Genomic DNA, 70,401 nt, shown 5'->3' on the forward strand with positions numbered 1-70,401 from the left:
ACCTACTGTCTTTTTCTCCAGCTACATGAGGGTGACCGGGCACCCTGCTCAACTCTAAGTCCCTTAAGAGCAAGGACTGTGTGTATTTCATAGGCCACCGCCTCCTCACTGTGTGACATGGGGTATATGCTCTGTAAGTGTTTTCGTCTGCATGCATGCACGCATGCATGCATGAATGAATGAATGAATGAATGAATGAATTTGATTAAGAGCCACAGCTCTTCTTCTCTGTGCCTTTTTCTTTTGATGTCCTGGAGTCCTGGATACAAGTCCTGTCTGCAGCCGACCCGGTGCTGAGCCATTCATTTCACCCCTCAGGTGCTCAGCTTTCCCATCTTCAGAACAGGGGTGACTCAGGTCTGCTCTGGGTGGGGTTGCAGGGAGCATGAAATGAGAGCATGGAAATGAACGTGAAACGGAAAAGGCAGGACAGGTGTGAGTGGGCCTGGTGTTCTGGAGCAGCCGCTGTCACCGCTGTGGCCACCACTGCCACCGCCCAGCACCCTCATCCATCCTTTCTCCTGCTCCCCAAATAACCACACGGCCTCGGGCCCATCCAGTGCTTAAGTTAAATCACATTTAATTGTTTTTCAAGAAGGAACAGAGCACTCAGAAGAGATTCACAGCCCTCAGTCATGAAGGGTTAACTAAAAAGAGGAATATATTAAGCTTTGGTTAAAAAATGCAAACGCAGTCCCAGTTACACTCACCCTTGTGTTCTTGCTCTAGCACTGCTCCCAGACACACCCTGGCCCCCGGGTGCACACGCACACACGCTGACACACGCGCTCCCAAACACGCCTATGCTCCCGACACACACTCTCAAACAAACACTCCCCTGAGCAGGGCCCGGAGGCGGGTGGGGGAGGCCTGGTGCCACCCCCCGGGGCCTGTGCCTCCCAAGTCCCCCTCACTAAAGGACAAAGCTAGACTAAACTCAGGGCTCTAGGGGACACACGCGGGACTCTGAGCTGTGCTTGGGGCCAGGCAATGGAGAAGCCACCGTGGGGACAAGCAGCCTTAGATGATCCTGTTCTCCATGACGGCCAGCCGCTTACTCACAGCTTCCAGTGGGCTCAGAGTTAAGGAGAGGCGCCGGCTGAGCAGAGAAGGGCAGTGAAGATGTGGCACCGGGCTCAGGACACCCACTTCTTGGTTCTTGCCGAGTGTCCCTCTTTTATTTTTATTTTTATTGTTGTTTTATTACAGCTGTCCCATTTTTTCCCTGCTTCTCTCCCCTGCCCCCCCATCCCCCCACCATCAATCCCCACGCTGTTGTCCACGTCCATGGGTCATTTATACTAGTTCCTGGACTAGACCCTTCTCCTTCTTTCCCCACTTCTCTCCTTCCCCTGAGTGCCCCTCTTTCAGGGCTTTCTCTCACGCTCCACCCGCATAGCATGAGTTCTCCCCAACATCAAACCTCGTCCATCACTGCCCTCAGAATGGTGCTCTCCAAAAACACAGCCAGTACAATGAGCCCTGAATACCCAGGCCTGCGCGGGTGCGGGTTTAGGCCTGCTGGGTCCCCCGTCTAGGCCTGACCAAGCCAAGGGAGCTATTTGAGGCCCAGCCCCCTCTGAGTAGGGGCTGGTGTCAGTCATGTCACCAAGAGCCCGAGAAGTAGGGCGTCCACAGGCACCATGTTTTCCTAAAGGTGTCCAGGACTCTGTGTGTGTCCATCTCTAGATCTTGAACTCTGCCTCAGTTTCTCTGTTTACCCTCTAGAAGCCCCTGCTTTTGACAGGGTCAGTATCAAAGCTGGTGTCAGCCTATCTGGCCAGAATCCAGCCCACTTTCAGCCACCACCCAAAGCAGCATGGCTCCCTCTCCTCTCCCCACGGGCCCTGGCCCCTGCCCCTCCCGTTCCTGATGTCAGCCTCTGGAAAAGGATATGTTTCTTGGTCAAGGCCTGCAGCAGCCCCTCCACTTTGGCCTGGAATTTCACAATGGACTCACAGTCACACGGATCTTCCTCTGCAGTGGACAGGAAGTAGAGAAAGACAAGGGGATGGTTAGTGGTTGCCAGGTAGGGAGGCAGGGTAGTTACTGCCTAGAGCCAGGACGAGGGAGTCTTGGGGGCATGTGTGGCCTAGGACCCCTGAGGGGGCAGAGATATGTAGAATTTTTAGACAGAGCTCCCAGGAGTAATGGAGAGCAACCCCTGAATGTCTTCCTGGTCCCTCAGAGCCCTGATAAAGCACTCCAATAACAGCATCACTGCACTGAGCACCTACTATGTGCAGGACACTGCTGTCAGGAGTCCTTCTATCATCCTGGTGACTCCTCACCCCAAACCCTTGGGTCTGAAGCCATTAATCCCATTGTACAAATGAAAAACCCAAGAAGTGTAACAACTTGTCCATGGTCAACAGGTAGTTAGTGTCAGAGCAAAGATGCACAAGCAGGCACATTTGGCTCTGGAGTCTGTACTCTACCACTGGGAACCAGCCGGCAAGGTCACCAGGCAGGGTCAGAGGAGGTGGCAGGATTCCAATCCCGGCTTCTCCAGTTACTAACAATAGTTCCACCCCACTGGCCTTGGTTCTCCTGTCTGGAAAGTGGGGATAAAAATATTCCTACCACCTAGAATTGAATAATTTAATACCTGGAGAGCACTGAGGACAGTGTCATTCTTGTAATGAGCATTCATTAAACATACAGGTGCTGGGTGTAAGAGTTAGACCGGCCAGTCCCCTCCTGGTTCTACCAACTCATGGTGACCCCCGAGCCCCTGCTTCTTCCCACCCACATCCGGGCCCTGGATGGCTCCATGCCCCACTCGCAGAGCCCTACCTGCCCCGCCCATCTACACCAGTCCTGGCCTCACTCACCCACGCAGATCTTCTTCTGCAGCTTCATGCCAATCTGGTTGATGGTCTTGAAGTCAGCCGTGTAGAAGTAGTGCTCTGCCACGGGCTCTGAGGCAATCTCCCTCAGCTCGTCCTCCACGGCATTGCCCACACCCACCGCAAACATTTTAAAGCCTGCCAAGAGTGGGGCAAGATGAGTAAGGATGGTGGTGGGGACTGGCAGAGATGGCTGAGCCTCTTGGAGGATGCCCAGGAAGTCAACACCAGACACCGCCTGGCAGCAACTGCTGGAATGACAGGCACAATGCCTGGGACAAAGGCTGAGGAAACCAACCTTTGTTGAGATTCTACTATACTTCAGACCTGCACTGACTCTCTGTGCTGGGAGCTTTGTAATCTCATTTAACTCTCATAACCATCATCTGGTGGTTATTATTATCTTCATTTAATTAGCAATAAAACTAAGGTTCAGGTTTGTCCCCAGGTGTTGGGCTACCTTCCAACAGTGGGTATGTTCTTGGGAATATTCAACTGGAAGAGTTCCCAGGTCCTCTAACTAAAGGACCATCAAAACAAGCCACATATTTCTCTGGAGCCTCAGTTTTGTCACCAGTATTAGAAAGACATAGATGAACCAATCCTTTCTCATTCAAATCTGAACCTGGATTTAGGGCACTGATCAGAATAGACACTACGATAAATTACAGCTAGGTTGTGCCATGTACCCCTTGTCATCATTACTGTTCAGGGTCCAGGAGGGAGCACCTACCAAGGTCCTTGGCCTTCTTGGCAGCATCATTGATGTAGTCTTGGCTCCTGCCATCAGTGAAAACGATGCCCACTTTCTGGGCACCAGGCCTAGCGCCACTGGACACAGTGAAGGAATTGTCAATGAGGTACTTGAGGGCAGCCCCAGTCATGGTGCCCTTTTCCATGTAGGACATGTTTCGCACTGCAGCCTTGATGTCCTTCTTGGTGTGGAAGCGGCCCAGCGGGAACTCCTGGCGCACGGAGCTTGAGTATTGTACCAGCCCCACCTGGGCCAGCTTGTCTGACACGTCCAGCGTGTCCACGATTTGGTTGATGAACTTCTTCACCAGCTCAAAATTCTCCGGCCGCACACTCTTGGATCCATCAATGAGGAAGACCAGATCAGTGGCCGAACTGCCACCACCACCACTGCAGACTGGGGCGTGTGAGAAGGCAAGGAGATGAAGCTTAAAGACGGTTATCCATTTGGCTGCTGGCTGGGTACCTACCACACACCGAGCTCTGTGCTGAGGGTCATTCCTTCTTGTCTTTAAAACTCTCTCTATAAAGCCAAAGTTCCTGGCCCGTTTTATAGCATTGAAAACTGAAAGATCATAAGGCTCAGAAGTAGTGGCACCAAGATTTGAATTCAAGACTATGTGACTCCTTCGACCTCACTACACCACCCATTGTGTCAAAAGGGGGAAATCAGTAGAGAATTTTTGGCTGGTATCAAACTCTAGGAGGAATCTATCACCTTTGCAGATTGGTCCAGAGGCAAAGTGTGGGAAGGCTCGGAGTAGCCGAGGCCCCATCCGCTCCCTAACCCACCCTTCCCATGGCTGCCTGTGTCAGCCCCACTGACCATTGCAGGTCTTGCCATCGCTGTTCAAGGTGAAGCCCTCGCGGCAAGCACAGGTGTAGGAGCCCGGGGAGCTGATGCACACCTGCTCACAGTCATGGTCTCCTGTAGCACACAGGTCTGACACCACTGTGGGAACAAGAGGCGACTCAGGATCTCAGAGTTAGAGGGTCTTGAATATCTCAGCCATGAAGACATCCCTGAAGAAGGCGATAATGCTGATGATAAAACTAACACTTCCTGCTGAAAAGATAAAGGCCACAGGGGCAAGAGCTTTTTGGTTCTATTCTGTTCACCGCTGTATCCCAAGCGTCTAGACCAGCATCGCAGCGAAGAGCACAAATATTTGTTAAATACCACCTATTGGGTGCTATACCATGCGTTATTTCATTGACTTCTCACAATAACATGCATGGCCTCCTTAGACCCATTTTACAAATGGGGGAAAAGTCCTTACCCTGGCCCCTGGCCCGTCCTACTCGAGACCCTGCCCCTTCTGACCGGTCACATCCCAAAGACTGCCCACAGGCCCACCTTCCCTCTTCAAAGGACTCTAAAACTTCTCCTGCCCAGTGCCCAAGCCCCTCAGACCCTCCTGCATCAAGAGAACACTTTAGCACCTAACCCCTCCCCCCCGACATCCAAACACGCACAGGTTTTTTTCAGGCCCTCTCTTTACTAGATTCCTACCTCTCCTAGGTCCCTACCAGGACCCTGCCACATAAAGGGGGTCTTGGCATCGCCTCTTCCCAACTCCCTTCAGCCCAGGCTGGGGGACCCTATCCTGCATCAGCCACCGCCCCCTCAACCCCTCCCGCGCCCTGGCCCGGCCTGATGTTGACCCTCTCAGCCCCGCCCCGCCCCGCGCACAGCAGAAGGCCTCCTGGAACTTCTTGGATAGTTTCTGGATGACGTTGTAGCTCTCCACGTAGTCCACGTGCTCCTCCTGCGGCTCGCTAGCGATCTGGCGCAATGTGGCTTTGTCCACGCGGCCCACGCCAATGGCAAAAAGCTCGATGCCGCTAGCCCGGGCCCTTGCAGACACGTCCCGCACGCTGTCCTGGGGCCTCCCGTCCGTCACCACGATGACCACCTGCGACACGCGAGAACACATGTGAGGAGCGAACCCTCCATGGCGGCGCTGGGCTGGCCTGGGGGATAAACCCCGGGACCGTTGGCAGAAGAGACCAAGGCTAGTTGGTTGTAGGTGGATCCAACTCCCCGCCAGGGTTCGGCCAGGGAAGAGAACAAGGCTAGAGGAAGGGAAGACAGGTTTCCTCTGACTGAAAGAGACAAGGCTGAGGTGTTCTCGCATCTGACTAGGGCTTCCCGGTGTCTTCTGCTGCAGGCAGACAGAGGTCAGGACCAGGGCTTCCCTTGCCCAGACTGGGGCCTCAAAGGAGAGGCCAAGTACGGGTGCCCAACACCGTGCAGTTCTGCCATTTGGCCACCAGAGGGAGGCAGAGGGAGGGAGCCAATCCCACATAAGTGCTACCTTTTCTCCCTCCATTCCAGGATGCTACATGTCCTTCCTACAGAGGAAAAGACTGTCCGCTGTCCTCCCACAAGGCTCCTCTGTTCTGCACCCTGGAAAGGGAGACAGGAGGGGACCCTGGCGCTGATCCTGGCCGTCATCACCCTGTGCCTGAGCCTGCCCTGAAGCTGGGTCCTCACAGCTCTACAAGAGCCTAGAACTCAGCATCCAGCCCCGTTGGCTGCTTCTCTGCTTCTGACCTGGATCTGCTTCTGATTCCTGGGTCCCCACCCCTGGCCCAGGAGGTTTAGAAAGGGCCGGGTCAGAAATGCATCCCCACAAATTACAGCCCACCTTCAAGCCTTCATTTCTTCATCTAGAAAAAGGGGTTGCGTTGAGTTCAAGTGAGAGAATTCAGAGTAAGAAGCCAAGAAGGGGAACTGTTGTGTAATATCATTGCCCTGGGTCCCCTGGGGAGTGAGCTTACACAATCTCTTCCCCTCCAGAGGCCTGGGCTCCTGGCTCTGAGAACCTAGTCGACACTTCACTGCCACATGCATCCCTCTGAGTACCCCCTTCAACCCAGTTTTGGGACTTCCCACAGCTAAATTCCAGGCTGAACACATAATGTCTGGTGCCAGCTCCCCCAAACCTCTGTCTCTGTTCCAACTAATGGAGGAACTCTCCTCACTTGCCCACCCCAGGCCACTGGCCTGAGCCGGGGTTTGAAACAGTTAACTCTGAATATGTGACAACTGTAGATGTCTCTACCATCCCCTTTACCTCTCTCTATTAGGATCACCGGGGCCACCACCTCCTCCCAATCACCATGACCATCAACCTCATGTCGGAACTTGTAAGTAACCCCCACAAAATAAGACCAACAGGCTGCCCGATGTGTCATTTTTTTGAGGGCCATAATGACGGGTAATACGCTACTGTCTGTGAACACATCTACCACTTACTAGCTGGGCACGCAGCGTAAGCTCCCTGTGCTTCAGATTCCTCATCTGTAAAACGGAGACCCCCACCTCGGAGCAGGATTGGGTTCATTCAACACTCATGTCTCAGTTGTGTGCCAGAGAGTGGGATACACAAGGGGGTAAGAAAGAGTGCTTCCCTGGGCTGGGGCCCCAGGCAGGCAAATGGCCAGTCCTCAGTCCAGTAAGGGCAGTGGTGTGGAGGTGCAGGAGCCCATGGGAGGACCAGCAGGGGACAGGATACCTGACTGTACTCACAGGCCCTGGGCTGAATCCTGAAAATTACACGTGGGTAAAGGTCTGTGAAAACACTCAGCACTCTGCTTGGAGCCCTCGCTAACTGCGCGACTGGGGAACACCACCTCATTTTTCTGAGCCCCTACCCTCTAAGGCAGCAGTCCCCAACCTTTTGGCACCAGGGACTGGTTTTGTGAAAGACAGTTTTTCCATGGACCAAGGGACAGTTTGGGGATGGTCTTTGTTCAGTCAAACCTGTCTGCTAATGATAATCTGTGTTTGCAGCTGCTCCCCAGGGCTAGCATCACCCCCTCAGCTCCACCTCAGTCATCAGGCATTAGATTCTCATAAAGAGCATGCAACCTAGATTCCTCCCCTGCACACAGTTCACAGTAGGGTTCACGTTCCTATGAGAATCTAATGCCACCCCTGATCTGACAGGAGGTAGAGCTCAGGCAGTCCTGCCAGCCATGGGGAATGGCTGTAAATACAGATGAAGCTTCACTCGCTTGCTCCCACCGCTCCCCTTCTTCTGTGCAGCCCAGTTCCTAACAGACCACAGACCGGCACCAGGCCGTGGCCCAGGGGTTGAAGACCCCTGCAGTAAGGCTTATGTTTTTTAAAAGAAGCTAATGCTAATATGGGGCTTATTAGGCACCAGGTGCTCTTCTGAGAACTTTGTGCTTATGAATTCATTTAGTTCTCCTAAGAGCCCCTTGAGAAGGTGTTATGTTACTCCTGTTTTATAGGCTCATGAGATGAAGTAACTCACTCAGAGGCTAATATGGTGGAGCTGGGGCTTGAACCCCTACAGGCTGGTGGCAGAGTCCCATCATGTAAACATCTGAACTCTCTCACTCTGCTTTTGAGGAGCACAGACTGGCTGGGAAGCAGAGGTCAGCTAAACTGAAGTAATCAAGTACTCCTCTGGGGGCAGAAGGATGGGGAAAAATGGGTGCAGCTCTGCCCCTTCTCTTAGCTGGGTCTGCTCCCCATCTGTAAAGAGCAACCTCATACGGGTGTTGGGAGAATTCAAGTGTATGCAGGCAAAGCTCTCAGCACCCAGTGGGAGCCTGCAAACAGCGGAACCCCAGCAGTGGGGGGGAGGGGGGCACGTACCTTGCTGATGTCCGGGGACCTGGCGCGACCACCCTCAGCATCACTGAAGGCCTTAGTGATGGCAAACTGGATGGCCAGACCAGTCATGGTGCCTGTGGACAGCGGCCGGATGCGGTCCACGGCTTGAAGCAGCGCAGCCTTGGTAAGGTGGGCCCGCAGCGGAAACTCCTGCTTCACAGAGCTGGCGTAGTTTACCACACCCACCCGGGTGGCATTGGGCCCCACATTCAGCGACTCGATGACCTGGGACAGGAACACCTTCACCTTCTCAAACTCCACGGGCCGCACACTGCGTGAGCTATCAACAACAAACACCAGGTCCGTGGGCCGCGTTCGGCAGAGATGCCCTGGGAGGGGAAGGAGGGAGGTCACGAAGAGCAGTGGGCAGAGGTCAGACAAAGGAGCACAGCACCAGGGCTACTGAGATCCAGACTTGAGGCCTCAAGCAGAGTAGACTGGACTTGAACCAGGCTATCTGGAGCCTTTGCTAGGGTGCGGGCACTCAGCCAAGCAACTTGCAAAGGCCTCTCAGCTCAGCCCCCGGGAAGGAGAGGCTCGGATTCTGTCCTTGGGTAATTCACTTCCCCTCTCTGAGCCTCCGTGTCCTCATCTGTACAGTGAGCTGATAATCCCTTCCTTACGGGATCCAATGAGGACGAGCAAAAGTGCGCACGGGGGTGACGGCCCAAGGCTGGGCACGCAGTGGGTGTTCAGGGAGCGGCACAGGCAAGGATGGCCTTTAAAACCCGCTTCTCAGGTTTGAGCCCAGAGTAGCTCCATAAACAAGGGGCAGCTGTTCCTCCAAGCTGGGCAGCCAGGCACCGAGGGTGGGCCCTCCGGGGTGGGCACAGCCTTGGGTCCCAACACAGTGCCCGTCAACACGGCCTCTTTCATCTGAACATCAAAGCAAATCAGCAAAGTGGACCCCATTTCCCAAGGCCAGCATCACCTGCTGGCTGGTGTCCAAGGGCAGGGGGATAGGGGCAGAAATTTCTAATAGCAACCTTGGCAGTCTGACCTGGTGGGTCCCCAAGACACACCCCTTAGGAAAGACGTCTTTTGAGACACGCTGGGAGACAGCACCATGTGCTGGGAGTTGGAGGGTGGTAGGCAAGTCTTCAAATCGTGGCTCAGCCACTCAGTGGCCCTGAGCAGGTCTTTGCACCTTTAGGAGCTTCCACTTCATCTATTCAGTGGGAGAAAGGCTACTACTTGATGAAGTCACTGGCCTGGGCCTGCAGCCAGCAGGGCTCCATACAGAGTGAGCCGAGTCTGAACTGAGCGTAGCCTCTACCAAATAAGGATGCAGGAAGACTCAGAAATCAGGAGGTTTGCTCAACTCACCCAGCTACCAGACCCCATACCCGAACCCAGACACCACAATTCCTCAAGGGACCTTAGAAATGGCCTTGCAGCCGTGCCTGGTCCCCACTAGCTGAGGACACAAAAAATAGGTAAGCTGAGGCCCAGAATGGGAGAGGGAAATGGCCACAACTTAGAGCAGTGGATCAAGAGCCAGAAGGCTCTGGAGCTCTCTCACGTGTGGTCTTAGGTCCTCCCCACTCCAGCCTCAGTTTCCCCTTCGATACAGGAAGAGTTGGGCATTTGAGAATTCAGTGCCCAAGGCTGAAACCGGGAGTGGTACAGATTGCAGGGAGCCCAGTCTGGGATGTGCTGAAAGGGCTGGTGAACAGAAACGTAGTCTCGCTCGCCCCCGCCCCCATCCCAGAGGTACACTCATCACAGAACCACGAGCCCAGTGCTGGGCTTGGTGCAGCTCCAGACATCAGCAGCTCTCTGTGTAGCTTCTGTCCTCAGTGACCCAGGAGACAGCAGTCCCCACAGCATGCACGGTCCCTGAGGGCAGCCTGGGGGCTGGGAAACCCCAGGAAAGACTTTGGGGCTCCAGAGAGAAGCTCACTCATGTCCCCTGATAGAACAGACTGAGAGTCACCCCAGCGCTGGCTCTTGTGAGCGTCGCCATCTCTGTCTGCTCCTGTGCTAACCTGCTGACCCCCCTGCCTCCCTGCCCCTCTCCTCACCTTGGATCCCATTTACTCTCTGCCCATCTCAATGCCCAGCCCTCCAGGCTGTTGGTCAGGGGCCACTCCTCCATTGTCCCCCACCTCACATAGGCCCCCTCACCTCTGGGCTGGGGGGCGAGGCCAAGTGTTCGTGGGACCAGGAGCAGCAGCAGCAGACCACAGAGCACGAGGCTGGCACCAGAAATGACCCTCATGGTCCTGGCAGCGCAGGCAGCAGCCGGCACAGTGTGGAGGGCAGTAGGCTCTGGTCTTATCAACCTTGCTGCCCAGCCTCCCAGCCAGGAGGCCCTGCCCTGCCCCTTGCCTCCTTGGTGGGGGGCGGGGAGGGGGGGGCAGGCGGCTAAATGGAGGTGTGTTTGTGTGTGGGTGGGTGTGTTCCTCCCTCCAGAGAGGGAAGGGTGGAAGCTGGGAGAGGGAGTAAGCTGCCTGGCCTGGGCTGGAGAGGCCCCTCCAACCACAACGGCTCCTTTGCCTCCAGAAGCAACCAGAGCTCACAGCTGCAGGGTGGAGGGTGTCTCCTCCAGCGGCTGGAACCTGTGCTGACCTGAAGCTGCGGCTCTAAGGCCAGGGAAACCTGAGTTCCATGGCCTCGCGCCCCAGCCCTGCCCTGCACCCTCATCCTACACCCAGATTCTTCTCGTACCTGCAATTTTAACCCCAGTTTTCTCACCTCCAGCCTCCACTATTCCCTGCCCCTCCATGTAAGCCCTGAGCTCCAACTACACCTGGATTCTCAGAGCTCTCTTCCAAGTCTTCACACACACAGGGCAATCTGCCCAGAATGCTTTTCATCACACTCACTCTGCCAAATAGAATCTTTCAAGATCATAATTGGAGTAACATGTACATTAGCGCTTGGCATGTGCAAGGCAGTAGGGAGGATAGCTAGGAGCACAGACTTAGAGCCAGATTGGCTGGATTTGCTATATGCCACCTGTGTGACCACAGGCAAGTTCCTTCACCTCTCTGTGCCTCCAATTCCTCATCTGCAAATGGGATGCTAACAGCACCTACCTCCTAGAGTTGATTAGAGGAGCAGAATTATATGAATGATCTCATTTTAATTCTCTTGACAACCCTGTGAGACAACTACTATTATTACCCTCATTTCCCTGGTGAGGAACTGAAAAAACAGAGAGGTGAAGTAACTTCTCTGAAGTCACACAGCTAAGTGTCATTGCCAGGATAGGGTCCCAGGTTGATGTTCTCAGCTCCCCTGCTCGATCAAGTATAGCTTGGCAGAGGTGCCTTCTGCATGCCCATCTCTTCCCCACTACCCCAGGTTATGCCCCTTCCCTGTACTTCCATGCATTGTTTGTCTCATCCATGAGTGGGTAAGAGTCTGGTTGATTCATCTCTGCCTCCAGGCCCAACCCAGGGTCTGCATGGAGTAGGCAACAATAAAGGCTTGTCAATAAAGTAACATAACCAGGAATGGTCCCTAGAGTGGCATCCAGGTCCAGTAGCTGACAGGATAAGGCGAGAGGAGCATGGGCTTGACCACCTGAGAGACCCAGAACAAAATCCACTTCTGCTGTTGACCAGCTGTGTGCCCTGGAACTGGTAACTTAACCTCTCTGAGCCTTGGCTTGTTATCATACAATGGGAATGGCAGTACCTGGCCTGCCTGCCTGCCTGCCTCACTGGGACCATGTAAGGAGGCAATGAGAGAGGACAGAAATGGAGATGGGGGCCAAAGAAGTACCGTTTTCCCAAGGGGTAGAATGGTTAACACTTAAGATCTGTGCACTTCACTCTATGTAAGTTATACCTTAATAAAAGGAACTGTACAGACATTTCCTTTAAAATGATTGCTGGGCACAGCTGACCCAACAAACACTCGCACAATCTTCATCAATAATGGCAGTCACTCACTATACTCCTTTGTTCCCCAGACAAATCTGAGTGATGCCAGCAGATCCAAGTGTATTAGCCCATTTTTCAGATGTGAAAACTGAGTCCCAAAGAAGTTCATGACTTGCTTGAAGCCACCCAGCCAGTTTAGAGGCTAAGCCAAGCCTGGAACTTAGGTCTCAGTCCCCTTTGCCCCAGTTTTAGAGAACAAAGAAATGGAAAGCATTTCCCTCTAATTTTTTCCTATTTAAATTTCATTTATTCATACATTTCATAGCCTTCCCCAATTCCCCAAACCAGGATGCTGTTGCTTTCTTTTCTCTCTGCAACTTTTAAGAGCCACTGCAGGCATGATAACTGTGAAATTTATCATTTCCCCAAATTGTGTTATAAATATGTCACCCCTCCACCCCCACCACCCCCAGCATATCAGCTCCCCCTGAGGAGGGGTCTTGCCTGTCTCAGCCACCACTGAATCTCCAGGACTCAGCATGCTGCCTGGAACAGGGGGTGTCATGTGCAAATGAAGAAATGAACTAAAAGAACTAATGATGAAGAGTCAGCCTGGAGTCAGCAATGGTGACCGACAGTGACAGAGGCAGAGTCCTCTCCCCGTGGCCCTGCTGAAGGTGGACGAGGGGAACGTGAGCTTGAGTCCCCTCGCCCACTGCCCCTCTCCCTGGTGGACAGGGCTGTATCCAGAGCTCAGGGTACAAAGCTCCCTTGGCCAGGGCAGCAGCTGGGCCCATGAAACAGCTCTTTCAGCCCCAGCTCTGAATGGCAGCTCTATGGACTCCTCAGAGGAACACAGGCGCCTTTTCTGGGTCACTTCTCTGCTCATTAGCGGAGCCACAGAAATATGCTACAGGTAAGTTTTCAGGAACAGAGATGGGCCCCGCCCCCCACCCCAAAAGGGAAAGGGGGCAGCTTTAACATTCCACGGCGGCGAGAGCAAGGGCATGCGGGGAAGGAGACCTGGAAGTTCAGCATATACATTGAGAAAAGAAAATAAATATTTGTGTTTTTAAAATGTGAACCATTTTTCCCAGGAATCAAAATTGGGAACAGTGGGTCCGGTATTGGCCAGAGGAAAAAATGCACTGGGGAGCCTTCCTGGAGGCTGCTCACCAGTCAGAAGGGCTCCCGCTGTTCCCTCTCCTTGTTTTCACACACCTCAGGTTTCCAGAAACTTAAAGCCTTTAGTGTTTTATGGGGGGCGGGGGCACGGAGGGGTGTGATAAAGTGAGAAGCCCCCGGGCAGAGTGTGGCTCTGTAGGAAGTGCACAGGACGTCCCCTCCGGCCGCAAGGCTCAGTTTCTTTCCAAAGGAGCAAACCTGGTTACCTTGAGCTCCCACGACAAGAGATGCAGCAGCCTGGTCCAGGACAGCATGTCCCCTTCGTCCTTCACCTGCCATCCTCACTGTTTGGCTGAACCCACATAAACCTTTACCATTATTTATGTAATCTTTCTCTTTAATTCTCAGTCCACTTACTTGTTGGGAAAAAAAAGTCTCTTCCCCCTAAGGAGTAACAGCCATGAAATTACTGGTTCGATGAAGTTTATATATTTATTCCACTATGCCTTTAAATCAATTTAAAACAAATTAAATTTAACCTTTTTATCCACTTAGCACTGAAAATTATCTTGCGTTCTGCCAGGGGCATGAAGACCAGACTTGGGGGAATCCTGTGACATGAAACAACTTTGGGTTCAGACAGAGCTGGGTTGGACTCTGTCTCAGGCCAGCTCTGTTGACTTTAGGTGACTCCCTTCATGTTTCTGCTCTGTAAGGTGGGATCTCAAAGGCAGTGTCATGGGCGGTTGAGAAGGAAGTGTACTGAACTCCCCTCAGTGTTGCTTTCCCCGTGCCTTCTGTCTCAGTCAGCAGGCATCACACTGACAGTGAGCAAGGCATTTCACAGAGGGCAACCCTCAACCAGTGGGGGGTGGGCACCGTGAGTAAATACCCCAGCTCTCCGGTGCCCCCTGCTGGACAGTTCTGATATGGGCTCCTCACTGTCCCTCCAAAGGTCCCCAGCAGGAGTGAGCCCCGATGGCCCACAGAAATGAACTGTTTGCTAAGCACTGTTTCTTTTCTTTTCTTTACTTTTAAAGATTTTAGTTATTTTTAGAGAGAGGGGAAGGGAGGGAGAAAGAGAAGGAGAGGAACATCAGTGTATGGTTGCCTCTCACATGCCCACAACTGGGGACCTGGCCTGTAACCCAGGCATGTGCCCTGACTGGGAATAGAACCGGTGGCCCTTTGGTTTGCAGGCTGGTGCTCAATCCACTGAGCCACACCAGCCAGGGTGCTAAGGCACTTTTTATTGGCTGTTATCCCTTCCCTGCCTCACTTCCTCTCTCGCTGTACTTCCTGGGACCACCACCCAAATAAACTACCTGCACCAAGTCCTTGTCTCAGGATCTGCTTTGGAGGAATATAATGAAGCTCATGCAAAGCTTTCTCAAGTGTGGGAGTCCCAAACAAGGCTGTGTTTGGGGTCCTCCTAGGGGAGGACAGTCCTTACAGGTAGGGCAGGTGAGGGTGAGGAAGGGAAGTATCTATACAGGACCCTGGGGCCAGCTGGGATCTGCAGAGCTCTAGGCAGAATAAGCATCCTCTTCCAGATGCATTTGCAGGTTTTCCTGTTTCATACTTCCTTCAGTCACCCCAAACCAGCAATTTGGCTAAGGGTTTTCAGAAGAAGATGCACATTCTCAGGCCCCACCCCAGACCTAGCAAATCTGTATTTCTAAGCTCTCCAGGTGGTTCTGATTTAACTAAACCACCAATGTCATCCAACCTCCCATGTGAAACTTAAGTTCTCTCTTTGTCACTGGGACACCTCTTAGATATGGAGCTAGCTAGCTATTTCCCAAAGTACACCATCATGAGAATGGGACTTCCAGCCAAGATGGAGATGTAGACAGACATGCTGCATCTCCCTCCACAACTAAGAAGAAACACAGCTACCTCAAAGCTAGAAACCAGAAGGTCCAGAAAATCAAACTGCATTGAAGTCCAGCAAACAAAGATATAAAGAAGAAATACTCATCTAGACAGGTAGGAGGGGTGGAGCCAGGGTGGAGAGGATGTGGTATGGTGGTGGCAGCAGCGGCAGCAGTGGCACGCCAGTGGAAAACACAGTCACACGCTTTAAAAAGTCAGGAGGGACACCTGGGGAGCATTCCCAGCTCCTCGCCAGACCTCAAAGCTCACGGTCCCAGCACAGGGGAAAATCAAACCTCATTGCTTCTGACTGTACAGATCAATGGGAGTTGGGGTGGAGGCAGAAACTGCCAGTCTCTCAGCAGAGTCCAGTTGTTTAAGGGGCCCCCACGATCCTAGAACATCTGCAGACCCACCCACTCTGGGAACTATGGCCAGGGCAGCAGCTAGAGGGGTGCCAGTCTGGTGAGGAAGTGGGAGAGGTGGCAAGTGCTGGGCAGGTGGCATTGTTCCCTCTCTGACCCCTCCCCCACATACAGCACCACAACATGGTGAAACAGGTCACCCTGTACTGACAAATCCCTAAGGCTCTGCCCCTTACAACGTAACAGGAGCGACAGCTCTACCTGGGACGCAGAGGCAAACAAACACAGGAGCCTGTCAGAATGAGGAGACAGAGAATTATGGCCCAAAAGGGGGAACATATCAAGGTTCCAGTGGGAGAACTAAGTGATGAGGAGATAATCAACCTAACAAATGAGGAGATAGCCAACCTAATAGACGCAGAATTCAAAACACTGGTGATAAGGGTATTGACAGATATGCTTGAGTACAGCAAAAACCTAAGAGAAGAAGTGAAGGCTATGCTAAATGAAAAGAAGGAAAATCCACACAAAACCAGTGGTAAAGGGAAGGAAACCGGAGTTCAAATCAATGACTTTGAACATAAGGAAGAAAAAAAAAAAGTCAACCAGTGCAGAATGTGGAAGCAAGAATTGAAAAAAATGAGGAAAACTTCCCAAATTTTGTGAAAAAGATGAACATACAGGTCCGGGAAGCATGGAGGGTCCCGGGCAAGCTTTACCAAGGGGACCACACCAGGACGCATCATGATTGAGATGCCAAAGGTGAAAGATAAAGACAGAGTCCTGGGGGCAGCAATAGAGAGGCAGAGAGTTGCCTACAGGGGGTGCCTATAGGACTATCAGCTGATTTCTCAGAGGACACTTTGCAAGCAGAAAGGGACTGGCAAGCAGTATTCAATGTGATGAAAGGCAACCTGCAACCAGGATTACTCTATCCAGCAAAGCTATCATTTCGAATGGAAGGGCAGATGAAGTGCTCCCCAGACAAGGTAAAGCTAAAGGAGCTCATCATCACCAAGCCATTATTATATAAAATGTCAAAGGGACTTACTTAAGAAAAGAAGATCAAAACTATGAACACTAAAATGACAACAAACTCACAATTATCAACAACTTAATCTAAAAAATAAAAATAAAATCCAACTAAGCAAACCAGAATAGGAACAGAATCATAGGTATGGGGATCATCTGGAGGGTTATCATCTGGGAGAGGGGAAGGGGAGAAATGGGGAAATGGTGCAGGGACTAAGAAGCATAATTGGCTGTACAAAATAGACAGGGGTAAGTTAAGAATAATATAAGAAAAAGTGAAGTCGAAGAACTTATATGCATGACCCATGGACATGAACTAAGGGGGGTGGCATTGCTGGAGGGAAGGGGGGTACTGGGCAGAGGGGAGCAAAGGGAAGAAAAAATTGGGACTACTCTAACAACATAATCAATAAAATATGCTTCATAAAAAAGAGGTACAGCACCAGCTCTGAGGTGAGCACATCCGCTGGTATACCATGTTCAGTGACCCAAACTGAGCTATTCTTCCGTAATGAAAACATCCTTGTTCCTTATAAACATCCTTTTTAACACACACATTTCAGCCCCTTAGCGGCCGGGGGCCAGCTCTCAGTGGCAGTTCTATGTGTCTCTTTCCCTCTTAAAGATTTGGGCTCTGCATCTAATGTAATCCTCCAGCTAGCAGAACAGTAGATATTTTTCTCTCCATTTTCCAAAGTACCTAACCTGTATTCACGCTGCCTGAAATCCCTGCTGCTTTCCCCCTCAGCCTCCAAACAGAGACCTGAGAAGAACGCATGAATGTGTGTGACCAGCATTTAGCTTGCTGTTTCCTCCTTCAGTTTCAAAACCCTGGACCTACACTGACGTTCAGGATTATTGCTGCTGCTGCTGCTGCCACTTACACGTTTAAAGAGGAAAAAAATAAAACTTCCTCCAAACTGGGAAGAGGTGGTATTTCCGTTTTCTAGTGCTATGTAACAAATGGCCGCAAACTTAGCAGCTTAAAACAGCAGAAGTGTGTAACCTTACAGCTTCTATAGGCCAGATATCTGGATGCAACCAAACTGGGCTCTCTGCTCGGGGCCTCACAGGCTGACATTAACATGTCAACTGGGCTGCATTCTTTTCTGGGGCTCGGAATCCTCTTTCAAGCTCATACAGTGGTTGGCAGAATTCAGTTCCTTTGCAGGTGTCAGACTAAATCCCACCCTACCCCCCAATCCTCTTGCTGGCTGTTAGCGGGGGCCACTCTCAGTTCCTAGAGGCCACCCACAGTTCCTTACCATGTGATCTACTCCAAAGCCTCCTCATGCTTCAGATCTATACCAAGTCCCCCTCTTCAGAAAGAGCCCAGTCCCTTTTAGGGAATCGCCTGATTAGGCCAGGCTCAACCAGGATGATCTCCCTTCTTAAAGTTAACTGTGCCATGTAACAGAACCTATTCCCAAGAGTGACTGTGCTGTCAGATTCACAGGCCCCACCCACACTCAAGAAGAGAGAACTTATACAAGTTCATAGGTCATTGGAGGGCATCATGGATTTCTGCCTTCCTTGGGTGGTATAGATGGGCATAGAACAAGGGAGAGCGGGAGGAGGGCAGGGGGTTGACAAGGAAATACAGCATTTTCCAGTTTGGGGGAAGTTGCTTCCAAGTCATTATGGGAAGCACTAGATGCTAACATACCCAGACTACAGTCGGCTGGTTACTGTCATGGTTCAGGCTCCAGGCCCCTCCCTCTGGGATGCCTTCAGCAATGAAGGATGGTGGAAACGCTCCCCATGGAGTTTGGTGGCCTGGCAGCAAGGCTTGGCCCTGTTGATTCATGGAGTGACTACGGGCAACCAAGGAATGTTAGAGTGTCAAGGTCACTTCACCTACAGCCTTCATGAGGATGTTCAACCCCAGAAACATTTAAATCTGTCCTCCCCACACTCCTGACATGTTCCTTCTTCCTTCCATCGCCCCACCTGAAGTGCTTTAGGATATAAGCACCTTCTTTTCTCCCAAAGCTACATCAGTGTATAAAATCTCAGCATCCTGGGCCTGTCAAGGTCAAGGCTGAATGTATTTGTGGTATTAGAAGTTGTGACTTATCAGAGTGAGGTTCCCAGACTGGAATCACCCTCTGACATGTGGTCACATCTCCAGGCCTTTGCCCAGGCTGTGTCCCTGCTTGGATGGCGCCCCCAGCAGGTGGAGCAGAGGAAACTACAAGGCCAGTGTCCTGCTTGACCACCTGGGCCCCTGAGGTGGCAGCCAAACAGTTTACCAGATGGATCTGTTTATTTAGGGCTGTGGCTCCCTTGTGCCGGCCCCTCTCTGCCAAGCCCACTGCCTGTCGGACACTCTTGGTGGCTAATTAGACAGGCTTCCTCCCCAAGTCCCAGGAGAGAGGCTGGAGTGTGAGCCCTGGCTCCCAGAAAGCCCCTCTTGGCAGGTAGTGGGCAGGGGCGTGTGGCCGCAGAGACCCACAGCAGCTGCTTCTTAGGTGCCACCCAAAAACCCAGGTGGGCCTGAGGGTGCGTCCTCCCCAACTTCCTTTAACCTGGGGCGTACTTTTCTTAACACTTAAAACTATTTCATTGCAAACTGGAGACATTCCCAGGGTGCCTGACTGGATATGAATCTCTGGTCTCCCCGATGGCCAGCAGAGACCTCACAAAGTAGAGAACTTGCTCATAAGCACAGGGCAAGTTTTCCTCATCTGCAGAATGGATACGCATCCCACCGCCCAGGCTGTTGTGTGTCCCTGGGCTGCCCCACCTGTGCAGGGATCCTTTGGGCCACAGTCCCTGTGTATGAGGCCTCTTATGCGGTTCATCACACCTCATATGTGCTGTCTTGGTCTCAGGCCCTACAAGTGGTTAGTTAGGCTGGAAGCCAGAGTCTAGCCAGGGCAAGGAGGCATGTGCTTTCATCTGAGAATTCATCAACACTGTGCCCTGCTGATGTGTTAACACCTCCATGAGGCTTGGTGACATCACACCCATGTGTCCACAGATGACACTCATATCCTCTCCCTCCATCCTCAGTCTCCTGAACTCCAGACCTATAGACACAGCTGCCTCCCAAGCACCTCCTCTCATGTGTCCCCCAAGGTAGCTTGAATGTAAACAAAACTCAATGCATCATCTTTCATTCCCTGTCCCATGTCCCTAGTTCAGAGCTGGACACCACCATTCCTAATGCTCTCCAACTTGAACACCAGCCTTGACCCTCCCTCTTCCTCATGTCTATGTGCAGGCCCTGCAGGTCTAGTGTCCCAAATGCCTGTTGAATCTACCCATCTCTATCACCACTGCCTGGTTCATGTCCCCAGCCATTTGTCCCCTGGGCCACCTCTTTTCTCAGCCTTCTGTTTGGGCCCTGCACCCAAAACGGACCCCTGTCCTCAGTACCAGGCATACAATGATAATTATGTCTCAACCCCATCTCCAAGGGGCATTCCAAGGTTCTAAAATCAGGCCACCAGCCTGCTCACCTTTGAGGTGGATGACATGGGGAAGGAAGGACCAGAGGGACAAGAGCAGGTTCCAGTCAGGCCTCTTGGAGTCTAACCCCAGCCTTGCCCCTTAACTGATTATGACTTTGGGCAAGTGGCTTGTGCACCCTGAGCCTCAGGAATAGTCATCGCACAGCACCTGCTGTGTGGGACCGGAGGTGGGGGTGGGGGCAGTCACAGTGATGACACACTGAAGAATCCACTCAATCACGGGGCGCGTTCCTGCTACCCTCACAGCCCTGGGAAATGAGGTGCTTCTGCTTGGCAACCCGGCTCTAATTTTGCAGGCTCTCCTTCTCCCTAAGAGACAGCCTATCCCGGTGGCCCTCACCTGCCCATCCTGGGCACAGTCCCCTCTGTGCTTGCGCCAGCTCCTTTGAGGGCTTCTAGCTCCAACTAGCCCTCTCAGTGGGTCCTAACCTGGCCTTGTCAAAGGACCCCTGTGTGCGCCTCAAACAGGGCATTGACAGGGCCGTGGTGAGAGCTGCCCAGCGGATTGCAAGCTGGCTTGGCTTGGCGGGTCCACACGACTTCCCCAAACCCAGCTATTTCCTGTTCCTTGGGCCGGCCCCTCCCAGCTGCCTGGCCACAGGGCACAATCCCACTATACAGCTCAGGCTATTTCTTGGCTCCTGGCCAGGGATGGGGGTGGGGCATCACCTCAGCTGTTCCTCAGAACACTCAGCCACAGTGCCTTGGTGTCCTTCTGATGAGGGTAGGTGGCTGGAGACAGGGCCAAGCCCCTCCTCGGGTAACCTCTCCCCTAGTCCCCACTTGATGGGGCTTCTGGGGAAGCCTCTTCATATGGACCTGCACAAGAGACAAGAGCTCACACAGTCTGGGACCCCAGCCCCTCTTAACAGCCTCCACTTGGAGTAGGGAAAAAAGGCCACTTGGTTTAATCTCTGACCTCTGTGTGGCCTCAGGAAAGTCACCTGATGTCTCTGGGTCTCAATGCCCTCCTATGTGGATGTCCATCTCTGCCACAGCCTTTATCAGTTGCTTGGGGATCTGATCAAGAGCAGATGAAATCCATGGAGAAATCTGCTCTCCCCAAGAAAAGCTGACTAGCCAGAAGGTTGGCAACACCTCTCAAATCCATCCCCTCCTCTTCCCACAGAACAACCTCACCAGCCTTCTTATGGGTCCCTGAATTTGTCTCTTCCTTCCTAAAACATAAACCCTTCAAAGACTCCCCCTGTCCCAGGATAAGTCCACACTCTTGGGCGTGACATTCAAGGCTCTGTCAGGTCTCTTTGGGTAACAGTGAGGGAACCCAGCTCAAACTGCCTCAGGCTCTCTGCTGACTTCACTCTCAGGCAGGCCGGCAGCTGCTCAGCTGGGGAGGAAGAAGCCAAGAGGTGGAGAAAGAGAAAAAGGTCATTGAAGAATTTGATTCCTAGGTCCAACCATACCTAAAGCCAGAAGTCCCCAGACTTTTCATTTATGTAAACCAAGAAGCTCCGTGAGCTTTTTTTTTTTTAAATAAACTTGGTTTCCTAAGGTTTCTGTTACTTGCAACCATCTCCCTCCTGTAAATGCCAAAATGGGCTTGCAGCCCAGGAACCTTAAACTATGCAAAGGCTCTTCCTAATCCAGGCCCAAGACCTCACCAGCCACCTCTCCCAACCCTCCCCACTTGCAGCCAAACTGAGCTACCCCAGCTCCCCTCCCCCACATCCACAAAGGCCTTCCATATCCTGCTACTTTGGCCTAGAACATCCTTCTGCACTTTGCTTCCCACTGCCCACTCCTCCTTCAGACTCAACTTGGTGAAATCTCTTCCCAGAAGTCTTCTCTGGCTGTCTGAGTTCCCTCAGATTTTCCCTGTTCCTCCAACCATTATAATCAGCTATGGATCTGTCCTCACCTACCCTAGACTGTGGGTAACTGGAGGCAAGTCTGGCCCATCACAAACACCCCTAGTACCCAGCGCAGCACCAGCATCCAGGTGGGTGCTCTCCAGGTGAGTGGAGTTCACACCTTATCTGGGAGACATCATGGTGCTTACGTGGCCCATGATTTGTAATCAGAAACAGTGCCAAGTCATGACACTGCCCAGCTGGACACAACCCCCTGTGAGTCTCTTGACTGAACAAACAGGTGTGTGTGTGTGTGTGTGTGTGTGTGTGTGTGTGTTGGGGCTGATGGAACCCCGCCCACTCCATATCTGAGGAACCACATCAGCCCAAGAGAAGCATGTCGCTGCTTTATTAAAACTTCTTCCCCGTCACACACAAAGCAATTATGTGAGCAAGTATTGGTGGGGAGCTCCTTGCACAGCCCTTTCCCTCTGTACCCCACAAAAGACCCCAGAGAGCCCATTTCTGTGGCCCTATATCCACCTTTGGGTCAGCTCCCTCAGGACCCCTAGCCCTCTGGGAAGCAAGCAAAAGAGAGGGTGCTGGGGCCCAAACCTTCCCTGCAGCTCCAACACCAGTCCCCACAGCAAGGTCTGCACCCACAAAGAATTTGCCTGTTTTGACTGAACTAACACGTAGATTTGGTCCAACAAATGGATTCACCTGATTTCAGGGTTGAATTTCTGCTTGATCACAAGCCTCAGGCAGAACCAGGTCACCTACCACCAGACTGGGCTGTGCAATGGACTGACAGCTCCTTACTGGAGATGGCCGTGGTGGAGGCGACCCATTTCATGGAGTCCACTGCTATGTTATGCTCTGACCACGTGTGACTGCTCTGACCACATGGCGACAGTGACAACTCTTAAGCAAAACCATGCTTGTTTGTAGAGACTGTTGGATGATTAAAACCACTGTTATTTCCTGGAACTAGCTGTTGAATGATGATTTGGCAATTGTCTGAATGAATTTTCATTTGAATTAACAATTATTCAGCCACTTGGAAGTACTAAATTGATCAGAGGGGGCAGCCAGTTATTGGATTGGATTGAATTGTATGGTTTGGGAGATAATCTGACTTTTTTATTATTATCAAATTTAATCCCTATTCTAAATTGACTGGGTTAGCCAACTTGATAATTATTTGAGCAAACTATCTGAAGAGCTTAAACATATGGATTTGGTGGGAAGGACTAACTGATGATCACTTCACTAAAGTGCTACGTGAACTGACAACTATTTACAAACCAGTGCAATGGACTGTTGTAATCTGACCAAATTATTTTACTGAACTGACAAGTATATGTTTTAAAAATTTGTCAGCCACTTGGTTAAACTGGTCAAGCTGAAAATTACTTAACCAAATGCACTGAATTCAGAATAATCAATTGTTTAAACAAATGTCAGAGCTAATCAAAATAAGCCAAATGTTGTTGGACTGAATCTTTAAGAGACCCAAGGAGTCATTCAGCCTAAAGGGTTGACCCAATTGTGAGCATCTCCCAGGCCCCACAGGAAAAGCAGGCCAGCGAGGGGTACACAAGCAGATTGTCCTAAAGTCAGCTGGGTGGTTCACCCAGGCCACAGGGCCACGAAAACGAAGAAAGAAGCGGATTTCGAGGCAGCTCCGCCTCTCCAATCTCCAGGGCTGTCACACCTCGGAGTACGGGGGAGGTGCTGAGTCCACCTCCAGAGCCTTGGGTGGCAGACACACAGCTTCTTCATAGGACGGCAGGACCACCTGTGACAGACAGAGATGAGGGTTGAGAACTGGTCAGAAGGAGCCACACCCCTCACAGAAGGATGCTGATGACCAGCACACCTTGTATACTTAAAACTTGTGTACTGAATATGTGCTAGGCATCGCATGCACCAGACAGGTGCAATTTCTGTCCCTGTAATGAACAGACTTGCCTCTGCCTGTTCAGCATCAAGTCTCCTTGTTTTGATCACAACACACCATTTTCCCTGGGAAAACATTCTCAGCCACACGCTTTCAGAAGAATTGACTCCATCCTTCAGATCCAGAGGGTGGACATGTGACCTGGGCATTTCATCCTCTAGCTATCTATGGTCATTGGTCTGGGGATAAGCTTGTGACCCAACCTGGTCCCATCAGAAATACTCCCGGAACTTCCTTTCTGCTGGGGTAGCTGAGAGGATGGATGTCCGCTAGGAATTTGGGCAGCGATTTTTGCCACCACGAGTGAAGGGCTGCCTGAAAATGGAGCCAACGCTGAGGAAAGTAGTCAAGAGATGGAGAGGATGAGATCACATCTGGATGTCCGACACATATATTGGGCTTTCAAGTTCTGTGAACTAATAAATTCTCTTGTTTAACCTAAGTCAGACTGAGTTGGGTTTCTGCCACTTGCAACCAAAAACATCTTGACTAATACAACACCCATTTTACAGATGAGAAAAGTGAGTCACAAGTAATTTAAACCAGCTGCCCTTTCCCCATCACTTCTCCAATCAGCTGCACTTCTTCCCTCTGCCAGGAAGACCCCTGCCCCTTTCCCAGCTAACTTGTACCAGTTGACAGTCTAAGACTTGGTCAAATGTCACCTTCTCCAGGAAGCCTTTGCTGATAACCCAGATGAGACCAGCTGACTCCTCTGTGGTTCCATTGCCCCCATGTGCTACACTGAGTTGTAATCAAATTTCTGTGTCTAGATTCACTCCGGACTATTCACTCCAGACTATCCACTTCCCTAGAATGGGGTGGCATCTTAGTTTTCTCTATAATCCCAGGACTGGATATGAGGCCAACAAAGAGGAAGAAGCAGAAAATGTTGAATGCACGCTTAAGTGAAAGAACCCTAAGCTATCAGAGCTGAACGAGACCTTCATATTTCTTTTGGTCCAAACCTCATCTCATAAGTAGAGACACAGAGAGGCACAGCAAGGGAAAGAGACTTGCCCCAAGTGACACAGTGAGTGGCAGAGCTAACAGTTGCTTCCCGCCACCTCACTACCAGGCTCACCTTCTGCAGTATCTTGGAGCTGCTCTTCTCCTGGGCTGAGTTCATGTGCTTGATGAGTTTGTAACATCTCCACACACACTTGAACATGTAGACCTGGAAAAGGCTGAGATCAGGCTATGCATTGCTGACCCTGCTCCTTACTGTCCCAGCAGACCTGAGACAGATGCTGAGCACTTCTTGGGGAACCCTCGCTCACCCCAGGATGCAGCATCCAGCTGCTGTAGCCCAGAGCCCTACATCTGCCTGTCCTAACTAATCCAGGTATTTCCCTTTTTACTACCCCACAGATTCAGCACAGGAAGGGGCTTTGTGGAGGTTTTGGAGCTATGCTCGAGCCCCCCTACAGATCCAATTTGTCTACCTCTGGGGACTAAAAACTTACTACCTCCTGAGACAGCCTTGCTCATCTTGAGACAGAGCTCACAGTGGGAAAGGTTTTCTTTCTTTCTTTCTTTCTTTCTTTCTTTTTTTTTAAGATTTTATTATTTTTAGAGAGGGGGTAAGTGAGGGAGAAAGAAAGGGAGAGAAACTTTGATATGAGAGAGAAACATCAATTGGCTGTCTCCCGTATGCGCCCAAACCAGGGACTGAACTCACAACCCAGGCATGTGCCCTGACCAGGGATCAAACCAGCAACCTTTCACTTTGTGGAATGATGTTTAATCAACTAAGCCAGGGCGGGAAAGGTTTTCTTGAAAATTGCTTATGATATCTTGTTTTTAAAAGCAGATTACAAAATAGTGTATGCAGTAGTATCCCATGTTTATAAATACAAAAAAAATTGTATGTAAAGATGTATATATCTTTCAGGTGTTTTAAGCAACTGCTTCCTCTCAGCAGTTGATACAAGAATTGGGGAGATGACTTCCAGAGCAGAGAGTGAGGTCCCAGGGCCATGATCAAGGAAAAATAGCCAGTAGTTCTCTCTGTGCCCCAAATTGCCTCCTAAGGAAGAAGAGCAGGTCCTGGCAACTGGAAGGTCTCTTGTTGTATGGAATCTCATACTTAGAAGAGGCAAAAACACATAAAACGAAGCATAAAAGAATGAAGTATTAAGGGCCAGGGAAAAATCAAGTAGGTGGAGAGTGGCCGGTGAGGCAGAGTGAGGGGCCCTGAGAGAACCCCCTCCATCCAAGGAGAAGAGGGGCAGGGAGATGGGCTATGTGGTGGGGTTTGGGAAGCTGTTCTCTAGTTGAGTGTGCGATGTAAACCCCAACACTGGTTTCCCCCCAGCCTTCGGGGAAGTTCTCACTGCACATCACTAATGCACGTGGACTTTGAGGAAAGGTTAAAAGGAACGAAATTCTGTTTCCAGGTTGGCATTAGGTGAGGCCAGAGACTGCTCAGGGCCTCCGATGAAAGAAGGCAGTGACATCTGCTTACACCCACCCACGTAAAAGACTGGGTGAGGCCCTGGCCAGGTAGCTCAGTGGTTAGAGCATCATCCCAGTGCACCAACGTTGTGGGTTCAATTTTTGCTCAGGGCACTTACAAGAATCAACCAATACATACATATTTATGTGGAAAAACAAACCAATCTCTCTCTCTCTCTCTCTCTCTCTCTCTCTCTCTCTCTCTCTCTCTGCCTAAAAATGAATAAATAAATAAAAACTTTTAAAGGCTGGGAGAAAATGCACTCAGGTATCAGGGAGTGGTGGTGGATGGGGGGCTGATCATCTTCTTGCTGCTCATCTGTAGTTTCCAAATTTCTACAATGACTCTGTTACTTTCACAGAACACTTTTTAAAAGCCCTTTCTTCTGTTGAGTCAATATCAGCCTCCCTGTGGCTTCAGGCCACAGGTCCCAGCTGTGGCCTCTAGAATCCCCATGAGAGTCCTTGAGTATTTGGAGAAAGTGATCATATCCCCTTGAGTCCCCTCTTTTCCAAGCTGAATTGCCCTGGTTTCCCTGACTCCCTCAGACGGCCCAGTTTTCTCGCCTCTTCATCCTCCTGTTTGTGCTGCTCTTAACACACTCCAGTCTGTCACCATCTCCCTAAGAACCAGGACCGGGAACTGGACTCTATCTTCTGGGTCTGACCACCCCAAAGAAGAATAAAACCATTTCCCTCCCTCTTTCTCATCCTGAAACCTCTAGTAATATGACCTCAGAACCCGCCTCCATTTTGGTGCCTCAATCACATAAAACTGTGACTTGGGCAAAGCAAGACTTTTTATGTCCCTTTCACAGAGGAGACCTGAGGCCCAGAAAGAAGTGACTTGAAAAGTAACCACACAGCTAGTGAGGGGAGAGCTGGTATTCAAACCCAGGTCCTTCTGAATCTAATTCCAGACAGAACAGTTCCACCTTCCCTAGATCAGGGCCTCTCTGGGTCACAGTTAAGTCCCTGACGCCTGAATGGAGGCAGTCTTTGCAGATCCACTTCCTCTAAGTGGGGTGTCCCTGAGGATCCCAGCTCAGAGGAGCTGGTGTGGGGACGGCTGGAGGAAGGGGCCAGAAACAGGGAGGGTGGCAGCGGGAGACATACCTCCCTGCCTCCAAACAGGGCAGCGCGGGTGGCTCTGGGGCTACACAGCCTCGCCGCCCCTCCCAGAGCCAGGGAGCAGGGGCCACTCACCTTCAGGATGAGGACGGTGATAAAGGCGATGGAGAAGATGATCATCACCTTGATGAACTGGTTATAAGCCATTCCCTCCTGGCTGGGCATGTAATTCTGCAAAAGATTTGGGAGTCACGTCAGTGCCTTTGGCCACAGTGGAGGAATGACAAGCCTGCTCTCCACCCGTGCAGGAACATGTGTGTGGGCTGATCCTGCAGGGCCCTGGGAGACAGATGCTACTTACCATCAGCCCCAGCCACAGGGGAGGAAACCAAGGGAAGTAGATGCAGCTGCTGCCTGCCCAGATGGCCCTTACCTGGTGGTGCTCCCACCCCCCAGCTGGCGGTGGGCATGGCCTTCTCTAGAGCACAGTCTTGGCTGATTGAACCCCCTAATCCTGAAGTACCTGCAAAATCGACCCCTCCCCTAGGGGCAGCTCATGAGTAGTGATTAAGGGAGGCCCGTTACTGCTCACAAGGGGATAGCCTCTATGGCATTTGCAAACACGTGCACACAACCTTTGATACTCTTGCCTTTGAAAGGCAGAGCTCATTTCCCGTCCCTAGAGTGTGAGCCAGACCTAGAGACTCACTTCTCACAAATAATAGAAGGTGGCAGAGGTGGGTATGACCTCCAAGACATAGCTGTTTTCTCCTTGCTCTTCCTCTCAGATACTCACTAGGGGGAGCCGGCAGCCATGACATGAGGATGCTCAAGAAGACTTATTAAAGGTGCACAGAGAGTAGAATTCAGGCAAAGAGCTGACAGCCATGTGAGTAAGCCATATCGGGGGGGGGGGGGGGGATCCTCAGACCCAGCCACACCTCCATTGTTGGCAGCCCCATCTCCATCTCAGGTGTGACTTCATGAGAGACTCTGAGCTTGAACAACCCAGCAAAGCTACTCCCAAATTCCTGATCCCCAAAAAGTTGTGTGAAATAACAACTGTTCATTGTTTAAAGTTACTATGTTTGGGGAGAATTGGTTAGACAATAATTTAAAAATTAGTATTATTTCTGTGGTGCAATTCACACTCCAAGGCTCTCTCTGGGATCGGGCAGGGCTACTCCTGAAGCCACATGTCTGCCTGGCTTCTTCCTGTGTCTAACCCATTTCCCTCACTTTTTTCAAGGTTTTCCTAAGCATTCTCGCTCAATAAATCACTTGTACAAAAATCCTCCTCCCAGGCTCCACTTCTAAGAAATCCAGCCCAGTCTAAGCACTAAAGCACAGAGAGGGGAAGCAACTAGCTCAAGGCCACACAGCCAGTGATAGGCATGGACCCTTGGCCCAGACTTACCATGTGGTTCATGGACTTGAAGTTGAGATAGGTTGGCACTTCCATGTAGGAGCTACAGAGGGTCAGGATGCTCAGGCAGAAGTCCAGCAGCTGCAGGGTCATCAGTGGGACCTTGGAGGGGTGCTTAGGAGGACAAAGACAAGGAGGAAGACAGATAAGCAATTAAGCCCCAACTAGAGGCCCAGGTATTGTGGGACAGGCACATGGGGGGGCCTTAGCTTGAGACACTGTCTTGGCTAGAGAGTTCCAGTTGCCCTCTAGTCCACTGTCCCCAGAAAGAAGTGGATGCCCATTGCTCAGATGTTCACATTGAGGGTCGGTGGCAGACTCCAGGATTAGAACAAGGGTCCTGGCTGCCTGCCCGGGGCCCTTCCACGGTACAGCTCCAGTCTTTTCAAGGACAACAGTTGGGGACAGTGTGGAAAGCAGCTTTGGGGAGCCACATCAGTGACTGGCACAGCCATCATGGGCAGCCCACTGTGGGCGCTCAGGTGGCTTTAATCATCTTCATCTTCCTTTAGAACTTGGTTACAGAAGAGAGACAAAGGGCAAGGGGCTGAAAGGGGGTATATGCCATTTCTTCTGCAGTGGATTCACCCATGGCTGGCATTTGTGTGAGCGCCCTCTATACACTTTCCTCAATTAATGCTGCTAGGACATATGGAGCAGATGGGGTCACAGACCCATTTGACAGAGGAAGGAACTCTGGGGTGCTTAGGAGGGACTCAGGGACTTGCTGAAAGTCACCAACTAGGAAGGGGCCTAGGGGGGGCTTCCCATCACTGCCCAAGCCCCCCCCCAACCACAGGCTGGGTGGGTGGAGAACGGGGCTGTGTACTCACAGTCGGACCCCGGGAAACAAACTTGAGGTAGGCGGGCAGCTCCACATAGGAGCCCAGCAAGGTGAACAGGCACAGCAGGTAGTCCATGATTTGCAGGGACATGAAGGGCAGCAGGTACTTCTCCCGGTTCTGAAAGACAAGCCCAGCACTGTCAGGGTGTCCCTTGGACACTTCCCCATGCAGCCTGATGTCCCCATGCGCCCACTCACCAGGAGCTCCCTTCCCTCCCAAATTCTCCTATCCCACGTGGATCCACATGCCTTCCTCTGAGGGCGACTCTGGGGACAGGGAGGAGGCAAGACCCAGGCCCTGAGAGCAAGGAGCCTTGGTGCCCAGGAGGCACAAGAACAGTCCCCATCTACAGAGTAACTGCTCCAGGGGCTCTAGGAGCAGGCTTGACTCAGCTCCCTTTCAAGAACTCAACCAGGATGGGTCATTTTGAAGAATGAGAAGGGATCAGAGAGGACTTCCTGGAGGTGAGGACACCAGGGTGAATCTGGAAAGAAGCAGGAGGGAAAGGGGGAGGGTACCGCAGGCAGACCAGCCAGCATGGACGAAGGCCCTGAGGTGGGAAAAAGCCTGCAAGACTGACAGTCAGGCACTCCTACATGCAGGCACTCGTGGGGACGACCAGTCATAGTAAGAGGTCCTGAAAGGCTGAGGCTGAAGTCCCTCTCCTACAACTGAAAGCAAGTGACCATTGTGACCAGTATGACTGCATAGAAACCCACCGTTGGGGATAAGGTGACAGAAAGGGTGATTTTGTGGCTTCTCACATGGTTGCCTCAAATCACTCGGGAGGTGGCCAAACAACCCAGACTGAGTTTCAGAGCTTCCAGGGATGACCCAATGCATTTTTCTAGCTGGGCCATTTACGTTTCTGCACATACACATGGGAGCCACCCTGAGCAAGGTGGAATCCATCCCTGGGGTGCAGGGCCAGGAGAATGGCATTAGCCAGAGGTAACAGAGACATTTCATGCAAAGTGGAAACATTCTAACCAAGCACCAAATAATTGGCTGTCTCCTGGCCCTGAGAGTTCCAGGCCATGTCTTCCCGGGAAGGGCCCTGTTTCCGGTCCTGGCTTCCTGCCTCCCTGGGGCTGAAGGACAGGTGGTTCCTCTTGCAGGAGGCTGGGCCACAGCCTGTCCCTCTCTCATCCTCTCACAGGACAGAACTAAGCTGGATGCGCCTACACTCCCCCCTGGGCTTTGTCCCCGCATGGATGACAAAACCCACTGCCTTCCCCCCTCTCCTCTCTCCTCAGAATGGCTCTCCCTCTTTTCTCTATCAAAATTCCCTGCCTTGGTTTGTAGTATAAAAAGGTGTGGGCCACCAGTGATGATACCTAGGGTACAGATGGGTCCCCAAAACACCCACTTCCCACCTTCTCAGCAGCCAATTCCGCCCGCCCAGTGGGTATGACTAGGAGGGAGCAGGAAAGCACCTGGGGCCCCGCAGTCCTGGCTCCCCTTCCCCCCCTCCCCCTTCCCATTCTCCTCCCCCACGGGGCCCTCACCTTGACCACACCCATCAGCAGGCTCACACTGATGACAAAGAGCATGGCAATGAGCAGGAAGCTGGAGATCAGGTCAGCTGAAAGGCAAGGGAGAGTTGTGAGAGACCAGAGGTGCCCCAGGGAACCCCATCGGGCTCCAAGGATGCACTTTGGGAACTACAGGTGTGGGGGCTATGACAGTGAACCAGAAAGCCCAGGCCCTGCGCCTTGTAATTCTCAGTCTTAAGAGGCTACAAAGATGCAAACAGAACATTTCGGGTGAATAAGAAGGTATAACAAAGCATCCGGGCTGGGGAGTGGAGGTCTGAGGTAACCTGGGAAAGCCTCTGGGGAGGTAGCCTATGAGCTGAGTGACAAGGAGTTCAGGCAGGGGCCTGAGCCAAGGTGAGGTGAGTGCAGCTGGAGTGCAGGTACTCAGGGGGGGCCTGGAGGGAGCCTGGAGGGAGGTTCAAATGAAGGCTGTGGCCAGACAGGGCAGCAGGGGCTGGATTTCATGATTTTCTTCCAGTGTGGTGGACAGCCATCAATGGGTATAAACAGGAGAGTCCTGCTGTCACCGTTCTAAGCTGGTTAAGTTTGCAAAGCGCCACCCTAGCTGCTCCCACACCTCGGAACCCAGGTCAGGGCAGGTGCGAGAGCCTCATTTGCAGATATAAGATCTGAGGCTCAAAGAGAGGAAGTAGCAGATCCTCAAACCCCAGTCAGTCTACCCTCAGCCAAGACGCCCTCCCCTCTCCTTGTCTGCTTCCCCTTCCTGTCCCTTGGACGTACCAATCCTGAGGTAGCTTGTCTGGGAGAATTTGCAAGAGGCTTTGCCGCGGGCCACCTCCACAGAATGCTCAATGAACAGCAAGACACTCATGATCTGGGGGCAAAACAGAACATCAGTCAGCCAGGGTCTGCACCGCTCTGCCGCCAGCCCCCTCCCTCCTCAAGGGAGTATGTCAGGGGCGTGTGGGGAGGCTCGGTCCTGGAGAAGATGGAATGGCAGGTCAGTAGGGCATCCTGGATAAAAGTGTGGCCTGTACAAGCTTGTGGTTATGGTTCTTTCTCTTCCCAGATGTGTGAGTTGGGGCGAGTTACCTGACGTCTCTGTGCCTCAGTTCCCCCTCTGTAAAATAAGGACAACATAGGAGCTACCTTGGGAGACTATTACAAGGAGTAAATGAGAACAACCCAGTAGAGCCCTAAGAATCATGTTCTCGTTAAAGCATAACTGGGACTATTGAAGGTCAGTGTTAAGAGGAGGTGGGCAGCATCCTGGGGTCTTAGTCACAGCACCTGAGCATCAGAGAGCTCCAAGTCCTCAACACAGGCCCGGGAGCATCCGACCTGTGAATCCCCGGGCATGCCCTCCGAAATTCATCTCTCGTGGCCCCTCAATTTCCCCACCTGCAAAATGAGGATAATACCACCTGCCTCATAGGGTTGGAGTGGGACCAGATGGGCTATAATTCACCCACAGTGCCTGCCAGATCCTAAGCACTTCGACTATGCTTTCTATTATTATTACAATTATCCCCCCTGGACTGTAGGTTCCTGTGTATCTCTGTAGGTTCCTGTGTCTCTCTTGTTCACTGCTCTTGCTGTTTTACTTGATGAATAAGTGGATGGATGGACAAATGAACCCCATTCCCTCAGGGGACTCCTGCTGAGAATAATGGAGAAGGGGCAAATCTGATGGGCATGAATGTTGGGGTGATCCTACCAGCTGCTGAAGTCCAGCCACAAAACTGCAGTTTAAAAGGACCTTGGAGGTCACCTTGACCATGACCTCCACTTTCCAATGCGGGAATCCTGGCCATGCAGCTTCTATTTAAATGCTTCCAGCCATGGGGAGCTCATCTCCTTCTGTGTGGTCATGTCCTTGCAGCCAGCCTTCCGCCATTCCCCCACCAAACACACACAATTCTCTGGGTACCATCGACCCACACTGAGAATGAGACTATCTCCTCCCTCCTAGTAGCTGTCCTACCTCTATTAATATGTCCTACATTGACACTGGCTTCCAGGCAGCCCTGCACTGGTAACTCATGCTCAGCAGAGAGGCAACCCGACACCAACCATCTGTTTCCCCCTTGCTGACTGTGTGTTTTTTTAGCTCAGACACAGGTCTTAACTGGTCTTCCTGCCATGTTACATCCTGTTCAGTGGGGCAGAAAGGGACAACACAGAAGCGTAATGAACAGCTGGGCTCCAGTCAGAGATGGGTTTGAAGGCAGGTCACTATGTGACCTTGGGCAAAGTCACTCCACCTCTCAGTTTCTCATCTAGAAAACGGCCATCACTGGAATTAGTAAGGGATACATTGCATTGTATTTGCAAAGAACTGAGCTTGGGTCCTGGCAATAGGTGCTCAGCAAACCTAATCTGCTTTTGACTGGTGCGAGTTTACAAGGGGTAGGCAGGCAGTACCAGGCGCAGGGTGCCAGGAGGCCGAGAGTGAGTCCGCTCTAGCTGCCCCACTCCACCTGGGTAACCAAACAGGCTTTGTTTCACCAGGAAGGATGACAGCAGTCTGGAGCAGAAAGGCAGCTGTGGTGGGAGCCTGTGGCTGGCACCCACAAGAAACAGCCCAGAGAGGCAAAAGCTGCTTCCTCAGCCCCTCTCCTCCCAGTTTCACCTTTAATGAAGGAGAGTGGAAGAGAGGCAGACAACAGTTCAGTCCAGGCCAGAACAGGGCGCCCTGCAAGCTCCCCATCCTGGGGACTGTGCAGGCAGAGCACAGATGATTCCCAAACAAGCTAGACCCAAAAAGGACCACACCAAGATGCATCATAATTAAAATGCCAAAGGTGAAAGATAAAGAGAGAATCTTAAAAGCAGCAAGAGAAAAGCAGAGAGTTACCTACAAAGGGGTGCCTGTAAGACTATCAGCTGACCCAGACAAGGTAAAGCTAAAGGAGTTCATCATCACCAAGCTATTATTATATGAAATGTCAAAGGGACTTACTTAAGAAAAAGATCAAAATTATGAACATTAAAATGGCAACAAACTCACAAGTATGAACAACTGAATCTAAAAAATAAAAATAAAATCCAACTAAGCAAACAACCAGAACAGGAACAGCATCATAGTTATAGGGATCATTTGCAGGGTTATCAGCTGGGAGGGGGAAGGGGGAGAAATGGGGAAATGGTGCAGGAACTAAGAAGCATAATCGGTTGGTACAAAATAGACAGGGGGAAGTTTAGAATAATATAGGAAGGGTGAAGCCAAAGAACTTATATGCATGACGCATGGACATGAACTAAGGGGGGTGGGGTTGCTGGAGGGAAGCGGGGTATTGGGCAGAGAGGAGCAAAGGGAAGAAAAAATTGGGACTACTGTAACAACATAATAAAATATACTTCAAAATTTTTTAGGAATGTGTCAAGGAACTAGTATAAATGACCCACGGGCATGGACAACAGCACAGGGATTGACTGTGGAGTGGAGGGCAGGGCAGGGCAGGGGAGAACAACAGGGGGAAATTGGGAAAACTGTAATAGAGCAACAATAAAAAAAGGAATTTAAAAATTTTTCAGGAATGACTAAAGAATATGACTGAAACATTTATAAATTCAGATATTGTTATCCTGAGACCCCAGTGGTCACCTTGAGCATCACCCCACTTTGGAGACCACTGCTAACGCCCAAACCTCCCTGCCTCCCCCAATTTCTCAACTCTGACCCTAAACCTCTCTCACGACCCTGCCACCATGCCTGCAATCCTGCATTAGCATCCCAACCACCCCTCCTGGCTGTCCTGGGACCCCAGCCAGGGGAGGGGAGGGGAGGGACATTGGTACCGCCTGACTCCACATGGGCCAGGTGCACCACCCTCACCGTCCCAGTGAAGGGGCTAGTCTTAATCCTCCCACCCCCATTTCAAGGGTGAAAGCAGGGCTCAGAGAGGTCCAAGGCTGCCCAGCTTGTAATCTATAGGGCCAGGATTCAAACCCAGGCTGAAGGGCCCTAGATCTGATTCTCATCCCCACAGCCCTGTCCGCCCAACCTCTCCAAGCCTCCTGGCTCTGCCTGAGGCCTGCCCCCCACCCCACTCCCGTGCCAGTGCCTCAGTGGAGTCAGAGAGGGCACCCATCTCCTCTCCCCTCGGCAGACTCCTCTCCCTCCTGCAGCTTATGGAAGCAGCAGCAGCAAGCATGCACTGGTATTTCTACTTTCGTAAAGACCATCTGTGTTTAAAAACAGCCCCACTCTTCGCCTATTTCACCTGCTCAACAATCCTGTAGGGGAAGGGAGATGATTCCATCCTCATTCACCAGATGAAAACCCTGAGGCTCAGAGAAGGCAAGAACCAACCCCAGAGGGAGGCAAACTCAGGGCCTGACTCAGACCCTCCTCAGACTAACCTTCAACAAAGACACCAGTCAGTCCCCAATCCAGGAGGAAGATAGGGGACTCAGCTCCCTAGGAGACGGATTGGAGAGAAATTTATATTTATTGAGCACCTACTGTGTGCTTAGGTCTGTACTCACATGGTTGCATCACAAATTCCCAAATCCTGCAAGAAGGGCAACGTTTTCCCAGTGTTACAGATGAGGGAATGGAAGCTTGAGAGGAGGACTCACGTGTTCCGTGCCTGTGTCATGTGACCCCAGCTGACATTTGAACCCTGGTGCCTGTGCTCCCAGGGTCCAGGGCGCCACCACTCAGGGCCAAGTGGCTTCTCCAGGGCCCTGCCCCTCAACTGTCTGCCCATGCTCCCCCAGCCCTGGATACTCAGAGCTCAGGACAGCAGTGAGGCCTCACCCACTGCCTCACTGCTGTCCTACCCTAGCCAGGTCCTGGCTCCTCCCTGGCCTCAGTTTCCCCCTCCAGTCAATGAGCAGAGTCATCCGATTTGCACCCAGAGCCACCGGGATGAAGTAACACAGGAGAGTCAGGGGAGCGGAGCTTTTGCAAATTGTGGCACATCACTCCCAGGCTCCCAGGTCGGAGCTGCCTCCTGCTCATCAGACAGCCCTCGTTGCTCCACCCAAGTCTGGAGCCAAGAGTCATTTGCAGTTCTGGAAAAGTACCTGGCTTACCTGCAACATATCCTGGGAGAGGCCTGGAATCCCCAGGAGTCCAGATTTCCCAGGCCCTCATTTTCCTCTCACCTCCCCCTACCCACCCACCCCCACTTCCGGTTTCCACCTGGACACAGCACCACCCTTGTCCGGAGCTTGAAGGGCAAGGCCGGGCCGTGACAACACTCTCCTAGAACAGGGCTTCTCTCCTCCTACAAAGCCCAGACAGACAGCAATCCCTCACCCACCTGTTCCTCCATTAGAGCATCCTCTCACACACTATTCCTTAATTCTGCATGGTGAGATCACATGGTTAAGAGCTGGAGTACTGGAGCCAGATGCTCCCAGGCCTAAGCCAACGTCTATGCCCTTGAGCAAGCCACTAACCTCTCTGAGCCTCAGTCTCCTCCTCATCAGGGAAATGGGGGTAATAAACAGACCTGCCTTGTACAGTTGCTCTCAGGTCGGATGGCAGCTGGCACAAAGCCGGGAGTACAGCAAGACTACTGGGCAGTGTTCATTAATCCGTGGGTGTTCATTCTTCCCTTGTTCGTTCATCCAGTGGGCACATACCACCTCCAGGCTCTGTCTGGATAAGGCACTAGCCCTGGCCTGCAGGTGTTGAAGACCCGGGGGGGGGGGGGGGAACCTGATGGGTGACCAGAGTGTTCAGAGCCGTAACAGGGGACACCCAGGAGGTTTAGGGTCCCTGATAAGGGAGTGATCACCACTGCCTGGAAGACTCAGGGAGGCTTCCACACACGGGAAAGGCTGGAGCATGGCTGTGAAGGATAAAAAGAAGTTTTCCAGCCGGGAAGAGAGAAGAGCATCGCAGGAAGAAGGAGCATCACATGCCAAGGCCTGACGCCTGGCTGTGCAGACCCAGGGGCTGAGGCGGGGTGGGGGGGATGCCTCCTCCCTGAGAGAGGGGACGTTACCAGTGGGGAAATGAAGCTCAGAGAGAAGTAGTAAGCAGCTGAAGGTCACGCAGCAAGACAGTTGCAAAGCCAGAACCAGCCTCATGCCTCCTGAGGCCCAGTCGGGGCTCAGGCTGCATGACTGTGTCCCTGCCGGCCGCACCGGCCACCCTCTCTGCCACCCCCGGTCTCTATTCCCCTTTTTTACTTCTTTTAGCTGCTTCTCCCTGGTTTCTGTTCCCATTCCCACCCCCACCCTGTCCCTTCTTTCTCAGTAACAGGCACAACTTCCCTAAACTGAGCAGTGGGGCAAGTGGCCAGGACGCCAAGAGACATGCTGTTTGTTTTCCTGGTGGCTCTGAGGAGCAACCAACAGCTTGAGCTGAAACAAAGGGGACCGGGGTTTGTAGGAGGGGAGGAAAATTGGGGCGGGTTGGGGGGATGGGGGCACTATTCCATACGGCCCCAGCCGTGCTGGCGGCAATGCCACGGCTGAATGTGCTGGGGGAGGTTTTGGTCAAGCAGGGCGGACAAGGGTGACCGTGCTGGGGGGTGCAGACTGGCTGGGTTTGGTGTGGTGGGAACAGTCGTGGTCATGGGAGCAGGGATCATAGTAGTGAACGTGGATGCAGCCGCCTTAGCGGGGGTCACCCTGGTGACAGCAACTGCAGAGATCACGTGGCCTTGCTGCTGCTGCTGCAGATGTCAATGGCGGCGGTGCCATCAGGATAGGATGGTAGTGATGAAGACCAGAGTGACGCCAGACCTCTCAATTCTGGGGTTCAAATACCAGTTCCCTCTTCAGAAGGTGGGCCCATTCTCTTGGGCCTCCTGGGGGCTCAGGACCCAGCCTTTCAGGAGCAGGCAGAGACACCCCCCCCCCTCAGAGGTTTCAGGGTGTAAAACGGACGGAGCGCGCCACTCTCAGCGAGCACCTCCTATGTGCCAGCCGGGGCGAGGGCTCGCTCCTATCCATGCGCTTCGCTGCCTCCTCCCTACGAGTCTGTGCGATCTGGATTGCCCCCCCACACACACACTTTCCTCCGAGGAGAGCAGGGTCCTGCGTCTGACTTCGCAGAGGTTGCACAAGACATCAGGCCCCGGGCTGGTCCTCAACCCTTCCCCTACAGGTTGCAAAATGGTCCCAAGTGCACATCCTTTCCTGCCCCCTCTTCCTTTTCACTCGGACCTCCTGGTCAGAGGGCCTTGGGGGCTGAAGGGCTCCTGCACACTTAGGCCGTCATCATTATTGTTATCAGCCTCATCCTGAAGCTCATGACTCGCAACCTCCCAGGCCTACTTTGTTTTCCCTGTACATTCCCCCCACCCCCCCCCTCCTCCCCTACTGCCAAGTTGTCTGGAAGAAGAAGAGAACCAGATGCGTCAGCGGCAAGAGGAAGCTCCCCTCCCCCACCCTCACCCCATACTTCCTGTTGCAGCTTATCAGGGGCAACCGGGGCCATTCCCCAGCAGCGCTATCTCCCCAGTCACATCCCCAGCAGCCCAGATACCATCATGATGCGCCCCCCTCCCCAGAGCCAGGGGCCCGCACCTGCCCCAGAGCCCCACTTCTCTCCCGAGGCTGCTGCCCTGCGGTCCTCCCATCCTTGTCCCCTCCGCCTGGCCACTTCACTTCTCTGTGCCTCAGTTGCCTCATATGTAAAACAGAGAGAGGATGGATCCACCCACTAGTAGGACGGTTGTGAAGAGTAAGTGAGAAGACATATATATGTCTGCTCCCAAAAATGAAGGTTCAGACAGATGGACTGACCAGCAGAAGCGTTTGTGTGTGGAAACCCAACAGCAAGTCCCCGTGGCAGTGGCTGCTCTATTCATAACTGCCCCAAGTCGCAAGCACCCCAATATTCCCTCCCCAGGAGAACAGGCAAATACATTGTTATATATTCGTGAAACAAAGTATTTTACAGGTGGGGGCCGAGGGGATGAGCTGGCTGTACAGGGCGACGGGGTCAGCTCACAGACATGACGTTGAGAGAAGGAAGCCAGGACTGGCAAGCACAGCGGCGTGATCTCATTCTCGTGCGGTCCTAGAACCACACATGTTGGGAGAAGTCCGTGGGGGAAGAGCAGTGATGGGGATGGGGGGCCTGGGGGCCTCTGGGGGCTGGTCCTGTCTTATTTCTTAATCAGGATGGAGGTTGCACAGGTGTGTTCACTCTGTCAAAGTTCATCCTGATGTGTACTTATGATATGTCAATTACACACCAATAAAAGGTTTACAAAAGTAAAATCATCACCACCATGCCCTTATTACATGAAATGTTAAAGGGACTTAAGCATAATTGGTGTGTAGAGAGTGGACCGGGCGATGTTGAGAGTGGTAGACAAAATGGAGAAGCCAGAGAACTTACATGCATGACCCATGGACATGAACTGGGGGAGGAGGGTTGCTGGAGGGAGGGGGGGGGTACCAGGTGGAGGGGGGCAAAGGGAAAAAAATTGGAACTGTAATAGCATAATCAATAAAATATACTTTTTAAAAAAGTAAAATGAAACAGAGATTGGCTGGTCCCTACTCTGTGTCAGATCCTGGGGATTACAAAATAAAGCAGGCCAGCCAAGTCCTGGATGAAACTCTAGACCAGGAGCACAGGGCCACCGGAGCCACGGGTGGGAGCTGCCCTTGGGCAGGAGTAGGTGCTGGGAGCTTGGGCCCAGGAGTGGGGTCTTCAGTTTCTGAATGGTGTTAAGTCTTACAAGTTTCTCCCAAAGGGCAGTGGGAAGGGTGTCCAGGCAGAGGGAATGGCAGGAGCAAAAGCACAATTGGGTGAGACACATTCAGGAAACTGCCAGAAGTTTCTCCTGGGGAAGTATAACCGGGTGTGAGCCATACACCAGGCACACAGTAGGCCCCCAGGAAGTGGTAGGTGCTGTGTGGCTGGGCTGGCAGGAGAATGGAGGAGACGCAGGGGGAACACATGGTTTTACAAAGGTGGTGACTCTGGAGCTGGAAGGGACAGAAGAAAAGCAGTGCTGGCAGAAAGGGCAGCTCGTGCAAAGGCCAGGAGACCACAGAGAATGTAGATGACCCTCACCAGCAGCACAGAAATCGCCAGGACAGGAGCACTGGACAGGGGGCAGCTAGCTCTGGCCCAGGGCCACCTGGGAAGGCCAGTGTGCCATCCTCAGAGCCCCCGCCCTGCCTGTGCTCGACCTGTGGCAGCCAGCCAGGCATGGCCTCTGCCCTCTGACCTTCCAGACCTGCCCCTAGAAAAGAAGACAGGATGACCAGGAAGGGGTGCTGAGGGTCAAGTTCCTGCCCAATAAATTCCAGTGGCCTCTGCCACTCTTGGGTATGAAGAGTATGGAAGCCATTTGAGGGCGCAAATTCAGATTCAGCCTCAGGCTTGGCCTGAGCCTCGTCCTCCCCCACTTCCTGAGTATCTAGGAAAGCAGCCTGCACTCCAAAAACTATACCCGTAAACCATTACTTTCCTGTTTACATTCAGAGCAACCCACCCCCTGCCATGATAGTATTGCTATCACTACTGGGCATTAGGAGAGGCCAGGTCCTCCTCTAAACACTAGCCACACATCATTTCACCCTCACCTCAGCCTTGGGGGAGGTTCTGTTATCAGTCCCATTTTTCCCCGTTTTGCAGATGAAATAGGGACTGCGTCTTTCCATGGGAGCTCCATGTTAGTAAGAACAAGGTTCCCTGAATAAGAGGTACAAACTTCCAGTGATAAAGTCAGTAAACCCCAGGGGTATAGTGTAGCACACAGGGAATAGGCTCAGTAATATCGTAACAGCTTTGCCTGATGGCAGGCAGATGGTTACTAGACATATCATGGAGATCACATTATAAGGTATATAAATGTAGCATCACTATGTTGGGTGCCTGAAGCCAATATAATGCATGTCAACTATAATAAAAAAATTTTTTAGAGAAAATTGAATAGGACAAGCCTCCCAGATATTACAGCTGACACCTTTCCACCCGCAACCACCACCCCCCCTCACCACAGCCTGGAGCGGCAGAGGAGTCTGGCCTCTCTGAGCCTCAGTTTCCTCTTCTGTCAAGAGGGGACTCTGGTGACAGCTGCTGTTTGTGGGGCACTCACTAAGTGCCAGGTGTGTCTCCCACCTGGTTTCTTTTGAGTCTCTGAGTGACCCTGCAGGTCACGGTTACTGACCCCACTCGACAGGGGAGAACACTGAGGCTGGAGGGGGGGCATTGGCCCCCCAGCAGGCTGAGGACTGGGAGGGCAGGGGCCAGCACCCTCACTCTGCACAGCTCCTCAGTCAGCTTCATGCCTCATTAGGTGTTCTGTGCCCTACCCTTTCCCCAGACAGGGTAGGGTCCCCTGGGAGACCAACACAGGCCTCATAGTGACCTCAGAGCAAAGTTCTAGTTCCAGACCAATGCCCTGGGCTGAAAATAAAAGCCTCACTTCCTAGGAGCTTAGGACAGGGTGGTGACAGAGAAGCTTCGGACTACCCAGGCCCTAACCTCCAGCCACAGCCAGTCTGAGTGGGGGCTCGGCCCATGCAGCAGGGAGGACCCTCTCCCAGGCTGGTGCCTCCCCCAGCGGTGGCCCACTGACAGCAGCGACTCCCTCCAACCTAGGGGACCCTCAATGACTGGGGCCACGGCCCACCTCCCGTTTGCAGGAGCCTTTTCCTTCCCTTCCTTTGGGCCTGAGAACCAGGAAGTTGGGGAGAGTAGGAGGCCCAGCCTGGGGTCTGGCTCACCCTGGCTCACCCTGGCTTACCTCCCGCAGGTGACTGAGCATCATCACTTGGCCCACCAGATCTGGTGCAGCCCACAGAGCCCACCTGTGGTCACCTGAGTGCCTCTTCCCATTAGGCTAGTGAGTCCACTGATCTAGTGGGTCTCCAACGTCTTATAAGCTCGAGGATGGGATGCACACCCCAGAGATGAGGAGCACACCTTAGTTCCCTCAGCCGTGGTGCTGGGGAGAGGCAGCAACTCCCATCCTACCCCCACCAGCCTCCCCACCCCTCCAGGAAGGGCGCAGACCCTCAGCAGCAGCACAGGGCGAGACCTCTCTGTCCTACATGGGGGCATGGGGCGTGAAGATTTCTCTGCACCACACGGGAGCATCGAGTGTGAAAGTGAAGAATCTAACAGATTCTCATCCGGGGCTTTTCCCATCTGACAGTTGGGGCCTATTTTAAGGGCCCAAACAGCTGAAATTTGAAAAGAAGAGGGGCCTCTATGGTCTGCTCTAACAGCCTACTCCAGGCACTTGCCTGCCAGCTGCCTGCCCCCCTGCCCCCTGCTACTCCAGTGGGGCCACATCAGCTCAATACCCTGAAATGGTTACCCTTGAGACAGGAACCACTAGCGCTATTTAATGGAGGAGGAAACTGAGGCCCAGACAGCAAAGGCACTTGCCTGCTCGAGGTCACATCAAGAGTAAGTGATAGAGAAAAGTCTGTGATCTTTTCTATGCCAAAGTGGGGCAGAGAGAGGAGCCCTGGAATTCTAAGGAAGACAAATGGGGGCGGGGGGGCTTCCTGGAGGAGGAAGCTTCCTTTGAGCTGGAACATAAAGAAGAAATGAAGGGCCTCCAAATACTTGGACCAACCCTAGCCAGGAAAAAAGTTCATTTTTTTCTTTCACTAGTTAACCCCACACAACTGTGAGCCAGTACTGGCGACCTGGAGCGAGGCCCTGACCAACCCTCCCAGACCTCCATTTTCTCATCTGTGAAATGCAAGAATGGGTCCAAGCAGAGGTCCATCATTTTTTCTATGAAGCCTGAAAAAGCAAGGGACTTGGTGCAGTCCCACCCCTGCTGACCTCTGCCATTTTACCTGCCATGCCCTTTCTTTCCCAGCACACCCAAGTGTAGTCCTGCTCATCTTTAGCACTTGGGCTGCCTCCAAGAAGCCTTTCCTGAATCCCCAACTTCCACCAGGGGCTGGATGAAGATCCTGCATCTGTGCCCCCATAACAGCCATCTCTGTCATCCATCAAAGTGTCATCACAATTGTTCCTGGAGGGCACAGGCCATGAATGAGTCAGGCCTGGATCCTGACCTGGGGCCTGGGGCTGAGCACATAAAATGAAGACATGTTTGAGACCGGATCTGCACTCACTAGAGATTCCTTTAAATAAAAGAGGTTGCCTTACTATTTTTTTTTTCAACTTAAAAAGTAGCACACTTGAGCAACCACATAAATAAAATAGCATTTGGTTATAACCCAAAGTGTAAAATAAATATCCATGAGTCCCTGCTGATAAAAATATAAATCAATCATTTATTTATATAATGAATGAGAAGAACAGACAAACCTCCTGGAAGAATGTGAAATAATTTATGTAGCTACTCTCCTCCAAGGAGGGGAAGCAAACCTCCCCATTCCTCACGTGGGAACTGTGCACAGTGACTTCCTTCCAAAGAGGATAGTATGGGGGAAGGGTAGTAACTTTACAGGGGAGAAGCCAGGTGATCAAGGTCAAGATTGACAGTGATATGATGTGCTGAGAATGGTCTTCCTCTCCCAGAACACGATACTCAAGGCCAGCCATGCGAAAACTACCAGACAAGTCCGTTTGAGGAATATTCGACAAGATGCATCAGCAGTGCCCCTCAAAACTGTCAAGGTCATCCAAAACCAGAGAATCTGAGAAACTGTCCCAGCCAAGAGGAACCTAAGAACTAAAGGTAACATGGGAGCCTGGATGGGATCCTGAAACAGAAAAAGGGCATTAGGGGAAAGCTAAGGAAATCTGAATGAAGTATGGACTTTCGTTAATAGTGTACAATAGCAACTCAATGGTGACAAGTGTACCTTATTAATGTAAGATGTTAACAATATGGGAAACCTGGTGTGGGGTATTCAGGAACTTTGTGCTATGTTCAAAACTGTTCTGTAAAATCAAAACCATTCCAAAATAAAAAGTTTATTTTAAAAAGTAGTAATGCTCATTGTACCAGATGTGGAGAATAGAGAAAAGAAGAAAACAGTTAGAGCTCACAACCCTATAACCCAGTGACTACCAGGGTCAGCACCCGCTCCTCCCTCCTCACGCAGCCCCCCTTGCTACATGGTTGAAATCACTGCAGGTGTAAGCTTTTCATCAAGCGATGCACTTCTAATGGAGTTCAAGGCACTTTAGAGAAGAGAGGCCAGGGAGGAAGATATTTCTGGGCAAGGAGGTCTTCCAGGGGTCCCCATCTTTTGCCATTGACTTAAGGACATGCTTTGAGTTGCCAGACAAACCAGGACCAAAAAAAAAAAAGTTCTCTGACTCCCCTACCTGCGCAAGTTTGGGTCAGAAATCATCTGTGGCCCAGGGAATCGTCTACCCAAACCCAGCAAAATCCTGAGGAAGGCCCTCCAGCCACTGACACTGGAAGGTCCTCCAGCAATAACTCTCCCGATGACTCCACAATGTGTGACACTGTCCCAAGCCACCAAGAGGCCTATTTAACTCTCCCCAGAGAGGCCAAGTCTACAAATAGCTCAAATGTGCAGGGTTGTCACCCTTGACTGGCTGCAGATTAAGACCAACCCAATGATCAGCACATCTGGAAGGTGGCTTCCCTTTTTCCATCCAGATGTTCAAGGCCCTGACAGCACACCTGCCACCCGACTTCTGGGCCACAGGAAAGCCCCCAGCCCCACCCCTTTCTGGGAAGGAGCAGAAGCCTGTCATAGAGGGGACAGGAGGATGAACCCCCACTGGAATCAATTAAGGACCCCAACCCAGAGATGACTGCCTGAGCCAGGTGTACAGCTTCCAGGCTTCTCCTCTCTTCTCATGCCTTCTACTCTAGGACATCCCGTGGCTCCCCGTGACTCACATTAGTGAGTGTTTCTCACCTGAGAGCAACTTGGCCCCCAGGGGACAGTTGGCAATGTCTGGAAATATTCTGGGTTATCACAACTGGAGGGTGCTACCAGCGTCTTGTGGATGGTGGCCATGGATGCTGCTAAACATCTTAAAATGTACAGTTCAGTCCCCACAACCAAGAATTCCTCAGCCCAAAATATCAACAGTGAAGGCCCAGGCTCTAGATCCCTTGTCACTCCAAGCCCCTGTCACCGCCTGCTCCTCAACCTAAAACCTCTGGGTTGGTCTGTGTAGTGTCACCTGCCCAAACCACTGTCCTTCAGCCTCCACACCTCTGCACACCCATTCCTCCCCCATCCATACTCCCCACAACTCAACTATATGCCTCTGCCAGTGGCACCACCTCCAAGAAGTCTTCCCTGATCTTGCCCACAGATTCTCCAGCTCTGTGGGCAGGCACCCACATCACTTAATGTCATGTATGTCATGTCACTGATGTCATGTACAGGTGAGGACCTCAGATGGTGTGATCAAGAAGAAACCTTGAGAGTCACAGAGTCCAGGGTTTTCAGTGCGGCCTCCTGGCCCAGGCAGCCTGCAAGTGGATTTGGCTTGGCCTGCACAGGCTTTGTTTGTTTGTTTGTTTGTTACATTGAATTAGTCACCAGCATGGAAACATCAGAAAGCATGACATCAAAGCCCATGTGCCCCACTTCTCTAAACATCAGAAGAGCCGCTGCCAGGGCCCAAGTTCCTTCGTGGCAACAATCGGCGGAAACAGAGAGCAACCGCCAGAGAGGACCTGGCACAAGCTCCCCAGGTCCCACTACCCTCACTCACAGGACCTGTCTGTCTCCTGGAGGCACTGGAGTTTGAGACCCCCGAGCCAGTCCACACCCCCTACACACCCTTCATTCTATAAAGGAAAACTGAGGCCTGAGAGAGACACTTGTCCAAGGTCACACAGCCAGTTAGTGGCAGTGCATGCCTAAAGATCCAGGGCCCTGCTTCCCGTGGGGCCACTTCTGCATACCACACTGATCTTCTGAGAATGTTGCACAATCTCAGAGCTTAGAGGGACCCTGAGGATGTGGTGTGGGGACAGCCAAGGTGCCATTTGCTTCTCTCAGAATTACTCTTGCATTGGCAGAAGCTAAGCAGGGTGACATCTGAGCTCCTCCCAAAACCAGCCTTCTGGGATCTGACAGCTTAACTCCAGGTGTGCTGGCAGCAAGCTTCATGTCTGCTCCACTGCTAATAAGGAGGCCTTAGCTCTGTGTCAGGCACTGTCTTATAGATATCAATGCCCTTAATCCTCTCAACCAACCTATCAGAGGTTGCTGTATGCCCATTTACTAGAGGAGGCAACTGAGGTTCAGAGAGGTTAAGTAAGTAGCCCAAGGCTGCACCACTTGTAATGGTGAGGACAGAATTTGCACACAGCTGTCTGGATCAAGGCTGTGTGCACCAAACAGCACCACCCTCTGAAGGCTGAGCTCTTGCCACAGCCTTGCCTGTCTAGCCTGCGACAGGAAGCAGATGTAGCCAGATCTAAGTGTTTATAGCAGCCCAGCGCAGCATGTGGATTTAGGTTAATTTTGAGGAAGCCCTTCAAGGCTCATGAGAGAACTGTTAACCACAGCCCATGAGTCACCTTGGGAGGAAGGTGCGTGGGCCTGGGGGAGCTGAGTATGGCTTCGAGTTGTGGAATAAGGGAAGAGGACCTGTATATGACAGAACAGAGACCTCGACCTTCAGACACTGAGATGGGGTGACCTCTGGCTCTGGGGGCCAGGGGCACTGTGACTCACCCAGAGTCAAGACTCCACACCTGAGAGGTACACACCGACCCCAAAGTGGAACCACTGGGCCTGTTCTCCCTCAGGTTGCCCCACAAGAGACTGGGCCAGGCAAGCCCCCCTGTTCATTGGCACAAAGTCTCAAGTTTTCCTGGTAGGGAGAAGACAGTGGTTTACCCAAATTGTAAACTAAGAGGACTCCTTCCTCCCTCCCATTGGAAGCACAAAGGAGATTCCCACTTGTTAGCCCAGGCCCCGCAGTGGGGAAGAACTGGAGCTGTGCCTGTGGCCTGGCCCTGTATCCTGGCCGCATCCCAGCCCCCATTTCTCCCAAGACTCCTGGCTCCCGAAGCACCTTCCCATCTAGGGTTCCTTTTGTACCTGGTTGACCTCGTAGCTGCTATTTTGTCCCATTCTACAGAGGCAGAAACTGAGCTTCTCTTGCAACAAGGACCCCCTACTTCCACCTCTGCTGCACTCAGAGGCTGCTGCAGGGTCCCCTTCCCCCAGTAGACAGAGCGGGAGACTGAGACCCAAGCAGGACCCCCCAGAAAGGTGGGTGGTGAGCAGTGGCCATCTAGTTGGAGGGGGTTCAGTAGATCAGGGCCTCTCTCGCCCACACTCACACGCACACACGGTCTCCCTGGGCCTGCCCCACACTCACCACATGGTAGATAGCCAGGGCGGTGGTGGCAATGCGGGCGTTGAAGCAGCAGCAAGTCTGGCGGATGGCCGTCCTGGGGGCCATGGTGCTGCTGCCCCCTCCTCCGAGGCACTGAAGGGGAAGAAGCCCAGCTCCTGGAGCAGGACAGAAAAGGGGAAGCTGTCGGCTGCCCTCCTTACTTCCTTCCTGCCCCTCAGACAGGCAGGGGCAAGGGCGTCACAAGTGGGGCGGGGCAGCTGGGAAGGGCCACCGCCTGCCCGGGAGCACCACAGCTGGCCCTCTGCCCCTGCCCACAGGGACTTCCTGGGGGTGGGGGGTGCAGACCCGTGCACCCTCAGCGCCTACCTCCCGTGCGCCAGGGCTGGGGTTTAGGCAGTCTCTGGATGTTCGCCACCACCCTTGGAAGCAGGGATTGTTACCAAACTCATTTCCAGATAGAAAAACAGAGGTGCAGAAAGATCCAGGCATTCACCCCAAATCACACAATAATGCCAGTGGCAGGATTCAAACCCAGGTCTGGCAGGCTACAAAAATAACTATTAGCTACTAATTCCTACCTGTTCTAAGCATACACCTGGATTAAATCCTTTGATCCTCACCTCAACCCGTTGAGGGAGGTACTGTTACTATCCCTGTTTTATAGATTGAAGAATCTGGGGCACAAAGATGGGAAGTGATTTTTCCAAAGTCACATAGCTAGCCTGTAGAGGAACAGAGATTTGAACCAGGGCTGGCTGCTACTAGAGACTGCCCTGCAGAGTTGGTGTTCCCTTCATTCTCCCCTTAACCTCAGAGAGAAGCATGTTCTTCCTGAGCTTTGTCCAAGCCAGAACAGAAGAATAATTACTAAGCAGATCTATCAAGTGTGTGTGTGTCAGACCCAAGCTAGGCTCTTCCTACAGCTGGGTGATTAACGCCCCACAGCAATTTAGGAAACCCACAGTAAAACCTCACTTCGTGGGCCTCAAGTCCCCCAATGCTCACATGCAATCGGGGATTTTTTTGCCTCACTCTTGGGAAATATTGGAATTAATAAACCATGACTATTAGGCAGGCAATACTGGGATCTATATTCCCTGTCAGATGATAAATTATCCATATTACAATAAGGGAAGGGAATATGAGGCCCTTGCAAGATTCCTGTAGGAAGTCTGCTCTATCTAGATGCTGAGTTCACTTGCAAAGTAAAGCATCTAGTGGAGAACACTGTAGGACCTGCTATGAAATCCTGCCCACACATGAGGTCACGGAGTTAGGATTGGCCACTATGGCCGCCAATTATTTCTGTCCCAGGAGAGGTTATAAAAGGTCTCTAAGCTCCTCCTCCTTGACAGGAGTTGCTCTGTCGGACCCACAAAACTTGTCCAGTGGACTTGATCAAAACTTTCTCTGCTTGCCAATGAAACCAAAGGCGCTCTGCCAGCATGGGACTCCTGGGTGACCCAGCCAATCCCTTCCCTACTTCATTTTCAAACCTGCTTATTTTTCATCATAGGCTTTGCTGAGATTGGACATTGTAGAAAGGTGGTACAGTGTAATGGTTAAGCACTTGAGCTCCAAGGCTCATGGCCTAGGTTCAAATCCTGGCACCTTCTGGCTAGGTAGCCAACATAGCAAGAAAAGTTCTATTTATCCAAGAGCACCAGGACCAAAGTGACTGGGGATGAGGAAAGAGGGACCTGGAGGGCCCTGAGGCCATGCTGAGGAATCTGGATTTAAGTGTGCTAGGAAGCCATTTGAAAATGCAATTCCATATTCAATGATAGGCATTGAAAATGTTATGATTTGGTGAAACTGGAGCAGGTCTGGAGCCAATTCCTGAAGAGAAGACCCAAACCCACTGCTGGTATGTGAGAACCATTTTATATGGTATACAGATGAACACTTCATTTTTATGATGATAAATTCATTTTAATGTGCATTATAAAAATACACATAACCAGCCCATAAATTCTGTGATTTCCCATTTATGGGAGTAATATAAGGTCTCATTTTAAAACAGACACATTTAAGTTAAGAAAAAGCATAATTCAGTTTAAAGAAAAATATCAAGGCAGCTGCAGGCCAGGAGGCAGGCTGATGTGGCAAACAGCCGCAGAGATGGAATGGGCATCACCGGATTAGGAATCCTGGTGGGTGAGAAATCCCACAGAAGCTGTGTGATCTCGGACAAGATGCTTGATCTCTCTGAGCTGTTGTTTCCACATCTCCAAAACAGAGGCAGAAGAAATGAGGTCAGGTACAAACTCAACTTGTTCATTTCCTCCCTTCCAGGCCCCGCCACCCTGCTCCCCTCCCCACCCCCAACCACCTTCAAGCTGCTGGGAGGAGGCAGAGCTGGGATTTAAACCCTGATCTGTCTGATGGAGTCCTGGGCCACGCCTTGAGGAGGGGCCAGTGACCGTGAGGGCAACCTCTTCCTGAGCAAGTGGCATCTCCCAGGCACTGTCTCCCTCTGAGAAGCAGTTCTGATAGATCACGTGTCACTTACTGTGTCACCAACCTCCAGAAGAGCTTGTCTCTTGATGGCAACCTCAGTCACTTTCTACGATGGAAGACCAATCCTCCTTATTTTCATCTCCTCCGAAGCTGCTGAGAAAGGGATGTCTGTTATCCCAGAGGTCAGGCCCCTTGTCAAGGTGACTGTGGTAGGCAGAACAGAGAACCCCCCAAGCTACCCACATCCTAGTTTCTGGAACCTGTGACTATACATTGCCTTACCTGGCAAAAGACTTACTTAGCAGGTGTGATTAACTAAAGGAACTTGAGAGGGAAAGATTTTGGATTATCCAGGTGGGCCCAATGTAGTCAAAAGGGTTGCCCTAAGTGTAAGAGGGAGGTGGAAAATCAGAGTCAGTTAGAGATCAGAAGAGGCTAACCTACTGACTCTGAAGATGGAGAAAGGGATGAAAAGCCAAGAAGGACAGGCAGCTTCCAGAAGCTGGAAAAGGCAAAGAAACAGATTTTCCCTGTCTGAAAGGATTTTAGCCCAGTGAATCCCCTTTGGGGCTTCTGACCTGCAGAACTGTAAGATAATGCATTTGTGCTATTTTCAGCCACTGGCTTCGTGGCTCAGTTGTTAAAGCAGCAACAGTAAACCCATACATCTCCTCAGCAAAGTTCACAATGGAACCCAGACTCTGACACCTGAGCCCAAGCACACCCCACGGAAGCCTCAGTCCCCATCCTCACAAGCGCAGCCTTTGACCTCCTCATGTGTGACCTTGGGCAAGTTGGGGGCTTCTTGGAGCCTCAGTTTCCTCCTGTGTGGGGCAGGAATAATACCACCTAATCGTTTGTGAGGATTCAATTTAAAAATGCCCGTGGTGGGTATCAACATTACATATGCCCCTTATTCCTCTTCTGCCCTTTGCCATTACAAATGACAAGCTTTGAGCTCCTCCAGGCTACTTTTTAAATTCTCTTTATTAACTGCTGGACCCTTGAAAACTTCAGACCTTCCGAACTCCTCAAGATAAGGAGGAGGAAATTTCCACGGCCAGACAGAGCCGAAATCGCTTGTGAAACTGTCCTCCTAAATGTTACTTCTGACAAAGGAGCCTTTTAAAACCCACTGACTTCAGGGGTAATTCACATATCCCAGAAAGTCATCTTTAATCCTGAAGCAGTCTGTCACTCTGGTTGGTTGTCTTGTTTAATAATTTGCTGCCGTGATATAGCAATATGTCAGCAGGCATCTCTGTTTCCTCCAAGTTACTTACGAGTTTCCTTTGTTAAGCCAGAAGAACATCATCAGAGCGTCCCTCTTCACCCACATCTCTGAAAGTAAATTTAAAACCCATGACTCTGCCAAGTTTCATATTTAAACAAAGAGCTTGGGAGTCTTATGTCCTTTCAATTAACAGAGGGTCTGGCTCAGATTCAGGATTCTAGGAGCAATTTTGGTTGCAATTGCTGCTGTGATGATTTCTGTCCTTAGCTAAGCCCTTTCCCAGCTCATAGATCCCCTGCGCCTCCCCTGCCCCACCCAGACAAGACGGCAGCAAAGAGCTGTTGGTCTGTGCCTGGCACATCCGAGAGGGCAGTGGCCTGCCACCAGGCGGGCACATAGCTGGGAGGCAACAGAACAAGAACGCAAGTCCTGCTCAGGGTCAGTGGTGTGGGAGGCATGTGAGCGGTGCAGCCACAGGTAGCTCCAAGGCTCTCTTCCCCTGGGGAGCTCCTAGGTGCCCAGGCTGAAGGTCAAGCTTCCTGCTAGACCACTGGTCTATAATTCTCTCATGGCTGCCCTCACTACATCACTCCCTCCTTTGACATTTGGAGCTGCAGCCTGGAAAATATAAGCAATCACACAGCACCCCTCCCCTCCCCTTAGAGTGCCCCCAACTTTGCCTGCTCACCAGGAGCTGGGACCAGAGCATGCGACCTCGGGTCCCTCCCCTATTCCCCTGTCCCTCAGAAAGTCAGCCTGGCAAGGACAGCCCACAGGCCTGGGCTTGGGGACAGTAACCAGGAAGTCATCCCATGGTCAAGCAGGGGCCCTGAGGCTGGCTGGCTGATGCCTCATCAAGGGAGCTGCCTCTGGCCAGACTGCACCCAGGGCCAAGGTCTTGCCACATACTGGTCTATCAGTGCTGTCATGGTGCTAGAGGGAGAAGGCCCCTGGGCAGGAGGCTATGGAGTAATGGCACCACAGTCAGAAAGGGCCCTTAGGGAACAGAGCACTGACCCCAGAGCGGGGACCCCACTGACCTCCCTGCGCTGGTTTCCGCCCCATCTCTGCCTCGCTCTGAAGCCCTGGAGTGGGAGTTGTCCCACTGTGTCCAGGGCTGCTGTGAGGCCTAGAAGGCCAGTGCCTCTCTCCTTCCATCTGTTAACCCCGCGCTTGGAAAGAACCTCATAAGTCCAGGTCCCTGAAAAGTTGGTGGCTACAGTAGCACACCTGCCATTCACACTATAGTAAGGATGACCTCATTAGGGCATTTCCCACAGAGAGGGGATTTCTACTTAATCAAATAAAAACAACAACAACCACAAACAACAAAAGCAATGGGAGCTGCTAAGTAAGGGCCAGGTACCTGGAAGATGGGTTTTTTGTTTGTTTGTTTTGTTTTTTTAAAAGAAAAGCGAAGCACTATTTATGGTTCATGGCCAACATACTATTAAAGGGCTTTGTAGTAAATCTATGGTTACCCTGATTAAAAATGGGCAGACTCAATAAGGACATGTCTTCTACCCTTTGTCCTAACTCCCCTATGCCTGTCAGGAATGCAGGCACAATGCACGGAGAAGCAGCAGCCATTTAGGAGGCACGAGGACAAAAGCCACAGCGTAAGAATACTGGAGCAGGCAGATAGAAGGAGGCCAGCGGGGGGCGCGGGGGGGCGGGTGAAGGGAGCCTTGATGGCATCATGAAGATTCTGTTCCAGCTCTGAAACCCCTTCCTCTGGATATATGACAATGTGAGAAAAAGAAACCCAACTAAGGTCTTCTGACTTCATTCATTCATTCAACCAGGTGCTTGTGTTCGGTGCTTGGGACCCAACAGCAGACAAGATAGACCAAGTCCCTGTTCTCATGGGGTGAACGTACTAGTGGGGGAGATAGAACCCACATAAGTAAGAGCATTTCAGCAAGTGATGCCTCTACCAGTCTGGCTTCTGGTCTGGACTAGAGGACACACTTACTGTGGGACTTGGGGACAATCACTTCCCCACTCCAGGGAGGAGTCCAAGGCCCTACTCTCTGAAGCCTGGCCCCCTCAGCAGGCCCCGGGGCCAGGCAGGTTACCTATTCTGAGCAGCTGCGCCCAGTGCCTGGACCCCCTCCAGCCTGCCTGGGATGTCGCTGCCCTCAAATTCCTTAGCGCTGGGTAAACAGCTGGGAGGCCCCGCCGGCCAGCCCAGGCCTCCTGACTACTCCCCTTTCAGGGCTGCCAATAAATCTGCAACAACTGCTGAAAGATCTGTCCCCAGTCGGCTGCAGGCTGAAGAGCCCAATTGTGGCCACCTCTTCTCCCTGCCAGCCCTGGGCACAGCCCAGGGCCACAAGGCCAGGTTGTACTCAGCAGCCACCACTGCTGCTGTTCCAGGGCCACCATCCCTGCTCTGGTACCCCAGCTGCTACTAGCCCCATGCCCAGGTCAGCTGCTGGCCTTCTAGTCAAGGGAAACTGGGTCTGTTCCAGGGTCCTTGTCAGGGAGTCAAGGGCGGACATGCTGATCTGACAGGTGGCTGTGTCATTCATGTACGCATTTAACAGCATTTGTTGTAGGCCTACTATGTGTCAGGCCCTGTGCTAGGCATCAGGGATAGAGCTGTGAACACAATCAAGGTCCTGCTTGCAAAGGGCTGCCATTCAAGCAGGATGCCCACTAGATCCCAGCCCCCACTCGGGAACGTTGGAGTGGGGGCCTCCTGACCAGTCAGGACAGCCCCAAGGCTGAGCACCCCCAGGTCCGCAGGTGGCTGCCCCAGTGACCCGCCAAAACCCAACTGCATATGACAGAAGCCAGGAATAGTCACAACACCCATAATAGCATTACCGGGATGGGGTAACAATACCACCTCTTAGTAAAAGGAATAATCGAGATGAAACTGGTGATCTGAAAATAGCAGGGCCCTCTGTAAGAGGGCTATCAGGTGTAGGGGAAGTCCACAGACCCTGACAGGGGACAAACCTGGGCTCACACCCAGGGGGCTTAGCCCCCTGCAAGCCATGTGACTGAATGCCAGCCTCCCTGCCTTTCAGTTTCCTCATCTCTAAAGTGGGCGTGCCAATAGACGAGCCTTTCTTACAGAATTACTGTGATGGTTAAGGTGATGAGGATGCTGCACTGGGCACGTGGCCTCTGTGGCTTCTATCCTCCCCCAGCTCATCACCTCTGCCCCTGCCAACCATGCTTCCCAAAGGCCGAGTCTGAGCAAGCCCCGTCCAGCTCAAGAACTTCCAGTGGCCCCCCATGGCCTACAGGATCCGTTCTTTGGCCCCACTAGTCAGGGGCTGCCACCGTCTGCATCTCCCTGGTCACACCAAGCCCTTCCCTGAGGCAGAGCTCTTCCGGATCCCACAGAGGGGGCAGCCACGAGGCCCAGAGGTCTGCAGGGGCACTCTATCCCCCAGGAGACCTTGGCCAAGAGGGCTTGGGGATACCAGATCTGAAGGTGTCACTGGCATCACCAGCCTCAGCCCCACCCCATTACCCCAAAACCCCCTTGTGCTGGAGGGAAACGTGGGGGTGTTTGTGGTTGGAGAAGTGTGCTGTTTCCCATCAGGCTAATCTGATGTTGACTTTTTCCACCCCACCCTCAGCGACTTTGCTAAGCAATGCGGCCCTGTGCTCCTTCAAGGAGGTGAGACTGAGCCCTGCCCCCAGGGGGTTCTCAGGGATGATGAAGGGCAGGGATGCTGTCCAGGGACATGGAAGGGCCAGCATCCCTGCCCCCCATCATCCCTAGGAAGCCCCTCGGTGGTGACAGAGCACCTACAGAGGGTGGGCCTTTCACATGCATTGTCTCATGTTAACTCTGTGAAGGTGCTGGGCTTGTCCCCATTTTATAGACTCAGAAACTGAGGACTCCGGTGGTAACCTGGTTTGCCATGAGTACACTTAGAAGTGGGGTTCAGGCTGGAAACCTTCATACGTCCCACCACACCACACGACTTCCTATGCTGCTCAGGACTGGAAAGGAACACGAGGAGAGGTATAGCGTGCAGACCTGCTCTGCCCTCCCCACATCTCCGTCCACGATGCCTGAGATTCTCCCATCAGCCCTTCTCCATGTGGATAAAGTAATGCCCTTGCCACTCAAGGTTTTACAATTATTTTTGAATAGATAACAAATGCACGTGGACATAAAGTGAAAAATTGGTATCATTCCACCCCTGTCAAACAGCCATCCCAGTACCCTCCCCTGGGGCAACACTAATACCTGGTTTCTGGTATTTCCTTCCAGAGATTTCTATGCATATACAAGCACATATCACTACCAAAACTGGTAGCATGCCTTACACATTCTATACCATGTGCTCTTCACGGAACATGTTTGCAGCTTGTTCCATTTAACCACATAATTTTATGGCTGCATAGTATTCCTTTGAGTGGCTATCTCATAACCAAATAAAATCTAACCGGTTGAGTATTAGATCGCCTCCAACGCTTTGCAATTACAGGTACAAGAGTGACTGATGTCATTGTATATGCATCATTTTCACATGTTTAAGTACCTGTATAAGTGAAATTTCTTAACAGTGGAATCACTAGGTTAAAGAATACAAGCATGCCAATTTTAGTCAATACTGACAAATTGCTCTTCATAGGGGCTGTACCAACATATACTCCCACCAGCACTGTCAAAGAGTGCCTCTTTCCCACATCCTCACTGACACGAGTTATCAAACTTTTTCATCTTTACCAGTATGATAGATGAAAAGTGGCTTTCATTGCAGTTCAAGTCATTCTATTAGTAAAGTGAAGAATATCTTCATGTGTTTAGAAGCCATTTGTCTTTCCTTTTTTATAAACAGTCAAACCTGTTGTTCATTTTTTCTGTTGGTTGGTGATCTAGTTCTTAATGAGTTTAAGGTGCTTTTTACATATTAAGGAAGTAAATCTGTTGTCAGTAATATAAGTGGTAAGTATTTTTACACAGTTTACCTTTTGATTTGCTGGTGGGTTTTTTTTTTTTCCACCATTTTAAAAAGATACTTGATTTTATTGATATCTTAAGTTACAATATCTGTTAAAATGTCAGATTATAAAAGTATTCCTCAGCCCTGACCAGTGTGGCTCAGTTGGTTGGGCAACATCCCACAAAACGAAAGGTCAATGGTTCAATTCCCAGTCAGGGCACATACCTGGGTTACAGGTTCGGTCCCTGGTCCGGGCATGTGTGAGAGGCAACCAATCGATGTTTCTCTTTCACATAGATGTTTCTCTCCCTCTCTCTCTCTCCCTTCCCTCTCTCTAAAAATAAAGACATAAAATCCTTTAAAAATATTTCTCCATGTTTTTTCTTTACTAATACTTTTATGCTGTTGTTTCTGGGTCATTCCCTCTTCTGAGTTACTAACGTGCCCTGGTTAGTACTGTTTTTCAGGCCCTGACCATGCCATCTCTTCATCCTGTTTGTGTGCTAGGAGTGGAATGGAGGCTTACCCAGGCAGGGATGAGGCTGGGTACAGAGTGGGTATCCATAGATATTTGCCCACAGGCCGCCTAGGTAACTGGAAAGGGGAAGGGTACAGATCCAGGCAGCCAGGCGTTGTGCTGGGAAGAGCAGGGAGCTGGGGAAGAGAAGAAAGGTGGGTACTGAGCTCCTGCTTTGCAGCATTCTCTCACCTTCACAACAACCCAGGGACCCCCTAAGACTGGGTTACCTCACTCTCCCATTTTACAGCTGAGAAAACGGAGGCTTTGAGAGGCTGAATAATTGGTCCAGGATCCTACAGCCAGTAAGTGGCAGAGCTGGGATTCCAATGTCGGCCTGGGGTGAGTAGAAGCTGGCGCTTGGCTTCCACGAGGGCCGAACGGAGCTGGGGAGGCTGTGTCAGGCTGTGGAGAGCGGGTGGTGGTCAGTGACCCCCCTTCCTGGTCAGAGGGTGGGTGGGGGAAGCAACTGGAGTTGGAAGATAAGAGCCCAGCAGCCACCGATAAGGCAGGAGGCGGGCAGGCGCTGTGCGCACCCCAGCAGCTGGAAGTGAGATGACACCTCACTAGACCGGCACAAAGGCTTCTCGGGGCCACGGTTCAGAGCCCAGGCTGCAGCACCCTGGGATGTCTCCCTGGGCCTGGATGCTGCAGCCCCGGCCCAGCTCCCCTCTCCATCGGGGTCATGTGTGGGAGATAGCGTGACAAGGAGTACAAGCAAGGGGCCTGTCCTTTGGTCTCCTGCCAGCAGGGCCTGCAAGCTCTCAGTGCTTCCTGTGACCACATGGTAGATGGATGTTGTCGCTGTTTTACTTCGAATGCCTTCCTGCAGGGCGCGCTGTCCGGCTCCCCACCGTCCTCCCCTCTCCCTCTCATCTCTCGATGCCTCACGTCACACACGTACCTTCTCTTCCTGGCCCCTAATGACTTTTGAGTTTGAGGACCTGAATTGTTGTGGCGGATGCACTGGAGGTCAGGGTTTATAGCTGGCAGAGAGTGGGGACCTTTGAGGAAAGGAAGAAGGAAGCCCAGAGGGAAGCAGTAACATCCCCAGCGCCCCATGGCAGAACCAGGCAGAACCAGGACTCAGATCCTGGAGTCAGGACTCCTGGTCCCGTTCTTGCTGGCCCGCCTTCGGCTGTCTCCCAGAAGCCACACGCAGGGAAGCAGAAACACCCAAAGGAAAAGAACGGAAAACACAAATGACGGCGGGCCTTGCCACTCACACTGTGACCCAAGGCAAGTCCCTGCCACCTCCAGGCCTCAGTTTCCCCACCCACACAGACGGAGGTTGGACCAAGGACATGAGGGGCCTCTGTGAGCTCCCGAGGGGGCTCTCCCTCCCTCTCCCAGAGGCCGCAGGGGACACACCACACATTCCTCAGGCCTGTTCAGCACGAGCTAATATTGACCTGAGGCTGTTGCCCTTGGCCATGCACGGGGATGTGTTTGCTCTGGCGGCAGCTGTGCCCACCACGGCAGGAGGCGCCAGGTGGAGGGCACGAGCCTCACGGGCGTGGGGGTGAGGCCGGCAGCCCACGGCACAATCCCATGACACCCACAGCCAGCTTGTAAAGCTTCTAGTGTATTTTTTAAAAATAAGAACTGCCCAAACACAGTTATAAAATGTCTGGGGTATTTTTTAATGTTGTGTTTCACAAATAAACTCTTTTAACACACATGCAACACACACACACACAGTACAATAACTGTATGTTCTACCTCATTTGGGAATCACATGGAAAACTTAAAATGAGGCCCTTCCTTTAAAAAATGGCCAATTCCAGGGACAGAACAAGATAAGCCCAGAACGTCTTTTTGTACCAGAAAGTAAGGACGTACTCAAAGAATAATGGGGATCCAAGTGCCAGTATGAAGGGGCTCCCTCCAGCCCCTTCTGAGCATCAAAATAAAAAATGATAATAACACGTGATCATCCATTGACTAAAACGGGAAATGGTAAGTCCATACTGACATGAATAAATGAACAAATGAATTAAAAGTTTGATAAGGAATGGGCCATTCCCATTATCTCAAGGCCCCTCCCTGCAAAATGCTTTCTCATCACCAAGGGGAAAGGAGTAACTTGACAGTAGAGAAGCTCAAAGGCCAACCCCAGGCAAGAGATCCACGTGAACTCATCAGTAAAGGGAGCCTGTTCAAAGCAAGGGCCACATGATGGGATGCAGGTGTAACCCAGCATCACTTCTGTGACAGCTCAGCTGAAGATGCCCAACTCAAATATAATAAGAGAGAGCAAACCCCAGAGGAGAGATACTCTACAGTACAGCGGGCCTGTCACCTTCAACAATGTCAAAGCCACGAGAGCTAAGAAGAAATGAGGATGTGAGAAACTAACTGTTCTGGACTGAAGGTGACTAGAGGGACAGGACAACTCCCTGCAAGGACATTCCTGGGACCACAGGAGGCCCTTGGATGGAGCTTGAGGAATGTCATCGAGACGTGTCAACGTCAGTGGGCTGATTTCCCTAAGTTCCCAGCCAAGATGCCCAGGAGAAGCCAGGAGGGAAAACAGGCCGCCTTGAAGGGGGCTGGCTCCACCTGCCCCCTCATCTTCTTTCAAAGCACCTCCAGTGAACGAGATAAGAAAGGGCTGTGCATAAAGGACACAGCCCTGCCTGAGGCCACGCAGCGAGGGGCAGCCGGGCACCAGCAGCCCCCTCTGCGTTCCTGTCTCTCTCCTCAGGCTATCTGAGGCCTCTCAGGGATTCTGGGCAGCAGCTGGTTCCAAGGGGCCAACACAGAGAGAGACGGGAGCCCTGAGCTCGGGCTGCTGCTCTGCCTTGGGTAAGTTTCTTCCCCCCTCTACGCCTCTGTCCGCCACCTGGCCCAAGGGGACAACAAGCCCAGTCTCTGACGTCCTCTCTATTGGCTTTCTGTGGGAGTCAGAGACTTGGGTTCAGCCAGGTGGGTCTCTGACCTGCTGAACCACCTGAGGCAGGTCACTTAACCTCTCTGCATTTGTTTCCTTATCCGCACTTGGTAGGACAGCATGTTGAAATACTCACAAATGCCTCTTTCCCCAGAATTTCCTCTGTCCCCTTCTCCCCCTCTCAGGCCCCCTGCCTCCCAGTCCCCACCGCTGGGCACACCGCTGTCCTGAGGACTAGCACAGAAGAGTGCAGGTAACAGAGGCGTCAAATTCATTGCTTTTGCATTTCATGGGCTAGAAGATGTGGGAGCCCACGTGCTGAACCAGAGAGGTCCTCCTGGCTCTGGAGACCTGGAAGATTTCGGAGATGAGGGATGCGAGATGCAAGGAGCCATGGAGAGTGATGGGAGGCTGGGGCTCCGGAGAGTTCCAGCCGGCTCTGGAAACGCAGGGCAGAGGGAAAGCCGGGGTATGTGGTGACAGCAAGTTCCCTCCTGGCACGGGAGGCAGGGACATGGCCCGTCCTGTGGTGGACACAGGAGCCAGAGTCTCTCCCCCATGGCAGGTGACCTGAGAGTTCTCCCCACAGAAAGGCAGGTGCAATTAAATGCCTCCCCTGTACCCACGGGCATGGTACCCACATGGCCCCAGGGAGCTGGCGGCTCTGAAGGTCCATTGTCATCAGGAACAAGGGAGGATTCAGCAGTGCCTTGCAAGGACTAGACAGGAACAGGGACAACTCAGGAGAAACCTGGGGGTGACAATGTTAGGGTCTAGTGTGCCCCTCCCCATCAGTGTCCCTGCACCATCTAAATCCCCAGAGGATCAAAAATGACAAGATGATATGGGGTAAAGGCCTCACACAGAAGTTAAGGTCAGTTCAGAAAATAAAAAGAAAGCTACTTTCCTCACACACCTGAGTTGCACACCACGCTTGCTACTCACCATGTGTTAACCAGAAATGAGAACAGACCGGCAGCACGCTTGGAGCGGGCTCCCCCTGGCTTGTAAGGCCAGCTGTGCACAGGTGTCCTAACTGCGTTCAATGACCTTACCGATAGGTCACACCAGAAGTATTTACACCATGGGAATTCGCAAACACCACCAGTCAGTAATAACTGTTGTTTGTTTTGTTCCATTTTTCAGAGCACCTGTTTACCAGCACTCGCCTCAATAGAATCTCCCACACCGGGTTGTCTTAGGCATTAAATGGGATTGTGTAGAGTGCTTGGCACCAGGCTGAGCACATAGTAGATGCTCAGTAAGTGGTGGCCACTGCACCTGCTGTTGCTCTAATAGGAAGACAAGGAGGTCTGGCCTCACCTCCAAGCTTTGTCCCTTCCCGGTCTCACTAGTGGGGTCAGGATAAAGGGGACCTTTTAGCCCTGTGAGTCATCAAAACCGTCCTATGGGAAGGGACCCCTCCACCACCAAAGGCCCTAACAATGCCTTGCCTTGAGGATGCTAAGCTGGAAGACTTTCAAGGACCCAGGTCTACTTGGGGGACAGTGGTCCTCTCTGGCTCTCCCAGGCCAGCTGGGAGCACCCCATCTCTGGGCAGAACCCCACATAGAGCCAGCAGCACAGCACAAGCTCCTGGCTGGGGGAAAAAGGTGATGGCAAAGAGGGAGAGGGACCCCTGGACACCCACTCAACTGTAGCCAATTTCGTTAGGGCTGAAGCACTCTTAGTGGAAAAATTACAGCGTTGTTTGCCCCATCCCACGGCTATGTGTGTGCTTGTGATCATCTGACAGGAAGGTGGTTTTCTTGCTGGTCTGGGCTGAATTGCATGCCTGTCACACACTAGAGGCCTCACAGGGGGGTGACATTAGGATTGTTTATATTTATTTTATTTTTATTTTTAATTTTCTTTGGTTCAAGATGCCCCTGCCCAGCTCAGAGACCACAGCACCATTAATAGCTCAGGACATTTTAGGGTCCTGTGTCCACTCCACCCAGCCTGGGCTTAAGGAATCCAAGACACACACCAGATTCCGGCCACGGACCAGCCACGGAGCACGGCAGGGTCGTAAACGGGAGTGGGTGGGACATTTCTGGGCCTCGTTGGTGGGATCAGTTTATTTGGTGGAGAACAGACAGCACTGGGCAGACTGTACCAAAATAACTCACGTGGCCAGGGCTTAGAGCCAATCCCTCCATGGAAATTTTAAATGAATTCTTCATGGCTGCAAGGTCCAGGGCCCCAGATGAGCCACCCAGGATCACCTGATCGCTGTGGCTCTGATGGTTCCAGAATTCCAAGGAAGCCAGCCCGCTGTCTCTGGGCTCCCACGTGTAGCCAGAGGTCATGATAAGAAATGGATGACCTCAGAGCCTCGGTATGCCACCCCTTCCGGAATTAAACCTATGGGGAAACCGAGGCCAGGGAAGGAAAGCTAAAACCATAGAGAAGAAGTGAGGTTTGTCTAGCCCCTGTAGGTCTAAGTGCAGATTAACCCTGAAGAGAGCTGTGGAGTGAATGGTGGGGAGGGGCAGGGGGATGAATAAATGAGCAGGAACTGGAGCCCTTCCTCCCTGATCCTGAATGGCGAGGCCTTCCCATGGCCTGAAGTTCCCCACTAAGGGGCTGGAGAAGCCCAGAGTCAGCCCCAGGGACCCACTACCACCCTGCACCTTGGCATAAAATACGAGGTAGAGGTCTTGGATGCACTGGGTATGGGCTTTGGGAGTTTTCTTGTCCCCAGACTCCTCAGGGGGAAAGAGCCTGGGCCTCTGGAAGAGCTCAGCCTTCAGAGTCCGACAGATGGATCCACTCTAGGGTTTGCTGATGGTCATGATCAACACCACTGAGCTCCTCCTAACCTGGTACAGCATCTCATTTAACCCCCGCAGCCCTGCAGGAAGCACTGGTACCCACCCACCCCACCCACCCCCATTTTACAGATGAAGGGGCTGAGGCACAGAAGATAAGCAATGTGTTTAAGGTCACACAGTATTAAGTGGCCTGTCCAGGAGCTCAGCCCCAGGCTGCCTGACACCAGAGTTTTACCAACTGCTTCCATTTCTCCCAAGCACCTCAACGCCTGCTGGCCTTCTGTCCTCACAGCCATGGTGACTGCTGTTGGGGCAAGTGGGAGGAGGGAGGGTGGTCAGGAGAGGAGTCAATGAGATAGTGCCTCTCAGGGACCTGGCCATGAAGGCCCCATCCTGTGACGTTCCCCGGGGTCCCTGGCACTAAAGACAAGGCCCGGCCTCTCTGGCTGGCAGGGCAGCGGGGTTCAGGAGAACTGGGACCACTTGCGGGCTCGGGTAAGGGCAGGAACCAGGCAGCTGGGGGAACACAGGTCTATTTCATCCTCTGCTCAGCCAGCTAGATCCTCCCTGTCCCCTTGGACCTGCTGGGGACTTGGGGTTTTCATGCATCTGATTAGCATAAATTAGCAGCTGCCGGCAGAAGGGAGGAATGCAGCAGGCCAGGGGCCCAGTCTTGTTTTTGGAAACCTTATCGAGTTCTGCTGAGGGCTCCCCTTGTTCACAGGGCCACTGGATGGCGGACTGGTGTTTGTGTACCCAGCAGAGGCCCACCCCAGCCCCTAGTGAGCCCTCGACCCACAGGCTCCAAGGATAACACAGAGGGAAGGTGTGAGATGCTCAGGAGGGGGGCACGATGGCCCCCGGTGGGGAGCATAGTGCCCTCAGTTTCCAAACCTAACCCTGACCCCTGGCCCTCACCTGGGGCTCCCTGCACACTGAGAGAGACCTCTCTCCTGGGTGTTGGGACTCCAGGGGGGACACCAAATGGCAGGAGAGCAGCTCTCCTTCAGAGCTTTACTGGCTGGGGTTTCATCCACACAGCCCTTTCAGCTGAGCACAGCAACCTTGTTCCTTGGGGATGAAGCTGGTCTACCCTGATTTTCCAAAGAAAGGGAAGGAGCACTTCCATCCCAAAAGGCCCACTGCATGCCAAGTTTGAGGCTGGGGGCTTACTTCATCATCAAAGGACCCCACGGTGGTAGAATAGACTTGAGTGGCCTTTGCCTGCCAAACAGCCCTTCCCTCTGCTTTTGACAATGCTCTACCTTTAGAGTGGTTCTTTAGGTGAACTAAGAACCTGAGCTCTGGAATCAGACTAAGTTCACGTCCTACATGAACCACTCACCAGCTGTGTACCTCTCTCTCTACCTCAGTTCCTTCCCCTGTAAAATCAGGTCATTGTTGTGAGGGTCCAATGAATGTGTGCATTTGAGGTGCTTAGAACAGTGCTGGCACATGGTATCATGTATTAGCTATTAAATGATTGCTTTGATGCCACCCCAAGTGGTTCTGGTGAGGCTATTAATCAGAGGACCCCTCTCCCCCAACCATAAGAGTGGACATGTGACCTAGATCTGGCCAATTGGAATGTCTCATCTTCTATGAGCCACAGTAATTGGCCCAGGAATAGACAAGCCCAGCCAATCAGACTCTTGCCCTGGGATTTTATACTTGGATGATGGTAGAGACTCTCTGTTTCCCTGGTGTGGCTAAGCTGGAAAGACATAGGCCAATGCTGCCTGTGGCCTTGCCCTTCTGTCCTCACCCATCACATCAAGGAAGCACGTGGGCAATAGGAGTGAGGCCAGCACCTAGAGACAAGCAGTGCCAAGAGAGATCTAGAGGCAGATTGAGTAGCCAAGAGACACATGGAGACTGACAGAGTGACTGGCAGACAGAGAAGGCCACCCCATTATTTCCATTCCTGAGACCAGCTGTATCCTTGTACTTCCCAGACTGAAAATCCTGAGTAACCCAAGGTTTATTATCTCTATTGTACAAACAAGAAAACTGAGGCTCAAGGAGGAAGTGTCTTAGTTCATTTGAGCTGCTTTAACAAAATATCGCAGACTGGGTGGCTTATAAACAACAGAGATTTATTTCTCACAGTTCTGAAGGCTGGAAGTCCAAGATCAAGTGTCTGGTGAGGGCTGGCTTCCTGGTTCATAACTAGCTGTCTTCATGCTTGTCCTCACATGGCAGAAGGACAGGGAACTCTCTGGGTCCCTTTCATAAGGGCACTAATCCCATAAGGGAATCTGTTCTCATCACTTAATCACTTCCCAAAGTACCCACCTACAAATACTATCACCTCGGGAGTTAGTTTTCAACATACGAATTTGGTGGCAGGGTGGGGTGGGAAGGGAGACACAAACCTTTAGCCTAGAGCATGGAGTGATCTGCCCATGGGGGCAAAGCTAGCATGTGCCAGAGCCAAAGACAGACAACCTAGTCTCAAGAGTTCAAAGAGGGAGGCGGGGAGGCAACTCTGCCCTCTCACACTGCACGGAGGCCCTTTGTTTGCACAGCTGTCTGGAGGAAGAGAGAGAACCTGAATTTGAATTCCAGCTCTGCCCTTTTCTGGCCATGTGACCGCTGAGCCACTGACTTCCTTTCTGTGAGCTTTAATATGCTGACAGAAGATAAAATGTCACCTTGAGAGCATGCAGCACATATGTAGCACCTAGTAAATGTTCACTTTTCTATTCCCCCAAATACAGCGTCATTCACCACAACCCTACAGGAAGCCAAAATGCCTCAGACTTGAATGGCCTTTCATTTTCTCAGTAAATTCTCAAGGCAAGGGAGGTAACCCCCATTTTAGAGGTGGGGAAACTGAGGCTCAGACTGGCTGAACAACATGCCCAAGGTCAAGTAGCTTGTTAATGGGACCTCTCAAACTTTGACCAAGTTGCCTGCCCTGAGTCCCTGCCTCGGGGTTCTTGGCAGCCAGGGCCTGAAAGTCCCAGGGTGTGGTGTGAGACTGATGAGGGGTGACCCCTGAGAGTCCTTCCCAGCCTTCAGGGGCTCCTAAGATCTGTCCTTTCCACTACCTCTAAGTCTAGACTCTGGATCCTGGGTCAAGGGCTCCCCCTTTCGGGCCATGCAGGGAACCCCACCCAGGCTGCTGATAAATCCCAGGGAAGGCACTACACAGGCAGTTCAGGGGTTTAGAGCTCCAACTCCACGTGCGTTAGGCAAGGGACTCCACTTCCTTGAGCCTCGGCTTTCTCATCTGCCAAATGGGGATGATGATGATGATGATAATAATAATAATGATGATGTAATAAATGAAATAATGCTATAAAGTGCCTGACACAATGCCCAGACCAGTGGTTCTCAACCTTGAGTGTGTATCAAAATTTCTCAGTGTTAGTTAAAACTCAGATTGCTGGGCCTCAGTCCTAGAGTTTCCATTTCAGTTGACCCTTGAAGGAGTCTGAGACTTTGCATTTCTAAGAAGTTCTTAGATGATGCTCAAGCTGCTGGTCGGGGGAAAATAAATGCTAATTTAAAAATAAAAGACCAATAAGTACATGAACATTAGTAACATTACTAATCATTAGAGAAACGTAAATCAAAACCACTCCAGTAAAAGTCCATTTCACACACACTCAGATGGCTATTATACGAGGCAGAAATAAAGAGAGAGACAGAGAGAGGAAGATCAAGAAAATAACAAGCATTGGCAAGGATATGAAGAAATTAGAACCCAAAATGGAGGCATATACAGACATGCTGCGTCCCCCTCCACAACTAAGAATTACAACCACCTCAAAACTAGAAGCAACCAGAAGTTCCAGAAAAATCAAACTGCACGAAAGTCAGCAAGCAAGGATATAAAGAAGAAATACTCATCCAGACAGGTAGGAGGGGTGGAGCCAGGGTGGAGAGGACATGGTGTGGTGGTGGCAGCAGTGGTAGCAGTGGCAGCAGTGGCAGGCTAGCAGAAAGCGCAATCACACATTTTAAAAAGTCAGGAGGGACAGCTGGGGAACATTCCCAGCGCCTCACCAGACACGTGTGCAGCTCACAGTCCCAGCACCAGAGAAAATCAAACCTATTGCTTCTGACTGTGCAAACCAGTGGGGGTTGGGGTGGAGGCAGAAACTGCCAGTCTCTCAGCAGAGTCCACTTGTTTAAGGGGTCCCCATGATCCTAGAACATCCACAGACCCACCCACTCTGGGAGCAATGGCCAGTGCAATAGCTAGAGGGGCGCCAGTCCCATAGGAAGTGGGAGAAGTGCCTGGAAAAGGGGCGAGTGCTGAGCAGACAGCATTGTTCTCTCTCAGACCCATACCCGACATACAGCGCCACAACGTGGTGAAACAGGTTGGCCTATACTGATGAATCCCTAAGGCTCTGCCCTTACAATGTAACAGGTACGACAGCTCTACCTAAGACACAGAAGCAAACAAACACAGGAGCCTGTCAGAATGAGGAGACAGAAGTATGGCCCAAAAGGGGAAACAGATCAAGGTTCCAGTGGGAGAACTAAGCGACAAGGAGATAGCCAACCTAACAGATGCAGAATTCAAAACACTGGTGATAAAGATGCTCACAGACTTAACAGATATGCTTGAGTACGGCAAATGCATAAGAGAAGTGAAGGCTATACTAAGTGAAATGAAGGAAAATCGACACAAAACCAATGGTGAAAGGAAGAAAACTGGGGTTCAAATCAATAATTTGGAACATAAGGAATAAAAAACAGTCAACTAGTACAGAATGAGGAAATAAGATTTGAAAAAAATGAGGAGAGGCTTGAGAACCTCTGGGACAACTTTAAACATGCCAACATCCAAATCATGGGGGTGCCAAAAGGAGAAGAGGAAGAGCAAGAAATTGAAAACTTATGTAAAAAACAATGGAGGAAAACTTCTCAAATTTGGCAAAGGAAATAGACATACAAGTCCAGGAAGCACAGAGAGTCCCAGGCGAGCTGGACCCAGAGGAGACCACACCAAGACACATTATGATTAAAATGCTAAAGGTGAAAGATAGAGAAAATCCTAAAAGCAGCAAGAGAGAAGCAGAGAGTTACCTACAAAGGGATGCCTATAAGACTATCAGCTGATTTCTTAAAAGACACTTTGCAGACAAGAAGGGACTGGCAAGCAGTGTTCAATGTCATGAAAAGCAACCTACACCCAAGATTACTCTATCTAGCAAAGCTATCATTTAGAATGGAAGGGCAGATAAAGTGCTCCCCAGACAAGGTAAAGCTAAAAGAGTTCACCATCACCAAGCCATTATTATATGAAATGTCAAAGGGACTTACTTAAGAAAAAGAAGATCAGAACTATGAACACTAAAATGACAACAAACTCACAACTATCAACAATTGAATCTAAAAAATAAAAACAAAATCCAACTAAGCAAACCAGAATGGGAACAGAATCATAGGTATGAGGATCACTTGGAGGGTTATCAGCTGGGAGGGGGGAGGGGGAGAAATGAGGAAATGGTGCAGGGACTAAGAAGCATAATCGGTTGGTACAAAATAGACAGGGGGAAGTTAAGAATAATATAAGAAAGGGTGAAGCCAAAGAACTTATATACACGACACATGGATATGAACTAACAGGGGTGGGATTGCGGGAGGGAAGGGGGGTACTGGGCAGAAGAGAGTAAAGGGGAAAAAATTGGAACTACTGTAACAACATAATCAATAAAATATACTTTTTAAAAAATCAAAAATAGAATTAACACATAATCCAGCAATTCCACTTCTGGTTCTATATCCAAAAGAATGGAAAGCAAGGGCTCTAAAAGACATCTGCACGCCTGTGTTCTCAGCAGCGTTATGCACAATAGCCAATAGGCGGAAGCATCCCAAATGTCCATCCACAGATGAATAAATAAACAAAACGTGGTAAATACAGAGAATGGAATATTACTCAGCTTTTAAAAGGAAGGAAATTTCCGCATATGCTACCACATAGATGAACCTCAGTGACATTATGCTAAGCAAAATAAGCCAGTCACAAATGGACGAATATTGTATGATTCTACTTACATGAGGCCCCTAGAGTAGTCAAATTCAGCACAGAGACAGGAAGTAAAATAGTGGCTGCCAGGGGCTGGGGAGGGGGCGTATTGTTTAATGGGTACAACGTTTGAATTTAGGGAGATGGGAAAGTTGTGGAGATGGATGGTGGTGATGGTGAATGTATCTAATGCCACTAACTGGACACTTAAGATGCTTAAAATGTGGATTGTGTGTTATGTATATTTTACCATAAAAAATAAATAAAATGTCACTTCAGCTCAGACTTAAAGGATGGACATTCCTTGAAAAAATGGAACAGTAATTGTGCAGAGGGAACTATATGAGTCCAACCTGGAAGCCCAGAGTCCCTAAGACATCCAAGGACAGGGAAGTCTGAGGCCTGAATGGTCAGTAGCAAATGCATCCTGAGGCCCCTGAGATTCAGTCCCCTCATCCACACTATGGGGACGATCCACTCGCCTCACAGAGACAAGTACCCACATCAACTCCTCAGGAACAAGAGAAAAATATTCCTTCGTTTCTCTGAGGTGGGGATGGTGGTGGAAGGGTTACATTTGGAGGCCCAAAAGTTTCCCAGAAACTGTAGCAGTCTCACCTAAGCCCATCCCTGCAAAAGGAAAGAAAGCTGCTTTCCCTAATTCCTCCTGGCCCTGCCAACCCCCAGCCCAGCAGAGAGGACTAGGAGACGGGGCCTGGACGAGCAGTGCTCCAGAGCAGCCACCAGATGGCGCACGGCACACGCGAACCAATCCAGTGTGTCTTCTGCTCTGGACAGAGGAAAGCGGGTACCAGTGTCGTGGGGCACCGTCCTGGGCAGGGGGCCCCAAGATCTGTTGAAAGCTCCTTCTGGGTGGGGGATACCCTGCGTCATTCATAGTCACGGAGATGTCCTAGTTTGAAGGGGTTTAGAATGGGGACCTTTTTACAGTGGCGAGGAGCCCAGAGAGTAGAAGGCAGACTGGGACCGGAATCTCATGACTCGAATCCCTCCCTGCACACGCACACAGGCTCCTTCTCTCAAGGCCCCCAGAGAGCTCAGCCCAGACAGGGACCAGGGACCAAGACAAAATGGAATTGTGGGGAATGGGGCTCTAGCATTCCTACCATCCCCTGTTCTCCCCAGATGCCGAGTCACAAGGAAACTGAATTACAGAGAGGCAGAAATTGTGTCCCTCCTGAGCAGGTCAAGGCCCCAAGGTGGGGTCCCAGTGAGCCCCCTCAGCACTTCCACAGGGCTTATTAGGAGACAATGCTGTGACTGGCCAGGCAGGCCAGGCCCCTGTGGTCACTGGCTCAAAGCCCAGCAAAGAGCCACGGATGGGCTGCGGTGAGGAGGATACGGGGACAGCCCATTCCAGGCCCACAGAGGACCGACTAGCTGATGGGTCCCTCAGGCCACCTCTGGAGGCAGCAGGACCTGAGAGGAGGTGAGGCAGGTTAGTAAGAAGCTAGAAAAATTCCTTGGCAAATAGAATGGGGAAACTGAGACAGCTGAACAAACCGGCTGAGCAATTTACAGCCAGACACAGAAAGTCACTGGAGCAGAAAGCTCTGGGTGCCTAGCAACAGGCAGAACTGCTGCTGGACCTCACCACCAGAGTCGCCTTTCCTCCCCTGGCATATCATTGGTCATGCAATATAAACCCCCCTGGCCCTTCACATTGCTGGTCATTCGGTTTAGGGCTCCCTGACAGTCCCTCCCTAGAAATAACTTCTAGGCCTAAGTTGTATTTCAACTCCAGGCCCAGAAAAGCAGCAAAACCAGGCAGGCGATGGCAGGACAAGATGCAATGACTAATGACCCCACTGCCTTGGTGCTGGCCAACCAGTGGAGACCATGACCCTGAAAGGGCACACCTGGAAAAGTCATGAACAGTCTCCTGAGATCCTCCCCACGACCTCCCCTAAACCCCAGCCTTTAAAACCCTCAAGACAAAGAACCAGCCCCCTTTCTCACCGCTCCCTTCCCAGAGCAGCCTTCACCTTTCTCTTCCCCCACAGGCCTGCATCTCCTAACCTCTAAGGGACTCCACGAGACTTGCAACCAGGGGAACAATGGGCAGCAGCAACCTGTCTCCAAGGCCCCCTTTCCTCTGACTCTCCAGTGAGCCAAAGCAGCTCTGCCTTGGCTCACTTCTGTCCTATAATGTTTCTAGAGACCCAAAGCAGCCCCACCTAGTCTCTCCTGTTGCTTCTGCCCTTGATTCACTGTCCCTAGCTTTAATAAACGCACTCTCAAAATCACCCGGACTTTCATAGGGAAATCTTGCCTGCCTGAAATCAAGAACGACACTTGCATGCTACTGATACTGATCTGCCCAAGGCAGACCCCCTCCAGGCCAGGTCCCCTTCTGGAAACAGAGGGATGGGGAGCTCCA

The 70,401-nt window shown here is 51.6% G+C and overlaps 2 protein-coding genes across 2 annotated transcripts; both read right to left on the minus strand.

The window, feature by feature from the left end:
- Nucleotides 1-563: 563 nt before the first annotated feature.
- MATN1 (matrilin 1) lies at nucleotides 564-10,474 on the minus strand. The gene is made up of 8 exons (XM_090268255.1): nucleotides 10,381-10,474; nucleotides 8,236-8,582; nucleotides 5,296-5,518; nucleotides 4,429-4,554; nucleotides 3,583-3,999; nucleotides 2,835-2,987; nucleotides 1,897-1,977; nucleotides 564-1,070 (listed from the first exon to the last, which is right to left on the minus strand). The coding sequence occupies exons 1-8, from the start codon at nucleotides 10,472-10,474 to the stop codon at nucleotides 1,021-1,023; spliced, it is 1,491 nt and encodes a 496-aa protein (XP_090124381.1). The 3' UTR covers nucleotides 564-1,020.
- An 11,682-nt stretch (nucleotides 10,475-22,156) lies between these two features.
- LAPTM5 (lysosomal protein transmembrane 5) lies at nucleotides 22,157-47,417 on the minus strand. The gene is made up of 8 exons (XM_090268968.1): nucleotides 47,230-47,417; nucleotides 31,812-31,905; nucleotides 31,041-31,117; nucleotides 29,521-29,649; nucleotides 28,679-28,801; nucleotides 27,397-27,492; nucleotides 24,818-24,910; nucleotides 22,157-23,571 (listed from the first exon to the last, which is right to left on the minus strand). The coding sequence occupies exons 1-8, from the start codon at nucleotides 47,311-47,313 to the stop codon at nucleotides 23,482-23,484; spliced, it is 786 nt and encodes a 261-aa protein (XP_090125094.1). The 5' UTR covers nucleotides 47,314-47,417; the 3' UTR covers nucleotides 22,157-23,481.
- Nucleotides 47,418-70,401: the final 22,984 nt, after the last annotated feature.

The sequence above is a fragment of the Furipterus horrens genome, unplaced genomic scaffold (assembly GCF_987537825.1).
Source record: "Furipterus horrens unplaced genomic scaffold, mFurHor1.1.pri manual_scaffold_3, whole genome shotgun sequence".
Classification (NCBI taxonomy): Eukaryota; Metazoa; Chordata; class Mammalia; order Chiroptera; family Furipteridae; genus Furipterus; species Furipterus horrens.

What these genes read in the sequence shown, in the direction of transcription:
- MATN1 (XM_090268255.1), bottom strand. Translation starts at nt 10,474, where the DNA reads ATGAGGGTCATTTCTGGTGCCAGCCTCGTGCTCTGTGGTCTGCTGCTG. An exon ending in GCAGAAGAAGATCTGCGTGG is followed by an intron (nt 1,978 to 2,834) that starts GTGAGTGAGGCC and finishes TGTCCACTGCAG; the next exon opens with AGGAAGATCCGTGTGACTGT. An exon ending in GCAGGCCTTGACCAAGAAAC is followed by an intron (nt 1,071 to 1,896) that starts ATATCCTTTTCC and finishes CTCTGAGCCCAC; the next exon opens with TGGAAGCTGTGAGTAAGCGG.
- LAPTM5 (XM_090268968.1), bottom strand. Translation starts at nt 47,313, where the DNA reads ATGGCCCCCAGGACGGCCATCCGCCAGACTTGCTGCTGCTTCAACGCC. An exon ending in GACAAGCTACCTCAGGATTG is followed by an intron (nt 31,118 to 31,811) that starts GTACGTCCAAGG and finishes CTTGCCTTTCAG; the next exon opens with CTGACCTGATCTCCAGCTTC. An exon ending in TGCTGATGGGTGTGGTCAAG is followed by an intron (nt 29,650 to 31,040) that starts GTGAGGGCCCCG and finishes CTTGTCTTTCAG; the next exon opens with AACCGGGAGAAGTACCTGCT.